General features: G+C 47.0%; 1 long non-coding RNA gene across 3 annotated transcripts; it reads right to left on the bottom strand.

Annotated features, from left to right (window-relative positions):
* Window positions 1-17,161: 17,161 nt before the first annotated feature.
* Window positions 17,162-45,571, bottom strand: LOC131485128 (uncharacterized). Of its 3 annotated transcripts, none has more exons than XR_009248652.1 (7): window positions 45,344-45,571; window positions 44,779-44,891; window positions 40,628-40,878; window positions 39,408-39,721; window positions 36,960-37,128; window positions 25,960-26,083; window positions 17,162-17,340 (listed from the first exon to the last, which is right to left on the bottom strand). It is a non-coding gene; the product is annotated as an uncharacterized LOC131485128 (long non-coding RNA). The 3 variants fall into 3 exon arrangements; XR_009248651.1 differs by lacking the exon at window positions 17,162-17,340 and adding an exon at window positions 20,010-20,118; XR_009248653.1 differs by lacking the exons at window positions 17,162-17,340; window positions 25,960-26,083 and adding an exon at window positions 26,887-27,032.
* Between the last annotated feature and the right edge of the window lie 26,192 nt (window positions 45,572-71,763).

The following is a 71,763-nucleotide window of genomic DNA, read 5'->3' as shown; positions in this document are numbered from 1 at the left end:
CCACTGCTCCGGCTGTGTCCCTGCTCAGCGTTCTCCAGGTCAAGCCATCAGCATCTCAGCCTGAGTCCCTTCTCACATGCCTGCTGTGTGGGGCTCACACTTACTTGTGCCCAGCCTGGCCTGGGGCTCTCCCTGTGCAAGCAGCTGGAAGCAGCCCTCCCTAGCAGCTTGACTTGTCTTCCTACTCTCTTTCAATTCCTCCACTTCCAAGGAAAGAGTATCACCCATACATGCAAAGGCTGGTTAGTTCTCAGCCTGGGGCTGGCACCGATATTGATACCACATCTAGAATTCAGTGACCGCGGTCTTCTGCCAACTCAGCAACAGGAGGATCAGGTGACAAAACCCTCGGGACTTCCAGACAGCACTGCCTGCCCCGATGTGGTCTTCTCTTTAGGCTTTCTCCACCTGGAAAGCAATGCCTAGCCACTCTTGCCAACCTGTCTGCTCACTTCGCCAGAGAAAATATTCTCTTGAGAGAGATTTGAGTGTGATTTTCTGCTCTAGAGGGACCTCCCCCATCAGGTCCAATTTTCTGTCCCTACCTCTGGTGCTCAAACTCCACCATTTCAGGGTCTTTTTGGTAAATAAAGCAGGGTCGTCTTTATGCTCCTGGTCTCTACAGAGGTAGTTGCAAGAATGTCAGAGAGGGTGGTGAACTATAATCTCCATTTATAAATAAAAACACTGCACTCGATATGCTGACACAGCTTCCACCCATGTCTGCTACCTTCCTCCTTCTAACCAGATTGCTCTCCCCAAGCCCTTCCAACGTAGACATTCCTGAGCCTCAGTATGAACGAGTTTATCCAGCCATTCCCTGTGAGGGAGACCCAGATTGCAGACGTGTTCTAGCTGCTGGGTTTCTGCACCTCAAGTTCTGGGCATGGGTATGAGGTTGGTCTCATGTGCCTCCAAGGACCCGCAAGTACATGTGCAAGAAGCAGACCCAGGTTTGCCCCGCCCACTGCTGTTCACTTCTCCCCGGCAGCCGTCAGACTTTGCTGTGTGGGGTCAGCACTGATTTAAGGAGCTGTGTGGGTCATAGCTCCTCTGTCCACCACCCAGTCCCAAGTGCTGCATTTGTCTGGAGATATCCCATGCCCCAGCTATCCCTTAGGCTTCCCTAGGCCTGGATAAGCTGCTGGTGTGCTTCCCACCCCCTTGCTGACTTACCCTGTGTGTGACCTAACTGAGACGCAACAGTTTCTTTACTGGGCATTTCATCTGTTTCCAATTGTTAGGCTGTTATAAATGCTGCTCCAAGGATCATCTTTGTGCCTTCTGTCTATCATTGAGATGGCCTCAGTGGGAGCCAGACAAAGACAGGAAGGATGCTCAGAATCCAATTGGATTTAAATATATGCAAGAGGTGTGGCCCAGGCAGATTGGAAGTACAAGAAAAGAATTCAGAATAGCATTAAGCAGTCAATAGAGGAGCTCTAACACAGTGAGGAAGACTGGGGGGTGGGGAGGGGTGGCGGTTTGCAAACTCAGACCAAATGTGATGAGCAGGAGAGGTGCAGTCCAGGGCACAGGCTGTGAGACCACTTGGTTTGGAGGGTGTGGACTGGGAATCACAAAGTTAAAGCAGAGCTACTACGTAATCAGATTCAAATTATCCATATTGTCAAGAGAAAAGTCTCCTTAGGTGTCTGTAGCTGCAGATCTCAAGTTCCACCCAAAACTGTGTTCTCTGAGTAACCTCAGCCCAGCAAGAGAATGGTAATGCTTCCATGTTTTTATGGCTTAAGTGTTTGTTCAGAGTGACTGATGGGGCCCTTGGGTGGCTCAGTCAGTTGAGCATCCAACTGCTTGATTTCGGCTCAGGTCATGATCCCAGGGTTGTGGGATCAAGCCCCACGTCAAGCTCTGCACTGATCATGATTGTGTAGTCTGTTTAAGATTCCCTCTCTCTTCCTCCGCCCCTCTCCACTGTTCACGTGAGCACTCTCTCTCTAAAAAAGAAAAAAAAAGAGCAACTGATAGATTCACCCTGCGCCTCCCACACAGTGGCTTAGCATAAGCAAGGACAGTATTAATGCTCTCCTCTACCAGGCAGAATGGCAGAATGTTTCAGGAGACAGGGGAAATAAAGCTTGTTTGTGGGCAGGGGCTTGCTTCTGGAAGAGCATGTGGAACCGGAGTACTGCTGTGAGCCGCCAGGGCCATCCAACCTCTTTGAAGCCCTTTCCCCAAGGTCCTTCTGGCCTCATCTGCCACCCAGTCCCAAAGCTCCACATCATGGGCTTTACCACAGCACCCACTTCTGGGTACCTCAATCTTTATCTGGTATCTGTGGCTGCATATCTCCAAACATAGTGGCTGAAAACAATGATACACTCCTTTTTTTTTTCCTCACGAGTCTTCAATTTGGGCAGGGGTTGGTGGGGACAGCTCACCTCTTTTCCACTCGGTGTCAGCTGGAGTAGCTGGAAGGCTTGGCCATTCATCCCAGCTGCAGCTAAGGCCAAGACCAGCAGACTCACCCATACCTTCCCCATGTGGCCTGGGCCTCCTCACAAATGGCGGCTGAGTTCCAAGGCTAACTGTCCAGAGGGAGAGAGAGACAGAGAGAGGCTGGTGGAAGCAGTATTGCCTTTCACAGCCTCATAAATCCTAGAGCTTCCTTTTTACCACATTCTGTGTTGTGGTCCAGCAAAGGGTGGGAGGTAGACCCCACCTGCTGATGGGGCAGCAACCAAGTTCTGGAAGAACATGTGCAACAGGAGATGTTGCCGTGGCCCTTCTGGGAACAATTATCTGCCTCGCTTCCACGCTGGTCTATCATTGGCTATGGGCTACCCCTGGGGGCATGAACTCCCAGGTGCTTGCAGCTGGGGAAAGGAGGGACCAAAGGACTATATTTCTAAGACAGTTTCTGGTGTGGGTGTTCAAAATAAAGGCACATGGAAGTTGGGCAAAAGGTGCATAGAAACACTCAAGGGCAGGCCTGGAGGCTCTGGGAGATGCACCAACAGGTCTGCTGGAGGATAATAAAAAAGAATACTGACTGATCAGAAGTCAAGGTGAATTATATCCCTGTCCCTTTACCTCATGTGATCACAGACATCTCGGTTTTTTAGCGAATATTAAGTGACAGAAAATGTGAGCCCAAGATCAGCCAGAGGCTCATTTGTAACCAAGAACTGACCTGACCTGGCATGTCCATCTCTCAAATCCTTATGATCTCTGACCACTGAAGAGATGGACCAGTGGCCCTCTCCTAAATCATGCTGTTACTCACCCATGACTTGTTTTGATCCAGCATAGACTGGACATCGACCAACTGGTTTTTGCACATGAACATATATGCATGCAAAATGAAGACGTCTTTATCTACTGAAGATGTGTTTAAATAAGGTTTTGATTTATAACTACCAACATGTATTTAAATATCTTTGTTGGGCCATGAAGACTGTAGTGTTTTGGATATGTGAACTAGTTTCTCTGAGAAAACAGTAAGAAAGATATATATACATATTTTTCTACTAAGTGAACATGTTCATGGAAGGAAGGCATGAAAGAGCCATAGAATGTACTCCTTGCCTGCTGACACCAGGAAGGCTGTTCAATATGTTTGTTAGGATGGTGTCATGGAATAGATTTTTCCACTAGAAGATAAGGTTTTACATACTACGTGTACAAGTTTTTCTCTTACTGCCCAAACTTCACAGGTGCTTAGACCCTCTCTCACCATCCCAGTGTGGCTCTCAGAACGCTCCAAATAAAGGATGAGAGTATTCCCTGAGGGGTCCTAGGGAAGCGGGGAGCTTGTGAGATGTTGTCCCCAGCTAGAGCAGCCACATCCTCTGCTCTGTAAAGCTCTGCTCTGCTCTGAAGGAGTCAGCCTGACTCCAGCTCTGATGTCACGGGAAGAAGAGTCTGCCAAGCTGCCTCAGTTTCCCCGATGTAACTATGACCAGCCTGGCCTGAAGAGATTGGAGGCCCATTAGAGGCAGGAACACATAGGGTCAGCTGTGCCACTTGTGCTTGATGGTGCAACAGGCAAGCCACGCCCCACAACCCCTTTCAGAAGGACTGTGGCAGGGCAGTGGTGCTCACAGAACCATACATAAACATTCAGTGGTGTCTCTGGAGACCATGAGCTTCTGCTGCTCTAATGTCTCATGCCTGGGACTGGAACCCCCATGGCTAGATTCTATTTCTCTAGTAAATCAAGACTCTTGCCTCTGGATCCATCTTGGAGGCTTCAGTGGAGAAAAGTCTTAATATGCAAAGTACCTTCTCTGGAGAAATCACTCACCCAATCCTAGGCCTCTGTCTCCTTGGAAAAGTAATGAACAATCCCAAACCATAAGGGAAACAATCCCGCAAGGGAAACAATCCCACAATGAACAACTATAAGGGAGAGCCATTGCAAAACCCCAATGCACGTGTCTGGGAAGCACTGAAGAAGGATGACCAGCAATGGGGAAATGCAGCAGACTCTTCTACTGGATTGTACAGTCGTATTCAGCCCAGACCTCCCTCTTTTCTCTCCATCTTGGTGGATGCCACAGGAGTGAGCAGGCGTGCTCTGGGCTTTGCTGCTAGGATGGTTCCCTTGGCAATGGGGAATGCACCAGATCTGGAGACAGAAGTCCTGGGAATAAGCCCCACCTCACCCCTTACTTACTAGCTGTGTAACTTGGGCAAATCCCTTCGCCTCTCTGAGCCTGCTTCCCCATCTAAGCCTGCCTTCCTTTTCTCACTGGATGGAGGTGAAATGCATGGGAAAGAGCTCAGTGAGTCCCAAACTCTCTGTCCAAACATAGATGGTCATAGCTGGCACTGACTCAGCATAAGGTTCCAGGTTCCCTGTCTGGGGCATTGCACAAAATCTCTGAAGGACATTCCAAAACAGAACTGAGTGATGCCTACTTCCATAGGACTGCTCTGGAGACAGACACTGTATGGCCTGGCTCCCTTGATGCATCTCTGAACCTGTCAGGCACGTAGCAGCTCAGGGCAGCGCTGTTGAGGGTGAACTGCATGTGCATAAGGTGAGAGGAATTAGTTCCTCCTGTTACTGGCCACTGACATGGAATGCAGAAAGCTTATAGGATGAATGAAGATCTCAGAGAAAAGCAAGAGTTGGGATGAAATGCCAGCATCTTACTGGATGATGAGGTGTGATCAGTGAGCTCAGATTTGTGGCTGGTTTGATCTGCGTACCCTCCCTCTTCAGCTGCCTCGGGCTCCCAGCTATCAGGATGAGCTCTCAGGAAAGGCCTGATGTCAGTCACTTCATCTTTGATGAAATGGAAGCCACTCGGTCCTTCCCCTTTGGGTTTCTACTCTCCCACTGCAGAATGGAAGGCATTGGCTCTGGAATTAAGAACTATCAGCCCTCGACTAGCAGGTCAATGATGATTCTTAGGAATAAGAGGTCTCTTTGGTTTCCCTGAAATTCCTTACTTTCCATCTTGGAGTCGGGCTGACCTTGGAGAACCCTGAGATCTGGGCCACAAAGTGTCTTGTGGATCTTGGGGATGATTTTCAACTTTCAGATGAAAGACACAGGTCTAAGGGGATTTCTGCTCTGATCCAGGTGGGGCACTCAGAGTTCATCTGATGGATGCGGACATCACCACTTGAAGCCCAGCTGGTGTGCATAGCTATATCTATAAAGGGCCACTTACTGAGGCACCTGGATGGCTCAGTCAAAGAAGTGTGCAACTCTTGATCTCAGGGTTGTGAGTTCGAGCTCCACGTTGGGTATAGACATTGCTTCAATAAATAAAACTTTAAAAAAAATAATAAAGTGGCACTTATTAGAATGGAGGCTCCAAGGGATGCCTGGGTGGCTCAGTCGGTTGAGCATCTAACTTCAGCTCAGGTCATGATCTCACAGCTTGTGAGTTCGAGCCCCACATTGGGCTCTATACTGACAGCTCAGAGCCTGGAGCCTGCTTTGGATTCTGTGTCTCCTTCTCTGCCCCTCCCCAGTCATGCTCTGTCTCTCTGTCTCTTCAAAAATAAGTAAACATAAAAAAAAAAAAAGAATGGAGGCTCCTCAAGGTCAAAGGCTGTTGGGGAAGGGTTACCAGGAATCCAGACATGAGAGCGTCATGTGCATGCAGGGTGCTTCCAGAAGCTGGGAAGGAAGCCTAGCCTCTCCTCCACACCAACTTAAAAAAAATTTTTTTTGTTGTAATCTGATCCTTGGGCTGCAGCTAAAATGTAAATTCCCCTGGAAGGATCACTATCCTTTAGTTACTGGTAATTTAGCCTCCCATGTGAATGAGTTCTAGACCTAGTCTCAGAAATCTGTATTGGAACAAATAATGTGGGCCCTGGGTGACAGTGAAAAACAGGAGTAACAGTCATGGAACCTGGGGTTCCAGGCAGTGATACACACTAAGGTAAGTTTTCTTGTCTTGGTCTCACAGTATCTATGTAGAGTGGGTTTCACCCCATTGTATAATGAGGACATTGAGGCCCAGTAAGTAATTTGTCTAAGGTCAGTCAGCCAGTGGTCAACACAGCTGGCATTGCAAGCCACATCAGCCTGGCCCCAAAGTTGTAAGGATCCCTCTGCCCCACACTCCTTCTTCAGGGCAGAGGAGAGGAGGCTGTGGATAGTGTCAGAGGGAAAGAGTGGGGACCCAGACAGCAGGTGAAACATCAAGCTGTGAGCATCTTAATACACAGCCCCGGGATTTCAAGGAGAGGCTGTTGCAAATCACCCTCCAGGCCAGTGTGTGCTCCACATAGTGGTTGGTGCTGTGAGTCTAAAAGAAAGAAAACCCAGAGCAGTGGTTCTCAATCTTCAGTGTGCATCAGGGGGCCTGTTGAAACACAGATTGCTGGGCCCCATCTGCAGAGTTTCTGACTTAGTAGGTCTGGGGCGAGATATGAAATTTATAATTAAAACAGTTTCCCAGGTGATGCTGATGCCGCCGGTTTGAGGACCACATTCTGCAAACCAGTGACCTAGTATATGTCTCAGGGAGTTTCTCTCTGGCTCAGGGCAGGATATACACCTGTAAACCAGCAGAGAGCTTTATTAGGGGGGCTGAGGAGAGGCTGCTGTGATAAAGAGACCCAACAATCAATCAAGAGCTTAGAGAACATACAAGTTTCTCCCCTAGTAGGGGCACCTGGGTGGCTCAGTTGGTTAAATGGCATCTGACTTTTGATTTTGGCTTAGGTCATGATCCTGGGGTCGTGGGACTGAGTCCCGTGTTGGGCTCTATGTTGTGCTTGGATGGGATTCTCTCCCCCTGCCCCTCCCCTGTTCTCTCTCTCTCTCTCTCTCTCTCTCTCTCTCTCTCAAATAAACAAATAAATAAAAGAAGTTTCTCCCTTAGGCACCCCCCCCTTCAGGACTGAGACACCATTTGCCCAAATGCCAGTAGGGGCATTGGTTGTTGAGGGCTCATAGCTAAGTCCCTCTCTGGGAATTGCCCTTGGCCAAAGGTATCCACCTGACCCAAGTTACACCCTTTGATGGGGGCAGCCTGCATTTAAGGAGAACTCCTTGATATGGACTACAGCAGTCCCATCCCCTTGTCTCAATGTAGGACAACGCTGAAGGGCCATCCTAGTTCCAGGGCTCCCCACTGGATCAGCTGCAGCCTCCTCTCATCTGATGTCACTGCAGTTCAGCTTCTGCCCTGAAACTTGCAGGTGCTGACCTTGAGAGTGTCCCCCAGTAGAACTCCAGGACAGAGTCTGCTCCACATAGGCCCACCTAAGCCACAGCCCAAGGTAAGCATCCTCAGGTGGCACGTAGCTTTGCTGCCCTGAGTCAGTGAGGGGCCAGGTTCTTCCTACATTGTTTCTTTACCATCCTTTTGGCTTTGCTCTTGGCTAAAGCCAGGTTGCAGGTCCCTCTGTGCTCCTGTTGGTGGAAACAGGAAAGAGATTGTAGAGGCAGCATGGTTGCCTTGGGACACCAGCCTGGAAGTGGCACCTCTCCACTAAGTGACTCCAACCTAGTCCCATGGCTACATACAACTGCAGGGATGCTGGGGAATAGTGTGTGGCTGGGCAGCTGCTCCAGGCTGGAACTCCTGCTTTGGAAGATGGAAGGGGATGGTGGTAGATGGACAAGGGCCCCCAGACAACCTCTGAATGTGAATCTGTATGGCCCCGATGCCACGAGCCACAAAAGCTCTGCAGCCAGAGTAGAAATGTGAGCCTGTTTATGGGGCACAGAGACCCCTGAAGCATTGCCATCCACACACGACAGCCCCAGAACTGTTGCTCACTATGGGCTCTGCATAAAAGGCTGTGCTGCAGATTTTGTCCAGTATCTGGAACGCTGAAACTCTAGTGTGTCCCTGCCAATCCACAAAAGCTTAGCCGGAAGTAAGCAAGATGAAGTGACCTGAAGAGATAACCCTCAGCAGGCTCAATAAAAAGAAAATAATTCCCAAGCCTCAATTTTTTATTTAGCTACAAATTACTTATAAAAACCTTCTATTTGGTCACGTCATACGGTGGCCTTTGCCTGTCCCCTCGCCACCCAGAAAGGGTGGGCTCGACGGTGCTCGCTCTGGTGGAGGAGCTGCTTGTTGCTCCTGGGTGGGGCGGACTGTCCTCCCTCATTCCAGGAAGTGTCACCAACAGGTCCCGGGGCACAGGGTCACATCATACTGACCCCACCATCCCCCCACATGGAGTTCACGGTCCATCTTGTCATGCCTTTGTTACAAATACCCTTCACTTCCTTGTCTCCCCCTTGAGCCCTAGTTACCCCCCTGCCCTGCCCCCACAGAGGTCCTTCATGCATCCTGCCTGTGCTGCCTCTTTAGGTTTATGACCCCAAATCTCAAATGTGTACTCAATACCCTCAGGCAATCCTTGTATCCCTTTCTATCCTAGGGAATCCCTTTCCTGCCTGCCCTCACAGTGTTCTGCCTTCTCCTGGGGATCACAGCCACATTCCCCCCCACCCCCACCCCCTTCCTAAATGCCACATCCTTCCTGGAGAGCACAACCCATCAGAGGGAACTCTTCACTGACCCATCACCAATGCCACCAGTGCCCACCTGCCCCTCACTCCTGTCCCCCCAGAGGAACCGTCCTGTTTTTGTCTGAGGCCAAACCCTCCTCTTGGTCTATAAATCCTATCCCCAAACGCTGGTGTTCAGATCCACAGATGTGCCTTCCCTCTGAACTGCAGGCTCACTCTCAGGCACCTCCACTTGGGTGTCTCGCGGGCGGACCAGGGGCCAAGGAGGGAGACACAAAGCCAATCAGGCCTGGGGCACTTTGGCAGGCCCAGTCGGTAGACCATGTGACTCTTGATCTCAGGGTTGTGAATTCAAGCCCCATGTTGGGTGTGGAGATTACTTTTTAAAAAATAAAATCTTAAAAAAAAAATAAAAATAAAAAAGCCAGGCAGGCCTGACCACTGGTGGGTCAGTTATGGGGGAAGGTGCCCAGAGAGAAAGAAAATTTACCTCCCAGGCTATTCGAGAAGACATCACTGAACTGGGAGATGACAGAGGAGAAGCTGTGGCAGGTCGTCTCTGCCACGAGGGAGCAGCCCATTTCCTCCCAGACCCCTCAGACGTCTATCACGATGGAACAGTTCGTGAGTGGGAGGGCTTGGCCAAGGCCAACAGGCCATGCCAGTGGCCTCCATCTGGCCTCAGAGGTGACTGTCCTCCTGGGGGCTGGGCGGTGGTGATTTCAAGGCTGGCCTCTTCTTGAGCAGGTGAGGGAATGGGGCCAGACTCAGATGCTCATCTGGCTCCACCTCAGGAGGTACCAGGGAGGATTTGCTGACAGCCTTTCTCCCAGTGCTGCTTCAGGGCAGGGAGACCCCTCCCTGCCTCCCTGCATGCTCAGGGGTCCCGGGGGCTCCAGGTTCCAAGCCTGCCAGCAGAGGCACCTCGTTAAGAAACTGCCTGGCACCAGGTATGGGGACAGGCTGTTCAGTCACCCTGGTCACTGACCCTGTCCTCTCTCTCACTCCCCCCTACGTTCCAACCAGCTTGATCCGTGGCCAGCATCTGGTAGCCAATTTATTCAGGCCCTCAGGTTTGTTTTGTTAAGGACTTTAAAATGGATTAAGAAATGTGCAAAGGGCTTGGTCATCACTTTTCCCTTTCGAGCGTACCTGGGCAATTGGATCAGGAAGTGCCTGCCTCTTCTCTGGCAGGTCAGCGGCAGTGGGACCTCTGTCTTCCCTGGCAGGGCCAGCAGTGGTGGCCGGAGGTCCCAGGATGAGGCAGCTAGCTGGGGCTCAATCCCCTTTGAGCAATCCCTCTGGCCACATATCCTGGACCTGAGCCAGGAGAATGAGGGGGTGGTGGGGAAAAGGGACTTCTTTCTGTTCTCTGATTCTTCACCCCCTGTTCTATAGGGACTGTAAATGCCCAGGAGGCAGGGCCAGGACTTCAGTGCCCCATCACATGGAGTGTCACTGCATGGCCCTATAAAGACTTGAGTCATGACGATGGGCCGAGAGGGAGGCCAACGTGCCTGTATACATCCATCTCTCTGGGTCTGTCTTCCACCCCCATCTCTGGTGCATCCTCAGACATGGCTCTCCTGGGAGTTCTTCCCCTGGAGAGGGTGTTTGATGTTGCTCTGGTCTGAGATCAGGCACTGAAGAGAGAATGCTCATCTCAAAATGGGTTTAGAAGCTATTATGGATCCCACCGTGTCCCCCAAAAATGAGATGTTGAAGTTTTAGCCCCCAGCACCTCAGAACATGATCTTATCTTACCTGGAAATGGGGTCATTGCAGAAGTAGTTAGCTCAGATGAGGTAATACTGGCATAGGCTGGGCCCCTTGTCCAGTACAACTAATGTCTTTGTAAGAAGAGGCAGAGTCACTCAGAAGACAGCATGTGACGATGCAAGCAGAGGTTGGATTGCATCTGCAAGTCAAGAAACCCCAAGGATCGGGGCACCTGGGTGGCTCAGTCGGTTGGGCATCCGACTTCAGCTCAGGTCATGATCTCACAGCTCGTGAGTTCGAGCCCCGCATCAGGCTCTGTGCCAACAACTCAGAGCCTGGAGCCTGTTTCAGATTCTGTGTCTCCCTCTCTCTCTGCCCCTCCCCTGCTCATGCTCTGTCTCTCTCTGTCTCAAAAATAAATAAAAACATCAAAAAAAAATTAAAAAAAAAAAAAAAGAAACCCCAAGGATCACTGGCAAATACCAGAAGCCGGAAGATACAAGGAAGGGTTCTACCCTGTAAGTTTCAGGAAGAGCATGCCTGTGTCAACACCCTGATTTCATTCAGACTTCTGGCTTCCAGAACCATGAGACAACACACTTTTCTTGTTTTCAGCCACTCACGCTGTGTACTTTGTTATGGCAGCCCCAGGAAACTAAGACAGAGGAGAAACACTTCACTCCGGAGTACTCATCTGAGTCACGTTAACATTGTCCACTCCCTACCATTCCCAAATCTTAGCTGGAGGTAATTGAGATAAAGTGACCAGAAGAGATATAACCCTCAGGAGGCTCAATAAAAAGAAAATAATTCCCAAGCTTCAATTTTTTTATTTTAGCTACAAATTACTTAAAGAAACCTTCCGTTTGGTCATGTCACACTGTGGCCTTTCACTGGTCCCCTTGCCACCCAGGGAGGGTGGGCTTGACGGTGCTGGCTCTGGTGGAGGAGAAGCTTTTTGCTCCTGGATGGGACAGACTGTCAACGGTGTCAGTATGGCCCCGAGACTCATCGGTTACCCTCCAGTTTGTCCCACTCACTGCTCCACTCCCAGAAGGCCGGAGGTGGGATCTGGTCATAATCAGGGCAAGGGGGCCTTGAGCGATGAGCCCCACTGGGATCTAGGGCAGAGATTATAATGGCCTGGGGTCACAGGTTGGTGGTCAGTAGACCTGGCTTTCGATATGTCTGCTGCAAATCCTCATTAGGGCCCACTCCTGGGAAATCTACAAAACATGTTTTCTCACTGAGTTAATGGGATTCAAATGATGTCTCAGCAAAATAAATTATTTCAGGTCACAAATCTTCAGAGTCAACTGAAGAATGCTCGACTCTCTGAATGTTAAATGTATGAATGCGGAGAGCATGGCAGTGATGGAGGTGTCCCATACTATGCCAGCGCACCTCTAGCCTGCCCTAAGTGCCCTGGCTGGTCCTGGATGTGCAGACCTTTGCTCTGGATCATGCCTGGGGGCTCTGCTGTACTCTCATGCTTTCCACCAACCTAGATAAAACTCAGCTCTCCTAACACCACACCTGAACAGTCTGAGAAACAAATTCAAGTCCTTGGTGATAACAATAAGCTTCATTTTGTTTACCTCTTAAATGCTGTTCCAGGCACCAGTCCAGTTTACCGTCGGAACAGCTCTTTGATGTGGCCTTTATCTCCTTGTTACAGATGAGGACATAGCTGCTTAGAGAGGTTGAGGACTTGACTCAAGGTCACACAGCTAGTGAGGGGCAGAGCCAGAACACAAGCAAACCCCAGGCTGTTGACTCCAAAACCCCAATTCTGTCGGCTCTATCCCGACGGGGGCCTCTCTCTGCCCTCCTCCCAGGACAGCTGCCTACTTTCTGACAAGAGCCTTTTAGAAAAACCACAACTCTTAAGAATTTTAGGTACCGTGACGTGCTATGGATGGAAAATGTTGGAACAGTAAGTCCTTCTGGGGCAGCCTTTATGCCTATGAATTCAGAAAAGTCTCGATGCTTAGTTCTGGATCTATTTTTAGCTCCTCTCAATCTTGCTGGCGGCCCAGGCATGGCCTGAAGTTCTGCTGGCCTCCTCGGGCAGAGCTGCCAAGCAGATTGAACCCTACCTATTGAAATGCTCACGGCGTTTGAGATGAGGTGCTTTTCCCAGTTAATTCTAACCTGTCACTATTCATTTTTTCCACTGAAGTCCAAATAGCAACGTGTCATCTCCCAAACAAAGGGCCTGCATTGACTTTCATTCCCCTCTTTGGGTTAGAGTCATTCAAGGTGCCAGAATCAGAGAGTTAAGGCTTGTGTTTGCATGTGAAGGGAAGGATCACGGGGTTACATAAATTATGGGGCACCTCGTCCATGGAAGGCAGCACAGCTATTAAAATTCCAGTGTGTTCATCAATATGGAAAGGCGTTTATAATATATTGTGGAGTAAAAGAACCATGTGTAGCATAACCCATTTTGCATTTTAAAATATATCTACATGTAAAAATTACCAGGAAGACATATTCTGAAATAATTGTAATTGTTATCACTGGGTGGTGAGATTCAGGGTGATTTCGTTTCTTTTATCCACTTATCCGAGGTTTTTTTTTTTTTCTTTCTAATATTTCCCTCAAATTAAATACATATTTGTTTAAATTCAAACACAATAAATTTACTGGTAAATGTGGAACTGTAACAGCAAACCATGGCCCTGATGTTCAGTGCATACTGGTTTCTCTCAAATCAGGTCACCATAAACTTACGTGTGAATGAATTTCTATTCAGGCCCACATTCTATTCTTTTTTTTTTTTTTTTTTTTTTTTGGAATACCTAGTGTTCTATTTTGAAAACTTAAGACCCAGAGAAAAGTTGCAGGAATGGTACAATCAACACCCAAAGACCTCTCACATAGGTGGAGGGACTGGTTGTGTTTTTGCCACATTTGCTTTATTTATCTCTGTATGTTTTTGTATGTATTTTTTTAATACTTTTTTTTTTTAACATTTATTTCTTTTTGAGAGAGAGAGAGAGACAGAATGCGAGTTGGGGCAGTTCAGAGAGAGAGGGAGACACAGAATCTGAAGCAGGCTCCAGGCTCTGAGCTGTCAGCACAGCTGACAGTAATGCGGGGCTCGAAATCATGAACTGTGAGATCATGACCTGAGCCAAAGTCTTACACTTAACCGACCAAGCCACCCAGGTGCCCCTGTTGTATGTATTTCTAACCCCCAGCATCTGACACTGTTTTCAGTAAGTGAATGAACGACTGTAATGGCAGGAAAGCCAGTATTTCAAGGGCAAGGAGCCTTGAGCAGGTGAAGGGACAGAAAGAGGTAGAGGCAATGGCTCTTGAAGTGACTGTCTCGTATGGTAAGGGGGAGAGATCCAGGATGACTCCCAGGGTCTGGCTTGGAACATGTGAGTGAGCACCAGTGCTGTTTTCCAAGATGGGGCACACGGGAGGAAGAGCCAGTGGCGAGGGGTGAGGAAAAGGGAGATGCTGACTTCAGTTTTGACATATTGCGGTCGAGTAGCCTCCAGGATGTCCAAACGTAGATGCCCAGCAGGCAACTGACTAGGGCTCCGGAGCTCAGGGCCAGGGACAGGTCTGGATGTGGACATTTTGGAAACCTAAGAGTGATGTAGATGGTTGACCACTGTGCTGGCTGGCCTGGGCAGCCTTGTTCGTGCCTATATTCTAGCATATTAACTAATAGTTTTTCCTTTTCCTTGCCCAATTTGGACAATAATTTATATGGCCACTCTAAAAAAGTGGAGGCCAGTTGCTTCCTGTTTTCACCGGATGCCACTCCTCAGCCTGGCTCTTGTGGGTGTTTTATATTGTGTGCAGTTAAACTAGAGGTCTGTGTCCTCTGTCCTTGGGTATCTCCTGTTTTGCTTTACCTGGTACCTTCCAGGTAGGTGGTGTCTAAGAAACATTTGCCTGTCCTGTGGTTGAGAGGTCCACAGGTCCCCATCCACTGAAGGGAGAGGGGGCAGGAGAGGTTCTGTGGGTTAACTTTCTGGAAGCTGGCAGAGTGAGATGCTCCCCTTAGACCAAGCCACTATTAGGTATGGGATTTAGGAAATGTCAGAGAGGTGAGGAAACTGAAACATTCTCTGTTCTCCTCGTGGGCCCACGTTGCTCCCTTCCCTCACCCACTGCTGGGGCAGTGACAGCTGGAGTGTTGGTAAGACCTGTCCCCAACATAGGTCCTCAGAGACCCCATGCCACCCAGCTCTGAATGAGTCTTTCTGGAGCCCATGCTGCTGATGAGAGCCACATCCTGGTCCTGGGCAGATCTTTGGACAAGTCCTGTCAACCTCCACTTTCTGCTGTTCCCCCCACGTGGGCTTTACTTCAACCAAACACCCTTTAAACACATCCTGAACACTTTTTTAAAAAAAGTTTGTTTATTTATTTATTTATTTATTTATTTTGAGAGAGAGAGAGAGAGAGAGAGAGAGATCATGAGCAGGCAGAGAGAGAGGAAGAGAGAGAATCCCAAGCAGGCTCCACACCATCAGTGCAGAGCCCGATACGGGGCATGAACTCACGAACTGTGAGATCATGACCTGAGCCAAAGTCTGACACTTAACTGACTGAGCCACCCAGGTGCCCCACACCCTAAACACGTTTGCCTCTGCGAACAGGAATGCCTTTTCCCCGTGCCCTCATGCCTCTCAGTCTCATGTCTAACTGTTGAAATCTGTTCTTTGGGGCTGACTCCAATGTGACCTGATGTCCCAGGAGACTGTCTTGGATCCCTCCCCACTGGACACAACACTCACTTCATCTGGAAAGTCCCAGTGGCACCCACTGTCTTCCTCAGAGTTTCATCTGGACTCTTGCCTCACTCTTCAGAACTCTGGGTGGAGATACTTTCTTTTGTATTTTTTAAGTTCTCCACAATGCCAAATGTGGGGATAATTTTCCCATGCTGTGTACAGAAAGTGTGGGTACAAGAATGCAAACTGCCAAGAATTTAGTCTCCAGGTTAGAGGGCCCCATCGAGGGTTATGAAGCAGGACATAGCAGAAGGAAGACAAAGTTTGGATTCATACATTCAACAAATATCTATTGACAAGTTGGATGTATTAGACATCGTGACACATAATGGATTTACAGAACCAGTCGCTGTCTTCAAGGACCTCAATATTTAGAGGTGAGAGGGAACAAGACATGCATGTAAGCAGAGTTACCAAACGATGCAGTAGGTACCATAATAATGGCAAGACGGTTATTACACTGTACAGCAAGAGTATACAGTGGTGTCAGGAAGGGCTTTACTAAGGAAGTAACATTTAAGCTGGGTCTTGAGGCATGCATAGAAGTTTTCTAGGCGTCCGAGAAAGGGAGCTGCTGGTAGAGGGAACAGTAAGAGCAAAGGAACTGAGCCCCAGAAATGATTGTGTAGGGGACTGGAAGAAATTCAGTGCAAGGAGGGAACATATAAGTGTGAGGGGGAGCCAGAAAAATGCCAGGGAGATCAAGCAGGGGAGAAGGAAGGGAATCTGATATTGGAGGCAAAGGGCAGTTTTTTTGTTTTTTTTTTTTTAATTTTTTTTTCAACGTTTTTTATTTATTTTTGGGACAGAGAGAGACAGAGCATGAACGGGGGAGGGGCAGAGAGAGAGGGAGACACAGAATCGGAAACAGGCTCCAGGCTCCGAGCCATCAGCCCAGAGCCTGACGCGGGGCTCGAACTCACAGACCGCGAGATCGTGACCTGGCTGAAGTCGGACGCTTAACTGACTGTGCCACCCAGGTGCCCCCAAAGGGCAGGTTTTTAAGGAGAGGGAAATTGTGGCAGCTGTAGCAGCAAGAAGAATGGAAAAGAGGCAGATGTGAACGTGCAGCTAGTCTCCATCCATGTATCCCTGGGGCTGCCCTGAACTGGTCACGGCTGCTTTGCTTTGGATTATAGGTCTCTGCAGGGAGCTGCCTGCCTCACCCCTGAGTTGCCAGCAGCAGCTACAGATCCCAGGCCTCCTTACCCACTCTCCTGGAGGAGCACTTCTGGGAACAGAGACCTCGCAGGGCTGATTTCTGGGCTGAAACCCCCTTTGCCACCAGCAGGAAGATGCCCGCGCCCTCAGGGGTGGGCAGATGGTGAGGCCTGCCTTCCAGCGGGGCAGCCGCACTGGGCTGGCAGTGCCCTTTTGAGCATGTAGGAGACAGCAGGGGCCCGCAGGCCAATATCCGCCCTCCCAGGTGTCCACACTTGGCAGCCCCACCTGTCTCCAGCCAACTGTGTACTTGCAGATGAAACTGGCAGAAGGAAGGAGCTGGGCTCCTAATTGGATTCTTGAATTTTTTTAAATCACAACTTGGATGTTTCCTGTTCTGTCCGGTCACACTGTCATTCCTTTTTTTTTTTTTTTTTTTTTTTTTTTTTTTACTACTTCTTAATGCTTCCTCCATGCCCTTGTCAGCCTGGGCTGCAGGGACTGCCCCCAGTCCCCAGCACTTACCTAGTCCTATTGGGTTGATGGGAGAGCAGGCAGGGTTTCAGTCTTGTCGTGAGCATTTACACAAATAGAAAATGTCAGCATTTAATCCGTAAAGGAGCCCAGGCTTGGAAGTTCCAAAAGCAAATGTTTGAAGGTGGAGGGTGCTTTCTCTGAGGACAAGTCCAGGAAGGAAAGCTGGTGTCCAGTCAACTCACGCGTGTAAGACCCTCTTGAAGACTTAGAAGACACCCTGCCCTCCTGGAGCTTCTAAAACAAAAAGACAAATTCACAGCCTATTACATCCCAAAGCCCACATCAATGTGCTGTCAGGCAGGCAGGGAGGGTTTGGTGGAGGAAGGGCTCACTGTGAATTGGGTTGGGAACCAGCCCTGGGGCGGTCGGGGTGGGGGGTGGGCCCAACTGAGACACTTCCTAGAGAGAGACATATGAGGAGTGACAAGTGCATGTCAGGCTATAGTAACTGTGCGACCAAAGGCTAAAAGAAGAGCCCGGGGACATGGGTGGCAGGCTGGAGGGTGGTGGACAGACTCAGGAAGCCTTGAATGCCTGTCCAGGGAGTTAGGCTCTTCTGTGTATAGGAGAGGTGAGAGGTGGCACAGGCCTGTAGGCGCATCCAATCCTGGCCCTGCCGCTAATCATCTTGAGCCCTGGGCAAAGTGTTCCTCCCTCTGGGCCAGGTGGCAGGGGTGGACAGGGATAGGAGCTGCTGATCAGGAGGACAGGGGTGCTCTTTAACAAATACACACGTCTAGTGCTAGACATACTGGTGAACATCTCTGGGGCATGGTCTGGACATGTCTTTGTTTTAAAAGATACTGCTGCTTCTTTTGTCTACACTGGATGAATTCATTTCCAAGATCCCGTTAGCTCTAAAATGAACATGTTTCTGAGGTTTGAGAGGATGGTAATGTAGCGAAGGAAAAACTTTTCCTCTACCCTCTTAGGTTCAGTGACTAGATATTGCGAATTAAACTGATGCACATGTGAGGCAGTGCTCAGTGATGAGTAACTCCAAAGGGTGGTTAGAATTTGGGCCTTATATACCGAACTTAATAGGAAAGATGATGGGTTTGTCTTTAGGAAAGACAAATGGGTTTTTAGAACAAATGGGAAATAAGAAAGTGTGATGATGTTTGTTTATGCAGATGTGAGTGATCTCTCTGTCTTAAGAGCCAGTAGAACTTCCCCTGGGAGGGAACTGATGGCATGTTTGCTCTTGATCTGTTTCCCGGGAGTAGACCAACACCAAAGAGGGAATTTATGCAGTCCTCATTTCTCAGAAGTTTCTGCTTTTAGTCAGATAAGAGAAGCTCTGAGAAGGCTTTTATCTGCATCTGTTGAATCTCAAAGATCTTTTGCTTAAAATAATCTTTTACCAACACTGAGGGTCTGAATAGAGCCCTACGGTGAAATGGCTAACATGAAGGAATTCTCGGCCAGCCTGGAGCTAACCTTCACAACCAGTGGAAACCAATGGCTGAAGATTCATTCTCACTGAGTAGACCACACGTCTGAATTGCTGGAGTTATATGGATAATTGCAGAACAAAGTTGATGCTGGGGGCTGGAGAGACATTTTGGGGGCTAAATGATCCAGATAATTGCAGTGGTGGTGATGCCCTCCCGGCATGCCCTGGGGTGGTGGGAGCACATTAGTCATGGGTTGGGGTGAGGAGAGGTGGTTGAAGAACAGGGAATAAATAAAAGGAATGAGCAGTCCTGTCTCAAGCAGGCCTGCGAGGGCGGGGGGGTGGCTGCCAGCATCCCAGGCAGGGAGACATGAGTCACACCCTGAGACGCTGACCTGCCAGAACCCAGCCTCTCTAGAAGGAGGGAGGAGGAGGCAGGCTCTGGAGATTCCAAATGTCAGGCTTTGCCTCTTGCTAGAGCCTTGAGCTTGAGATCTTTGTCATCCCTCATCATCAACCTTTGCAAAGCTATATGACTAACTGACCTCTGTTCGTAGGTCTTCTGCTGCTCTTTATCCTTAAACCATCAGAAGCTCTACACCTGACCTTAAGGACTACAGCCACCCAACCACCGACCACCGTCCTGGGCTGCAGTAACCAGAGTACCCTTACCTTTGGAGCTGCCCCATGGGACTGTCGTCTCTTCTAGACGGTGGGGCTGGTTTGTGACATTGGGAGGGAGGAATGACTTGTCACTGTGTTCTCAGCAGCCTGCTTCTCCCCAAGGCCTCCTCGTATGGGACCCCTGGCCCTTCTAGGAGGTCTTCTGCCCAGAGACAGGAGGACTTCTCTGATATTCTAAGGAGAATATCCAGACCACCCCCCCCCCACCCCCCGAAAGTGTGGGCAGTTCTCAGAGCGACTGAAAAGCTAGCTGTTGCTGAGTGGCATTGCCAGACACCATGTCCTGCCCCAGGGGCCAGGATCACTCCAGCTGAGAACAGCCACAGCCCTTTCTTACCTCTGGGACCCACTTGCAAGGGAGCCAGAGGCCGGAGTCACTATTGGGTCAGCTCCTACCCTTCTAGATCTTCCTGTTATTGAGTGCTAGACTTACTGGCCCCTTTTCTTCTCGGCTCTGTGTTCCGTGACCTCCTAGGTCACAACCTCACCCCACCCAGCCTGGCCCCCATCCCTCACCTAGGTCAGTGCCTACCCCCAGCTCTCTGCCCTGGCCTCAGGCAGATCTGGAGCTTGGGGCCCAGTGCTGCAGGCTTCTGCCTTTGCCGGGGTCAGCCTGGGTGGAAGCTGAAGATGAAAGTCTTTTGCCAACCCTGGCAGAGATGTGCCGAATCGTCTAAAGTAATTGAAGCCATTTTCTGCCTGTGTGAGGGATTTTTATTCCCAGAGATTCTGTCTGACCATTTGGGGCAGCCCTGTTTGGCTAGCTGAGGGTTCATATTTTTTCCCACAGCTGGATGTTTAGTGTCTATGCACTTGCCTTTTAAAAATGTCATCATCCAGAATAGCTCTGTTTCATTTTGTGTTCGATCTCCCTTTTTATCTTTAAGTGGGAAATGGGGAGACCAGCATGAGGAAGCAGTCATGAGGTTCATCTGTGTTCAAAGCAAGAAACGTGAGAATGCTTCTCCCCCCGTTTGCCCCTGCACGTGCTTTCCAGAACTAAAGAGCAGAGCTTGTATCCCAGCCTGGGATGGGCCCCTTGACCTTGAACCAGGCAAGGCTGACAGCCCTAGAACAGGGGCAGCTGCTGTGAAATAATTCAGAGACCTTATTGCAGAGCAGAGAAGAGCTGGAGGGAGACAGGATGCTTTGCCTCCACAGCCTCTGGCTTACAAAGCACCTAGAATTCCCTGGGACGGCAAAGAGGAGCCATTTCCCCCAGGCTCACCCCTTGGTGAGCTCCCTCCATGCCAGCACTGCGATGTGGCAGGCAATGTGAGATTCTCGCTGGGGTCAGCTATCTGAAGCAATGGTCACAGCTATGTGAGGTCACTAAAGCTACATTTAAATAAATTTAAATGAAGTAAAGTTTAAATATCAGTTCCTCAGCCGCACTAGCCTCATCTCGAGTTCTCCATGGCCACGTGCGGCTGGCAGCTGCCTTTAGGCCATTAGGCAGTGCAGATACAGAACATTTCAGTCATCACAGGAGGCTGTCTTAGAAAGGGCTGTGGGTTTTGGGAGAGGCTCGACAGAACTCATCGAATCAGCTTTATAATGAACTATCTATAAAATCGATGCTGCTACGTGTCCCTCTGACCTTGGGTAGACATTCATTCTACAGACTGTCCCAAGCTTCGTTCTGAACTCAGGGAACTGTGGCCTTGTGACGCGTCCCTTCCAGAAAGAACAGGTAGCATGCCTCTGGTAACCAGACCGACTAGGCAACTCTCGGATCAACTACCAGCCTGACATTTTACTGCCCAAATGAATACCTCTGTGTCCAGCGGTGACACTTCTTACTTGGCCATCCTTCTGCCCCATTGATACTGAATAACTGGTTCACACTGGATTCTCAGCCCCTCGGCATCACCCCTGCCTTCCCCCAAGCACCATCACCCCAAATAAAATAATCTGTTAATATCCTAGGTGCAGTCCACAAAGCTCCTGCATCAGAATTACTCGGTGGGGAGGGGCTTGTTTAAAATGCAAATTTCTCAGCCTCACTCCAAGCCAATGGAATCAGAATCTCTGGGGTGGGAGCCACTGCTAGTGAGGAAGCCACTCAGGAACCACCCGGAGAGTCCCTGGAAATGAGAAATCACTGCCTTTTGCATTCTAGGGTCTCTGATATATTGCAGACCAGACTGCTCCAGGGCTGAGAGCCAGATAGATGCCGGTGGCTGGTGAGGGCTGGGGTGTGTGAGACAGATGTGTCCCACCCCCAGTGTACACACACAAGTCAGTACACATGCACACTACTGGCCCCTAAGGTCTGCTGGGTAATAACAGAACCTCACCTAAGAAAAGCCTGCTCCAGTCCTGACCTTGGCAGTCAGGGATGAGCGCCTGGCATTCTCCCACTCCCCTGCTGCATGGACTCCCCAACCAAGGTCTCTAGGGCCTGCCTCAGAAAGACTGTCTTCCTTTTCTCTAAATCAGGGCTTCACCACCTTTATTAGCCCTTGCCTCACTTTGGTGAGCACAAAACTCTACCTCTGGGATTCTAGTGTGCCGTTGTCTCCCTCCGTGCCTCCCCTCCCAAATATTCTGGAGTTTGTGTTACAAAAATAAAGCTTCTTCCACATTTTCCAAATGTAAAATTACATGCACATAATACTTAACAGAGCATGAAGGTATAGTTCATTACTGGAAAGAAAGTCATACTCAAAGAGCAGAGTTTCTCCAGCTCACAGTGAATCAGAATCCCCTGCAGGGCTTGTTAAACAGATGGTTGGGCTCCACCCCCAGAGGCTGATTCAGGAGGTCCGGGGTGGGGCCTGAGAATTTGCATTTCTCACAAGTTTCCAGGTGGTGCTTTTGCAGCTGGGTGGGGGGATCACACTTGGAGAAACACAGATCTAGAATGATTATCCTCACATACTCCCTGCCTAGAGCCGGAGGAATGGCCAAGACTTTCTTTAAAACACCCAGCCAGGGATATCTCGTGGCTCAGTTGGAGGAGCATGTGACTCTTGATCTCAGAGTCATGAGTTTGAGCCCCACTTTGGGTATAGAGATTACTTAAATAAATACAACCTAAAAAAGTAATGAAATAAAATAAAAACACCCAAATAATCAATCACATGGGGCCCCTCCTCTCTCTAGTCTCCCTCCCTCTTCAGACTGGAGCATCTATAAGGCAAACCAACCCTATTTCTGTCTCTCTCTCTTTTTTTTAATGATTTTTTTTTTAAATTACATCCAAGTTAGTTAGCATATAGTGCAACAAGGATTTCAGGAGAGATTCCAGTGATTCATCCCCTATGTATAATACCCAGTGCTCATCCCAACAAGTGTCCTCCTTAATGCCCCTTACCCATTTAGCCCACCCCCCAAGGCCTCCCTACAGCAACCCTCTGTTCTCTATATTTAAGAGTCTCTTGCCCCCTCCCTGTTTTTATATTATTTTTGCTTCCCTTCCCTTATGTTCATCTGTTCTAAGTCCTCATATGAGGGAAGTGATATGATATTTGTCTTTCTCTGACTAATTTTGCTTAGCATAATAGCCTCCAGTTCCATCCACATAGTTGCAAATGGCAAGATTTCATTCTTTTTGATTGCTGAGTAATACTCCATTGTATGTATACACCACATCTTCTTTATCCATTCATCCATCGATGGACATTTGGGCTCTTTCCATACTTTCACTACTGTTGATAGTGCTGCTATAAACATTGGGATGCATGTGCCCTTTCGAAACACCATACCTGTATCCCTTGGATAAATACCTAGTAGTGCAATTGCTGGGTCATAGCGTATTTCTATTTTTAATTTTTTGAGGAACCTCCATAGTGTTTTCCACAGTGGCTGCACCAGTCTGCATTCCCACCAGCAGTGCAAAAGAGATCTTTTTCCGCATCCTTGCCAACATCTGTTGTTGCCTGAGTTGTTAATGTTAGTCGTTCTGACAGGTGTGAGGTGGTATCTCATTGTGGTTTTGATTTGTATTTTCCTGATGATGAGTGATGTTGAGCATGTTTTCATGTGTTGGTTGGCCATCTGGATGTCTTCTTTGGAGAAGTGTCTATTCATGTCTTTTGCCCATTTCTTCACTGGATTATTTGGTTTTTGGGTGTTGAGTTTGATAAGTTCTGTATCGATTTTGGATACTAACCCTTTGTCTAATATGTGATTTGCATATGTCTTCTCCCATTCCGTTGGTTACCTTTTAGTTTTGCTGATTGTTTGCTTCACTATGCAGAAGTTTTTATTTTGATGAGGTCCCAATAGTTCATTTTTGCTTTTGTTTCCCTTGCCTCCAGAGACGTGTTGAGTAAGAAGTTGCTATGGCCAAGGTCAAAGAGGTTTTTGCCTGTTTTCTCCTCTAGGATTTTGATGGCTTCCTGTCTTATGTTTAATTGTGAGTTTTGAGTTTATTTTTGTGTATGGTGTAAGAAAGTAGTCCAGGTTCATTTTTCTACATGTCACTCTCTAGTTTTCGCAGCACCATTTGCTGAAGAGACTGTCTTTATTCCATTGGATATTCTCTCCTGCATTGTCAAAGATTAGTTGGCCATATGTTTGTGGGTCCATTTCTGGGTTCTATTCTGTTCCGTTGATCCGAGTGTCTTATTTTGTGCCCCAGTGCTGTTCTCAATAACACCGATGGCCTCTCCAGGTGAACCTCCACATTGTTATTCTGACCAAGTCTGTCCCTGCAAAAGATGTCATCCACATTGGCTAGCCCAGAAGGGAGAAAGGAAAGGGAAGAAATGAAGAACACTTTCTTGCCAAAATAATACTGAACACAGGTTTCAAACTCCACATGTACGAAGTGTGTGTTGAGTGTGGTATGGTGCATGGTGTTGTGTGTGTGTGTGTGTGTGTGTGTGTGTGTGTACGTACCTGCACGGTTAGCCAGGGGGCGGGGTACATGTGCTCACATGTGTGTTTACTGCTCTTTAAGGATTTCTGGGCACAATGTATAGTGAACCAAAGCTGAAAAGTCATATGGTGAATCAGAATAGTACTGATGGAGAATGCAGGCCTCCTATCCCAACCAGGGCCTGGATGGAAACAGCCGCATAGCTCACGTATTTATTTGGGCCTTGGTGTCTCAGCAGTGAAGATATGGTGTATATGAACAAAAGATGGAGAACTTTTTCTGCTCTATATTTATAGGTTTCAACTTTTCCCGTGCAATCTATCTTGAGCTGTCCCCATGAAGCAGGCAAGCAGCCTCTGACACTCACATCTTGTTAGAAGTTCTACACTTTTTTTTTTTTTGCCCCGAGAAACAATCTAGTTCTCTGCCAGCAAGGCTGTCAGGCAGTAACGGAATGCCTGAGCTCATTCAGTTGTTTATGGGGCTTTCTCTGAGATCTTAAGCCCTTTTCCACAGATGGGAAAAGTGATGAAAAATCTTTCAGGAACAACCATGAGTGGCTCATCTGTCCTCAGCTGTCCTCATGTCACTGCTTGTTTCATATCTGTCATGCTGCTTAGCTAGTCTCACCTGGCTGGTCAGTCTCACCTGGACAGTTACACTCAGTTATAGGAACTTCGAGAAGAGAAAGGCCCATATGGCAAAGGACTCTAAATGATGCCTTAGGGGGAAAAGACACAGGAGGAGTGGAAGGTGTAATCCAGAGGAGTGTACTCAGGGAGGCACTGCCCTGTCTTCAAATATCCAAACAGCTATTACATGGAAACATCTTGAACTTGCTTCCTGTGCTCTCAAGGGAAGTTCTGACTGGTTAAGCCAGGTTATTTGCCAGGGTGTCCTTCTCTGCAGGCGTCTCATGTTAAGTGTCCCTGGAAGCCTTTTCTCTCTCACCTCCCTCTCTGGGCAAAATTACTGCTTCTCATGGTTTTAAATGTCATCTTTGAGCAGGTGACTCCCAAATGTTTATCTGTAGCCCAGATCAGTTTTCTAAAATGTAAACTTGTACGTTCAGTTGCCGGCTCACATCTCCACCTGATGTCTCTTTGACATCACCAACGTAATATGTGCAAAAGTGAGCTCTCGATCCTCCCCACACCAAATCTTGTCTTCCCACAGCTTTTCCCATCTCAGTAAATGGCACCAGCCTCCACCCAGTCATCAAGTCAGGAACCTGGGAATCATTTTTGGCACCTCTTTCTCATTCATGCCCCACATCCAACCCATTACCAAGCTCTGTTTATTCTCCTTCCAAAATATGCATTGAGCTCCTCTGCTTCCCTCACCTTGAAACCCACAACCCCCATTCAAGCCTCTGGTAGGCACTATTCCACACTTCTCCAGCTGGTCTTCCCTGCCTCTGACCCATCCCACATAGCAGCCCCAGAGACATTGGAAGGCCCATGTCTAATCAGGTCGCCCCCTGCTCAAACCCTTCAGTGGTGTCCATTTCAGTTAGAATATAGTCCAGGCTCCTTGTGGCACCTGCAGGGCCTCCCGCTCTCACCTCCACTGCTACCACTATCCTTATCACTGTGCATTTGTGCCACACTGGCCTCTGGCAGCTCTTTCCTTGTCCCTCTGCGTTGGCTTGCCTCCTCCAAAGGTCCCCTCTACCCCCTGACTTCCACTCAGTCTTTGATTTTCATCTATGTGCCCCTTTCCCAAAGAAGCCATCTATTTTGTTTATCTGCTCAGCATAACAAACTACCTACAAACCTAGATGCTGAAAACAACCACCATCTTCTTATTTCTCACAATTCTGTGAAGTACCAGGGGCTTAGCTAGGCCATGCCTCTGCTGGTCTTGCCTGGGGCTCTCTCAAGTGGCTGCAGTCAGACAGCTGCTGGGGCTGAAACATTCACAATGTCACCATGCCTATACTCACATGTCTGGCATCTTGGCAGGAATATCCCAGCTGGGACACCAGGAGGGCTGGGCCTCTCTGTGTCACCTTAGGGGCTTGCCCTCTCTGCATGGTCTTCCAGCAGGATGGCCCAATGGATTGGGACCTGGAATGATCCCATTAAAAGTCTTGTTAGAATAGCCATGGATATGAATATCTGTCAGCATGACTAAAAGGTTCCCAGGAGTGATGGTGCAGAATAGAGTAAATGAACCAGACTTTGGAGTCTGACGTTCAAATCCCACCTCTACCATATGTGATTCTTGCTTATTAATTAAGGCTGTTTTGGTTGCCAGCAGTAGAAAGGATTCGGGCTAGCTCAAGCACAAAAGGAAAATTTGCAGTAAGGATCACACGCAGGACTGACAGCAGCAGCAGTCAGGGCCCTTGCTCCCGAGTGCTGCCTGTAACCTGTCTCAGCCTCAGCAATCCCCCATCTTGGTGTTTCTCATCCTTTAGTTTCAAGTCTCACATCTGCATGTCCCTCCACATGCTGTTTGACCTGCTTGGTTCCAGCATCAGATTCCTGGTCAACCAAGGAAGGCCAGGGCACAGAGTTACGGCTGCTGGGCCCCCCTGAGAATGGAGGGCATGGCCAAAAAAGGAGATCAGTGTGAGACCCTTGTGGACCCCAAGCAGGGTTCAAGGACACTAGTTCAAGTTACTGGTAAGCCTTAGTTTCCCTCACATACAAAGTAAGATAATCTACTTCTCAAAGTTATTGTAAGGATTAATCAAAACAATGTCTGAAAGTGCCTTACACGTAGTGAATGCTAAATTCATGGTAAGCGGCATTAATGTTTTCAATATAGCAACATTACTGCTATCGGACAAATGAACAAAGAGTTAATAGCTTCAAAACATTATCACCGTCTTCAAGGTTCTGTGTTCATCCTGTACTTGCCTTGTCCCACGCTGGAATTAGCTGTTTCTCTAAGGAGCACTCATTCCTTGGAGGTAGTATGGGAAATGGTATCCAGAAGCCAGTTCCAGTCCCTAGATGTGCTCATTGCCAGTGGGATGTCACTGCTTCCAGAAGCCCTCAGGGGACAGAGCTAGAGAACATGCACATCTGTTTGTGTCCACGCTTATTTCTATCTCTCTGTATACAGGAAATCACGCGTTCACACCGATACTTCTAATCCCAATCACCACAGTGTTTATTCTAGTATTCTCTTTTTCCTTAATTGTTAACTTCCTAATTTTGATGGCTCTGTTGTGGTTATGAAGAAGAATGTTTTTGTGAAGGAGAATTATTTGAGAGAAATACTAAGGTATTTACCTAGCGGGAGTCATGAAGTCAGCAATTCACTCTCAGATAATTCAGGGGAAAAAGTGTTCCTTGAACCATACTTGCAATTTTACTTCAAGTGTGAGACTTTTCAAAATAAATGCCTTAAAAGCAAAATCAGTCATACACAAATAACCCTCTACATGCATCATTTCCTCCATGGCAGGCATTTTCCTAAAAGAAGAGATGCTGTGTCAGAAGCCCTAAGCATATGGTGGAGCCTGGGTGGTTCAGTTGGTTGAGCATCCGACTCTTAGTTTTGGCTCAGGTCATGATCTCACAGTTCGTGAGAATGAGCCCCGTGTCAGGCTCTGTGCTGACAGCGAGGAGCCTGCTTGGGATTCTCTGTCTCTCTCCCTCTCTCTCTGCCCCTCCCCAGCTCTCTCTTTCCCAAAAATAAATAAATATTTTTTTAAAAAAGCCCTGGGCATTCATAATTTTAATGAATGTTGCCCATATTGCTCTCCATAGCACTGTTACCAATTTATATATACTCCTGCTTAGAGACAGTGAGAGGCCTGTACCCTCCTTAATACAGTATCTGATCAAATTTTAATTTTTAAAAATAATTCAAGTGGTGAAAACTATTATGTAATTTTAATTTGCATTTCTCTTATTGTGAGTGAGTCTGAATGTCTTTCAGAAAGACTTAGAAGCCAGTTGCATTTTCCTTTCCTTGAATGGTCAGTGCACAATCTTTATCCATGTTTTTATTTTTATTTTTTCCCCCCATGTTTTTATTGCATATTGTTCCTTTATTATTGTTATCATTATTGATTTAGAGATGAGGGAAATTAAGCCAAAATGAATAGTAAATATTTTTCTTTTTTTTAAGTGTTTATATATTTTTGAGAGAGATAGAGAGAGTGTGAACAGGGGTAGGCAGACAGAGAGAGGGAGATACAGAATCCGAAGCAGGCTCCAGGCTCTAAGCTGTCAGCACAGAGCCCGACGCGGCGTTTAAGCCCACAAACCATAAGATCATGACCTGAACAGAAGTCAGATGCTTAACTGACTGAGCCACTCACACACCCCATAAATATTTTTCTTAATTTGTCATTTGTTTTTGGACTTTTTGGAGATAGTTTCTGTCACTCAGATAGTTTTTATTATTATGTAAGCACATTTATCACTCTTTTTTGCCTTATTTATTTATTTATTTTTTGTAAACTTTATTTTATTAAAATTTTTTTTTGTTTGAGAGACACACGTGCGCACACATGCACGAGTAGAGGAGGGGCAGGGGGTGGGGGCGAGAGAGAGAGACAGAGAGAGAATCCCAAGCCTGACGCAGGGCTTGATCCCGTGAAATCAATTCCTTTTTCCCCATTGTTTCAACATGCTGCCTTTACTGAACACTGAATTCTTCTATGTATTGGGGTCTATTTCAGGAATTTCTGTTCTTGTCCATGATCTGCCACAGGTACTCTCTAGAGACATGGCTGGAGAGTCCCATCTCCTCTGGTTCTCACCCGTGTCTCTGGCCACTCCTTCTCAGCCTCGGATGGCTGGATCCAGGCTCTCCTCCCCTCCCTCCTGTGTCTCAAGGCACCCACCACCTGCTCCATCCTGGTACCTTTCCCTTCTCTCTCTCTCTCTCTCTCTCTCTCTCTCTCTCTCTCAGGCGGGTCTCTCCAGCTTCACTGCAAAGGCCATATGTGCCTGGATGGTACATAGCACTTACTGCTCCGTCCCAGATCTCTCCCCCATCTCTAGACTCCTGTCCTCTGAGTCTCCACTTAGATACCTGCTTCCCCCACAAAGTTCCTCCAGAAATAGCAGCTCTGTTCATTCCATGGCTTAACTCAAAAATATTCAAGTCTTGACTCCTCTCTTCTCCACATTTACTCTATCAAGTCCTGTCAGCTCTGCCCTCAGATACACCCAGAATCCAAACAGCTCCCACCACCTTCATCCCTGCCCCCCTGACTCTTACTTAGACTATGGCAGTAGCTACCTAATTGGTCTTTCTATAGCGGCCCTGATTCCACTTCCCTTAGATTTAAAAATCTTAGTCGGTTCATGTCCTCCTCTGCTCAAAGCACTCCAGTGGCTCTCAAAGTCCCACAAAGGTCCCCAAAGCCTGCTTGAGCTGTGCCTCCCCTCAGACCTTTATCCCCTCCCATGTACCCACTTGATTGCTGCGCTCCAGTCACACTGGTCTCCCTTCTGTTCCCTGAATATGCCAAGAGGACTTCTGCCTCAGGGCCTTAGCACATGCTCTTTCCTTTACTTACAAGGCCCTTCCCCCAGTTTTACACATGGCTCTCTCCTTCACCTCCTTCAGGTCTCCACTCATAATGCCACCTTCTTGAAAGGTCTTCCCTGAAAATTATATATAAAATAGAAACCCTATCCTGCACCCTTACCTTCTATCCTTTTACCCTGTTCTTACCAACCCTGAAATGTTACAAACAGTATTTTTTAATAAACAGTATAAATGGTATTTATGTGTTTATTATATACCTATTCTTGCTAGCATGTAAGTCCCCATGAAGGCAGGGACTTGTTATTTTCCTTTACTGACATTCTTCTGCATCTAAAAGAGTGCCTGGAAAAACTCTGGAAAACAGTGTGGTGTTTCCTCAAAAAATTGAAAATAGAATTACTCTATGACCCAGCAATTGCACTACTAGGTATTTATCCAAAGGATACAGGAGTGCTGATTCAAAGGGGCACATGCACCCCAATGTTTATAGCAGCACTATCAACAATACCCAAAGTATGGAAAGAGCCCAAATGTCCATCAGCTGATGAACAGATAAAGAAGATGTGGTATATATATGCTACTTGGCAATGAAAAAGAATGAAATCTTGCCATTTGCAACACTGTGGATGGAACTGGAGAGTATTATGTGAAGTGAAATAAGTCAGAGAAAGATAGATATCCTATGATTTCACTCATATGTGGAATTTGTGAAACGTAACAGAAGACCATAGGGGAAGGGAAGGAAAAATAAGATACAAACAGAAAGGGAGGCAAACTATAAGAGACTCTTAAATACAGAGAACAAACAGAGGGTTGATGGGGGTGGGGGGTTGAGGGGTGGGAAAAATAGGTGATGGGCATTGAGGAGGGCATTTGTTGGGATCAGCACTGGGTGTTGTATGTAAGTGATAAATCACGGGAATCTACTCCTGAAGCCAAGACTACAACGTATGTCAGCTAACTTGACAATAAATTTTTAAAAATAAAATAAGATAAAAAAAAAAGAGTGCCTGGCATATACTAAATCCATCATAAATACTTGTTGACTGAATGAATGAATGAATGAATGAATGAGTGAGTGAATCTGTTATGCTCTAGTAGTGCAATGTTTTAATTATTGTTGCTTTATAATACCTATTTTTCATTTACAATTTCATTTACAATTACAATCAAGATGCCATTGATCGTAAGGTCCACTACGATTTCATGTACCAGCGAGAAAGAAGTGTAACCAATAACTACCAATTAAACCATAACAAAGTGCTTAAAATTAAAAATTTATGCTTACTGAGAGAGCACTTTTAGACTTATGTAGACATAGAAGTTCATCATATCTTACACTTGGACATACATAAGAAAGAAAAGGTAAGTAAAATAAATTGGCTAAGGTAGTTCTAAAATGTCTTCACATTCCTATTTTGATTCTGACCATTGATGTCCTTGTTTTCCAACAAGTACTGTCCTCTGTATCTTCACAAGTGTAAGTTTGATGATGTAGCATTTCTTAAAAGAATACCCCACTATTGATCCAGGATTTTCTTCCGAGTCGCTGACAATCTCAGCCAGTGTTGATGTGCATGGACAGGTGATGACAACTACCTCCTGACTGCCTTCCTTAGCGTCCTCACCTCCAACTAACTGAGAGTAAGGGCTTCAGCGTATGAATTTTAGGGGGACACAAACATTTAGTCTATACCACTAGGGAACAGAACCCTGGAGGGAAAACATCCTACTCTGTTGGGTCACTGTGGAAAGTAAGTATTCCCCAGACACCTACACCAGGTCTGAGCTCGACACCAGGGGATGATCAAGTTGAAGGATTTATCAGTGACTGAGGCCGGCAATATTTGTTGCTGGCAGGAGAAATCCACTGTCTAATTTTGAACCTCGGCATCCTAGAATTATGGGGCAAAGCCTGTTTTTGATTCGTTTTGAGCTTCTCTCTGCAGCAATTCTAGCCAATTAAGCCGACTCTGCAGGTTCCCGGGCAGTGAGGGCTTTGTGTATGGGCTATATTTAGCGCCCATGGCAGGTGGACATCTGCCACACTGCGCCCAGCACTACCTTGCTCACCTCTCCAGCAGCGTCAAGATGACACCTGAGGGCTTATGTGGCAACGTGGAGGCTCCCCACACCTTGCACTAACCCAGATGCCTCCCTCCTAGCCCCAGTGTCTTTGCCTCAGGTGGCACAGTGCCTTTTTATGGGCACTGTGCTCTGGGTCTGCTGGTTTTTTAAGGGCCTGTAGAAAAATACTTGAAACCTGAATTTAAAATGTATGGCTCCTGGGGCATCTGGGTGACTCGGCCAGTTGAGCATCAGAGTCTTGATTTCAGCTCAGGTCATGATCCCAATATCATAGGATTGAGCCCTGGAGCCCTGCAGCTCTGCATCAGGCTTGGTGCGGAGTATAGAGCCTGCTTGAGATTCTTTCTCTCTCTCCCCCTCCGCCCCTCTCCCCTGATCATGCTCTCTCTCTAAATTAATTAATTAATTAATTAAAAATAAAATGTATGGCTCCAAGAGACAGAAATTTCTAAATTGAAATTAGCAAATGTTAATTAAATGCCCAGAAAATGTCAGTGGGCACCTACAATTGATCTCCACTATTATATAAATGTCTAATAAATATGTGGTTATATTAGTATATATTTTATATCATATATTTAGTTTTTAAAAAGCTAAAATGTAAGGGTGCCTGGGTGGCTCAGTCGGTTAAGCATCTGACTCTTGATTTCAGCTCAGGTCACCACCTCATGGTTTGTGAGATTGAGCCCCGCATCAGGCTCTGTGCTGACAGCATGGAGTCTGCTTGGGATTCTCTGCCTCCCTCTCTCTCTCTTCCCCTCCTTGTTCTCTGTTTCTCTCTCTCAAATAAATAAACTTAAAAAAAATTTTTAAAGAGTTAAAATGTATAAAAGCCCTTTCAAATTTGCTAGAGCAAAGAGATATATTTAACATGGGGTATAGTTGCATTTTAATATTTGGTATGAAGTGAGATATGTCCCCTAATGTCAGCACACCCAGGGCCTGGTCCAGGCAGACGTGTTTTCTAATGGCCATGAGACCCTGACCTCTGGGCAAGGCCTGATTCCCACTCAACCAGCTGCCTAGTTTGTGAGGACGCTTAGCTTGGCCCAGGACGATCCAGGCACAACCCGGACCCTAATGCTCTACAGCAGTGCCTCTCACAATGTCCTCCAGGAGCCACTTACAACGTGTGGAACACTTGTTAGACCTGCAGTTTGGGCCCTTGAGACCTACTGGACCAGATTATCTGGGAGAGGGCTCCCAGAAGCTGTACTTGTAACAGGCTCCCAGGTATTTCGATACATAGTCAGGTATAAGAACCGGAGCTCTATAGACACTGGTTCTGTTTGGCAGAGAGCTGTGCAGAGTCAGTGAGAAGCAGGTCTCAGGATATGATGCAGGGCCTCTCAGGTGCTGTGGCAGAGGACTGGGGCCAGAGCCAGGACCCAGGCAAGAGGTCTAGGGCTGGAAGGGGCATCAAGTAGGACCAACAGACTGGGGTTTATGCCCTTTCTGGCTCCTGAATTCTCCCACCTGCACCAGGCCAGTATGTAGGGCTCAAGCCCTAACAGGAGCTCCTTGGGGCTGGATTCAATATCTAGGGCAAGATCAAAGGGACAGACATGGTGCAGGGGGGAAGGCGTGGAAAGGCTGATATGCACTCATGTATTCATTTATTCGGTGTACATTCATTTATCTAATATGATCGACCACCTATTCTGCACCAGATGCTGGGCCAGGCCCTGGCCATACCACCAAGGACAAAAATGAATATTATTCCCTGCCTGCGTTGGGTGGCACACAAATCTGGCACAGCCACTGGGCAGGTGCTAACAGGGCTGATTGGGCCTCATGAGAGCTGCTGGGAAGTGAATGTGGGATTATGGGTCAGAGGAAGGTATCCCATTTCACTTCGGGTAGGAAAGGGCCTGGCTTAGGTGGCCTCTGTGGAATGTCTGCTGAAGGATTCTGTACCTACAACTGATCAACCAGTAAGTCTTGATACCTGCCTCTTTCCCCCTGTTCTATCCACCTCCAATTCCTGTCTATTCTGCTTCCAAAATACCTCTTGCTACTGTGCAGTTGTCTTTATTTCCCCTGCTACTATCTCAACCCAAGCCACTGTCCTCTCCCACCAAGTATGATGGCAGGAGCCACTGACCACATCATAACAATGAGGACTGTACATCATTGTACAATGATATACAATGTATAATGTATACAATGTACTATGTATAATAATCATTACAATCATTATAAGAGGATAAGCATTATCCTCTTAGCTTCCTGACAGGGACATGGATCCCCTGCTTAAAGCCTCTCCAATGACTTTCCCATGCCAGTGTCCCCCTGCCTCACTCTGCTTCCTGCGGAAGTCTGTCAGCCCCAAGGACACTCACACACCTGGAATGTCTTTGCTGACCTCCTTTCCCATTGCCTGAGTGATTGCTACTTATCCTTTATCACTTCCACAGAGAAGCCTTTCTTTTTTATTTTTAATTATTTTTAATGTTTATTTATTTTTGAGAGAGAGAGAGAGAGAGGGAGAGAGAGACAGAAAGAGAGAGTAAGCAAGCAGGGGAGGGGCAGAGAGAGAAGGAGACATCGAATCCGAAGTAGGCTCTAGGCTCTGAGCTGTCAGTACAGAGCCTGATGCAGGACTTGAACTCACGAACTACCCGATCATGACCTGAGCTGAAGTGGGATGCTTAATGGACTGAGCCACCCAGGTACCCCCACAGAGAAGCCTTTCTTGACCACACCCCACCCCCAGTGTAAATGAAGTCCCTTGTCTCTTTTACCTTTATTTTGTGCTCATAGCATGTACATGGTAATTATATATTCTTGTGATTATTTAATCATTGGATCATAAGCTTTTCCAGGCAGAGACCTGATCTATTTTGTCTCTTTTGGTAGACACAGTGCCCAGCACGTTGATACTCAATAAATATTTGTTAAATGAATGAACAAGCAAGAACATGGTATGCTTGTTCTAAAGTGTCCATCCTGGGGCACCTGGGTGGCTCAGTCAGTTAAGCATCTGACTCTTGATTTTGGCTCAGGTCATGATCTTATGGTTCATGAGTTTGAGCCCTGCACTGGGCTCTGTGCTGACAGCACTGAGCCTGCTTGGGATTCTCTCTGCCCCTCCCCTGCTTGCTTGAACACTCTCTCTCTCTTTCTCCCTCTCTCAAAATAAATAAACTGAATTTTAAAAATGTCCATCTTTGTGGCAGGAGTCATGGGAAATGTAAGGAAGAGGAAAAAAAACCCATAGTCCCTGGATTTTAGTGGATTTAGGAAACTATCTCTTGATGAAGACATTTGTATAGTTATCTACTACTAAATAAAAATTACCCCCATATTTAGCAGCTTAAGACAAACATTTATAATCTCACACCATTTTAGCAGGTCAGTATTTGGAAAGACTTTAGCTGCAGGGTCTGCCTCTGGGTCTCTCTCAAGGCCAAGACTATAGTCATTTGAGGGCTTGACTGGGGCAGGAAGATTCATTTGCAAGATGGCTCTCTCACATGCCTGCCATTAGTACTGGTTGTTGTTTAGTAGCCCCAGTTCTTCACCACATGAACCTTTTCATAGGACTGCCTAAGTGTCCTTCTGACTCTGACATGGTGGCTAAATTCTTCCAGAGCAGGTGGTCCAAGAGACCACAAACCTGAAATCACAATGTCTTTTATGAGCCTTGGGATTCACACTATGTCATTTCTGCCACCTCCTATTGGTTATACAGGACAGCTCTACTTACTGAGGTTGACTGCACAGGGGCATGAATACCAAGAGATGAGGATCATTGTGGGCCTTCGTTAAGGCTGAATACCAAGTGCTGAAGTGTAATGCGTGAGCATGAATTCATAGAAGGGAACGATCTCTGGCTGATGAAAGTGGTTGATTCAGTCTGTAGCCTGAAGAATGACTAGCCACTGGGGAATTGTCCATGAATTAAGGGAAGGCAGGCTAGGTGGGAGCACAGCATAAGCAAAGGCACTGAGGCAGGAAATGGACATCATGAATTTATTAGTAAGAGAGGAGAGTGATCCGGATGGAGCAGAGAGTGCTTGTGGTTTGAGGTAGAGGTAGTAAGACAATGTAATTGGGTGATATCTAATTAAAGAGGACCTTAGAAGCCAGGCAGTGATGTTGTTTTGGTGGGTTGTCAATAAGGAACAAGGTGAGTGTTAAGGTGTCTGATTATGATGAAAGCACAACTTTAGGAAGCATAATTTAGGGGTAGCATGTAAAATGGCTTGGTCTGGGGAGAGTCTGAAGGTAGAGTCCTGAGCCTTGGCATGGTGAGAACCTAAAATAAGATCTTGGTAATAGGAGTGGAAAGGAGGCAGAGTTTTGAGTATTATTATAGAGGAAAGGAAGATATAGGATGAGGTAAAGAGATGGGTCTGCATCTCACTTTCTCCATGCACAGAATGAGGGTGTATGGGTTAGCATCTGTCCCACCTATCCCCCAGCACTGGGTTGAACATCATGGGATTTGATGGATAGGAAAGTACTCTGACAGGAGAGAAGGTGTAGACACTGAAGGGATTACTATTGTAGGAACAACTCACTTGGTGAGCAGTGTTTATTTTAGGACAGAGGGAGCTAAGGCTGAGAAGAGACTAGAGGATATTTGGGGACATATCTGCCCAGCTCCGCATCCCTCTACCCCATTTCATCCCTCATGGATCTAAAATCCAACACCTCAGGGCACCCAGGGTGGCTCAGTTGGTTGAGCATACAACTTCTGGTCAGGCCGTGATCTCATGGTTCATGAGTTCAAGCCCCATATCGGGCTCCCTGCTGTCAGCGAAGAGCCTGCTTCAGATCCTCTGTCCCCCACTCTCTCTGCCCCTCCCCTGCTCGTGCTCTCACTCTCTCTCAAAAATAAACACTAAAACAAACAAACAACACTAAAAAAATAAAATAAAACCCAACACTTCTCTCTTCCCCTCTCTTTGTCCATGCCCCGCAGTTACCCAGCTGCAATCTGGGCTCTTGACTCCATGCGTCCTGGGGAGCCTGAGATCGCCCCCTCCTGGTCTGTTCACTACAGGCACACAGCAATCAGGAGACTGTGCTGGGGGAGCACTTGCCCTGGCCACCAGTGGCCACTACTGCTGTGGTCTGAGTGGCCTGAGAGACTGGGTTTTGCAGACCCCGAAGTTATACCCCAGAGGTACAGAGAAGGAGAGGCTGACTCAGCCAGCACACATAGACCTGCAGGGTCTTAACCTCTCCTGGTCCTCGTAGCTCCTTGCCCCAAATTCATTGGCAAAGAAAGCAGAGCTGTTTTGTCTCATTATGTCAATATCAATGAGATTCTGTATTCGAGTTCTTCTTCCCATTTCCAAGGACTTTGACAAGCCTCACCACCAGCAAGGGGCATCTAATGAACAACAGCACTCTTGTGTACTAAGTCCCAGCTTCCCAACTTACCACCTGGTTACTTCCCTTCTGTAGGCCTTGGTCTCCCCATCTACGAAATGGGATAGCAGTAGAACCCCTTGTCAAGTGCTGGTGATGACTGAGTGAGGCTCAGGGAGGTGCCTGGCAGGTCACTGTGATAGGGCCAGGGCCGTGCTCCCACTCTCAAAGTGCCTGCAGGCTGGTTGGAAAGACATGTGAAAAGAAAAAAGTATGCTTTTTTGGGCTGCCTGGGCTTTTGTTAATAAATTTCCAGCGGACGTTTCCGCCACTTGCCTTTTTTTAGAGACACGAAGAGAAGAGAATTGAAAACATTTCCTATGTTGAAATGAAAGGCACTATTTAATCTTGTCACCATCTGCCTTCGCTCCAGGCTGGGAGCCCACAGGCCCAGCTCCCCGTTTCCTAGCGACAGGACAGGCACACCTTCCCCATTAGAGAAAAACACCCACTGCGGGGGATGCTCCTGCCCCAGGGAACTGTGAACTAGTCGTCCCAGAGCAGAAGGGGACCCAGCCTCCCTGGATGTTTGTCTTCAAACAGGCCACGCTGTTCCTCCTTCCCAGCGTCACACTGCAGTGGGGCCAGCACTTAATTTGCAAAGTCCTTGAGGTGACCCTCAGTGCCCCAAGCCCCCTCCTCTTCCCCAACAGAGCTCAAAGGCTGTCTCAGTTTCCTAGGGCCGCCATAACAAAATCCCACAAACTGGCTTACAACAACAGAATTCTATATTTTCGTAATTCTGGGAGACTGTGCGACTGTCAGAAGGAAAATTAAGGTGTCGGTAGGGTTGATGCCTTCCAGCGGCTCTGAGAGAGATCCAGTCCATGCTTGCCTCTAGGTTCCAGTGGCTCCGGCAATCCCTGGCAACCCTTGGTTTGTAGATGTCTTACTCTCTACCTGCGTCCTCAGGTGGCTTTCTCCATCTCTCTACCTCTTCTCTTACAAGGAAGGGCACCTGTCATTGGATTTAGGGCCCACCCTAATCCAGGATGATCTCCTTGTGAGATCCTGACCTTAATTATCCCTTTAGAGACCTCTTTTCAAAATCACATTCTGAGGTTCCTGGTGGACAAATCTTTGGCTGGGGGTGGGGGGGGGCATTATTCAACCCACTGTAGACGCTATCATGTCACTCGGGCTCCTCCTGTCTGAGTGAAAAGGCTTGGCAAACTGCTGTTAGGGACAGCATTCAGAATGCTCCAAATGCTCCTTGATCAACAGCCAAGAGGTGGATATGTTGGAAGTGGAGTTTGGGATGGCACAACACCTTAACCAGAGAGGATGTAGCCCTCATGGTGGGACACTGGGCACGGTGATCCTGCAGGTAGACCTTCTGACAAGATGCCTCCCTGGTGATCCTGTTCCTGAGGGGCAGCGGCCATGCCCATGTGGTTGTGCAAAAGGAGAGTCACACCTGCCCTGTCATCCCAGCAGGAGGGACTCCTGTACCACCTCCTTCATCCTGAAGGCTGTTGGGGTCCTTTGTCCTCCTGGGGCCAGGGCGGAGATGGGTGGAGTGCCCCACAGGTGGCTCTGGCCCACCCTGGAAGGGGGCTCTGGGAATGACCCACCTTCTCTCTCTCCCTCTCACAAACAAGACCACCACTTCTGGATGTGGGAGGGTCTCCAGTTCTCTCAGTCTCCCCCTCACTGATGGCTGAAACCCAACCATCTGAAATCCATTTCTTTCAGTTCTTATTTTTATTTTTGAAAACATCATATGCAACAACAAAACTATCACATGAATTTATTCCTTTTTGAATAGGTGATACATTGTCATAGTTTCAGATTCAAAAGGAACAAAAGGAAGTTCTGTGAAAATTCTCCCTCCCACTCCTGTCTCCCAACCACCCTGTCCACCTCTCTAGAAGCCACTGGTGTTTCAGTCTGAAGTATTCTCAGGAGATACATATATAGTCATAGATCTGCTCTTTCTCTTTTCTGCACAAATGGTAGCTACTATACCTAGTTTTGTAACTTGCTGTTTTCACCTCATGATATATTTTGGGGATCTTTCCATATCTGTCATAGAGAGCCTGCTCATATATTTTTTTAAGCGGAGGAAGTATCCACAGTGTGGAAGCGCCATGCCCTGTTGATGGACACATGGGTTGTTGACTAGGTTCCCTGATACCATAAACAAGTCCACAATGAATAACCTTGGGTGGGCATCGGGTCACATGTGAGTAGGAATAATCCTAATATTGCTAGAAGTAGCGAGGCTGGGCTCCCCTTCCTCCTGCCATGAACCCTCTGGAGGGCACTCAGGCTCTGGACCGAATGGCGCAGTCTCCAAAGACCTGGCTGGTTTATTGTAAAATGGTGAGAGGTATGCAGGTGGAAATGTGAACCCACCTTGATGGGGGTATTTATGGATGCAGCACATTAACTCGAGTGCGATTCAAGACCATATAATTTTTATGTTGCCATTAAACCTGGCTCGAGCTGAAGCCTCACCTCCGTGCGCAGTCTGTGTGCAGGTCCTTCAGGGTGGGTTGGGGCTGGGGGGCTGCAGCCAAGCTCCAGCTCTGCTCTGTGTGGCCTTGGCAAGCCACTCCCCTTCACTGGGACATTGGGTACTAGAGCCCTTGTCGTTCCCTCTTTCCCAGATTTGCAGAAGACAGGAAAACGTGTTCCGGAGCTCCGTGCAAGCCAGGCCCCAACAGCACTCGCATCCTATTTATTAGTAATTACAGTAGCCATGAAACAGAGTGGACTCCATTTCACCTTCTGGCTGGTGTATTTATTTCCAATTTTATGTCCTTGGCTCTCTGAAAGAGAAATAAGGTTGAGGAACCTATTTCATTCTGTCTTACCTGGTCTGCCAGGGCAGTGCAGACTGCGGGCAGATCTGTGGGGTCTGGCTCAGCAGACTGTAAGGGGCAGGGGAGGTTGCTGTGGGAGCCCTCCCAGAGCCAGGCTAGGGGTGGCGGTGGGGGGGTCTGTGAGGGTTTTATGCCTGGAGGCCTTGAATGCAGACAACTAACAAACATTTTCCTGGGGCTTTCTCAGTTAATATGTGATTCAGTCAGATCCTTAGTAAGAGCAGATTTAAACAGAAAAAGAAATGAGTGAAACATTTTTTGGGGTGGGAGGGCTCACAGAACTGTCTTAAATTTGAAGCAGGAAGCTCAGAAATCAGGTGGGAGCTAGTAGAAGACAAAGTAGCCAGGAGCTCAAATCCATCCCCGGGGAATGAGGAGGTGAGGACCCCACGGCTCCAGACACTAGATGCCACCACAGGCAGCATGGCCACTGCCCAGGCTGAACACAGGACACCAGAGGCTGAGGTGACCTGTTGCTACAAACTGTCACCCCCTTGTCTACCGCAGGCACTGTGGTGGGCCCAATAGGGTGGCCTCTGTGTCTGCTCTTAGAAGTCACTTACCTGAGAATAAATGTCCCTTCCTGCCCCAATGCCTAATGTGAGAAACCTGGGTCACTGTCCACACCCTGACCACAAAGGAGGTGGAAGAAAATTGGTGCCTTTTCAGTTTCTAGAATGGGAAGCCAGCCTGCTCCCATAAAGAGTTATGGAGGGGGACCCACAATCTCAAGGAGGGGGGTCAGATGTAGGGCAGCAGGAAGGCAACTATCATGGCTGCACACAACAGTCTTGGAATTGGGGTTACTATAAGCATATCCCACTTGTTGAGGGGTTAGGGTGGGGTCTTTACCCGAATCAGGGCTCCTGGGATCTTTATATCGAGCTCTTTGCAGAGCTCTCTGACAATGTAGGTTACTGCTTGGGATCAGCACAGCATTAGGGGATTATTGGCAGATGCCCATCTTCTCCATCCTTCCCAGTGATGCTGATGGTAGGCCTGGAGCACATCCCCACTCCATCTGAAACCCACACCCCTTAAGCTGCCATAATAGCTTCTTTTAACCATGCGAATAATGCTGTTTGTCCTTTGGAAGATATTTGCTGGGAAGCAAAGAAAAATAGAATGTTAGAGACAGGGAGATGTAGCCTGGGGATGACTGCTGAGAGAGGGGTGTGGTCACTGGGCAGCTGAGCTCTGGAGTGGGGAGTCCGCTGTGTGGGGACAGTGGGGGCACTGCACGCCTGTGCTCCACTGCGCAATGAAGAGTCTTTGCAGCAGAGCACAGAGGCTCCCGGCTGTGGTTGCACATTGTAGGCCTCAGTAAGAGGTGGTGGCAGGGGTCACTGTCCAGCCCATGTGTCTTACAGACAAGGAAACCGAGGCACAGAGAGAGGGGCAGTGAGTTGCCCAGAGTGACTTCGTAGGTCAGGGGCAGAGTGGAGAGTAGGTCTTGCGTGGTCCTGCATCCCTGCCACCCCAGCAGGATGCTGGCACAGGTGGTGGGATGGAGGGTACTTGGAACCAAGGGGACCTGGTTGAAATGCAGACTTTGATTCAGCAGGCAGGGACTGGCTGAGAGTCTGCTTTTCTAACCAGCACCTGGGGGCTGCGCTTGAAGGAGCCAGGCTTCAGAGCAGTGGTTTGCGCAGAGGGAGTGCATTCGAATCACTTGGGGAGCTTTCATAAAATACTGATGCTTGGTACCAGAGACTCATTGAACTGGAGGTGGTCAGTGAGCCCCACATACAGGTGGGCTGAGGAAAGCCACAGCAGAGACTGCAAGCGAGGAGTTTCCAGAGCACCAACAAACCTCCTCTCTTCCAGCTTCTCCTCAAACCCCTCAGGCCACAGCTAAGTTTAAACAAGCAAACACCTCCGGGAAATGTGCAGTGTTGCTGAAGTGTGGCTCCTTACAGCAGGACCTCCCCAGAGGCGTTGGGTGCCAGGGGCATCAGGAAGAAAAAGCCACAAAGGAGGGAAGATGTGTAGAGGGGAGGCCAGAGCCAGGAGGCACAATTTTGTGGCTGGCCCAGGGACCCCCAGTTTCGGCTGCTAGAGAAGACCTGACCTTAGCAAAAGGGACAAACAGGTCTGATACCTGAGGGCTGGGGGAGGGGTACAGTGAAGGAGACCCCGCAAGTGGGGCCACTGGCAGGCTGAGTAGTCGGCCTCAGGCAGCTTGAGTTCCACCATTCATTCCCTCGGGCCTCTGTGGCCACTGCAGTAGTCATGACACCCCCTCCCACAAAGGGGTCTGGTTTCCCTTTAAGGCTCTGGCCTTGAAACTCCCACCCCAGCACACCTGAGGCAGGCTGTAATTTTCAGGATGGATATCACTCAATTCCAGGCAGAACCAAGGAAGTAACCAAAGCAAAAGGCAAGGCGTGGCTTTGTGACTAGGCCCTGGATTGGCTCCCCTGGGAGCACCAGCTCACCTAGGGCTCCCGGCAGGGCTCTGATAGCCGGAGGAGGAGTACTAGGTGCCCTCTTAGAGAATGCTGAGACCCTGGAGCAGGTGAATGGTCTGCAAATTCCTGTTAGCTTTATTTAATCCAGTATGTCCAAGCATTTAATCATGGAACTCTTTTATTACAGAACGACCATTAATGCTCTACAAGCCTCACAATGGGGTTGAGACCCTCTTTCTTGGAGGCTCCGGGAGAGGACTGATGCCCAAGTGCCTCAGAGCTAGAGGTTCAGGGCCAGCTGGAGGCCGAGGTGTGACTTCACACCTCTAGCATGCCTGCAGTCTAGAGAGCCCTCTTGAGCCTTCCTCCCTGAGAGCCTTCAGAGGGAGCCGAGCCCAAACAATACCTTGGTCTTGGACTTCAGGCTTTCAGTGAGACAATATATTTATGTTTTAAGCCTCCAAGTTTGTGGTAATTTGTTGCAGCAGCCAGAAGAAATTAATCCGATCAGTTATGTGTTCACCTTGGAGAGGTTTCCTGGCCCACTGCCAATCTGGGTTCCTGCCTCATGGACAGCAGCCCACCTCAACTTGTGATGTGTTCTTGCCCTCAGCGGCCTGAATCATGAAGCTCTCGGGGGCCCCCTTGGGTTAGGAGGCCCAGCCTCCCCTTTTCCCAGCAGAATCTCCTCACTCAGTCCCCTCCTCAGTGGGGGTTGAGTAGCTGGGGACAAGTTCCAGGCCAGGAAACTTTCCTTCTTGGCACCTGGGTGCCTTAAGCCCATTGCTGGGGGCAACGTGCGTGAAGACCATTGCTGGCCGGGAGCACAGATCCCGAGAAAAAGTGCCCTTTGTAACTGTGGGGGCATTGCAGTGGCTCCTACTGATGGCATTTGAAGTGGGGTGTGAGCAAATGGCTAAGAAAGAATTCTTGAGGGGCGCCTGGGTGGCTCAGCCAGTTGAGTGTCCGACTTCCGCTCAGGTCATGGTCCCGCGGTCCGTGAGTTCGAGCCCCGCATCAGGATCTGTGCTGACAGCTCAGAGCCTGGAGCCTGCTTTGGATTTTGTGTCTCCTTCTCTCTCTGCCCCTCCCCCACTTGTGCTCTGTCTCCCTCTGTCTCTCAAAAATAAAAAAAAAACTTTAAAAAGAATTCTCAAGACGTCTTTGGAACAAAAAGGTGGTTTTATTAAAGCTTGGGGACAGGACCCGTGGGCTGAAAGAGCTGCACTGGGGTTGTGAGGAGTGACTCATTATATACTTTTAAGTTTGTGGAGGGAGGAGGGATAGAGATAAAGTTGGTTTCCTAGAGATTTCTGGATGCTAAAAGCAGGGACCCTGAAGATTTAGCTGCTGTCAAGATATGGTTCCTTTTAGTTTTAAGGAAGTGTGAACATTAAGGCATGAAGGCAGCCATAAATGTCTTGGGGAATGTTGCATGCTGTGGGTCTCTGACATCTATCAATGGGCTGCTGGCTGGAAGGGAATTTAAACTACGTTTTCCTTGCCTTTGTTTCCCTCATCACTACCAGCTGTGGGAAAGTCAAAGACGCAGCAAACCTAGTGTGGAAGTGGGTCTCCACAGGCCATGAGGCCTGGAGTTCTATCCACCTGCTGCTGGAGTCCCATAGACTGGGGTGCCCCAGGGTTCAGCCCCCAGGTCCCCAGAGGGGCTAGGGAAGCCGGGCCTGGCTGGGTCTCAGCCAAAGTCATCTGAAGGGGAGCCATGTCCCTCCCCTAAAACTGGGAGGGGGGAGAAGAGGGAGGAAGGGAGGGCAGGGAGGAGGCTCAGGAGGAATCACAACCCCCAGGAGGTGGGACACTTGCTCTCATGGGCTGTGTGACTACTAACACATTGTTGAACTCTTCTGTGTCGCAGTTTCCCCATAAAATAAGAGCTTTGCTTTTCGATCATCCCTAACTTTTCTTTTGTCACCAAGTCTGTAAGAGCAAATGGGGTACCAGGCTTTGGGGGTGGGGATGGGATTCAAAGGTAAATGAAACACCGAAACTGTCCTGGCAGTGTGTGCAGTCTAATGGGGAAAGCTAGACCCTTGACAGTGACAGAAATCCCTACTGGAAGACTGTGAGAACGGGACCCTCTCCCAGTATGGGCTGCATATCAGGAAGGGCAGCCTGAGCCTCAGATGAATTACCAGGGACCCTGGAGGAGGACCTAAGGGGTCCCAGTGGGCGTCCCCACATGGAGCCAGGGCAGCATACCCCACAGGAGGAGTGTGAAGGATGGCAGGAAGGTAGACCTCTTGGAAGAAGGGTGGGAAATGGACAGGAACCTAAAAGAAGACAGACTTAGGTTCATATTCAGCCTAGGTTTCTGGGCTTTTGTGGTATAAATTGTTGTAGAGTGAAAGGGAAATTGATATTTAAGGGTGGCTGGTGGCTGAATTGGTTTATATAGTAAAGGGCAGGAAGTGAGCAGGGGGAGCCCTGCAATTTGGGTTTTGAGAAGGTATAAAGGAGGTGAGCAACTTTGGGGTAACCAAGCCATGGTAGAATTACCCATCAATTTGTTTTTTGTGCTATGGTTATAAGCTGCCTTTGGTGTCTTATCAGATGACCATAGTAAAAACTTACATTGTTTTTCAGTTACGTTTCGATGCCAGACTGATGATTCTTTGGATGCTGAGACTGACTTCCAGGTGAGTGAAATCAACTGCTCCTAGGGGTTACAGGTGGGTGCAGCCTGCCTAAGAGGGAGACACAGAGAAAGACCCAATGTACCTTGCAGCCCAAACCAAAGTCAAACACAGACCTTTTCCCTTTTCCCCTGCCAATTTCCCAGCTCTTTGTCTCATGGATGATTAGTTAAGATCCAAACTGTTTGTCACCTTGGTGGGCTGCCTGTGGCTCGGTCAGTTAAGCGTCCAACTTCAGCTCTGGTCATGATCTCCTGGTGGGTGGGTTTGAGCCCCGCGTTGGGCTCTGTGCTGACAGCTCAGAGCCTGAAGCCTGCTTTGGATTCTGTGTCTCCCTCTCTCTCTGTTCTTTCCCCACTTACGCTCCCCCTCTATCTTTCTCAGAAATAAATAAATTAAACATTAAAAAAAAAACCTGTTTGTCCCCCTGAAACTAGCTACACACAGCACACAGATAAAATTACCTGTTCAGCGGAAACTTCTCCTGATTGCAGTCACCTTACCTGCACCTTGCGTGGTCTTCCCTGTAAAAGTCCAACTCAAACTCCTGAGGCAATCTAATCTTGTCGGGTGTCTGCTTTTATTGCAGTAGGCTGAATAAAATGAATGTCCTTACTTGTCCGGTTTTTGTCTTTGATAGCCGGGCTTATGCTTTTTCCAACTTCATATCATTTTATCTTCAGGACATTCCTAGGAGATAGATGAGGAAGATATTCTTTGTTCCTCTTTTATACTTGGGGCAGGGGGTGGAGGTGAGACTCTGCAGTGTTAAACGTAACTTTTGTGAGGTCACAGAGGTATAAGTAGACCTGAGGCTAGAGCCTGGGTTTCCTGGTTCCTGGCACTTTTTAAGGCTGGCCTGTCTTGAGCTCTGAAACCAGATGCAGCCCAGGTCAGACCAGTTCAGACTGGCAGCCTCTGCTCTTGCCTTCAGGGTCCTCTCCCTATCTGGCATCAGCCTGGACCAGACAGTGTGAGGATCCTAAATCCTAGAGCTTCTGAAGGGGCTCCCAAGAGATGATGTGTTCTGGGCTCTATTTTTCAGAAGCGGCAACAGACTTATGAAGTTTATTAATTTGCCCAAGATCACACAGCAAAATAGGTCATCCATAGAGCAGAACTGAGCGGTGGGAGTAGGGAAGATACATCAGGAAGAGAGGTGACCCCTGACCTTGCACGTTACCATCTGGCCCCTGGATTAGCAGATAGGATATGATCTCCTTTGGGCCATGCCCAACCCATTTCTCCTGATGGGTTCTCAGGGTTTGAAGAGATGCTCAAATAAGTCGCCTGGCATCTCACAGCCTCACAACTGCAAAGTGGGGTCCACACATACACACTGACCCCAAAATTAGTTGTCAGGATGTTTGAGGGCAAGAAATTGGTTTGAGGTTGTTTCTAGGAAGGGGTAGGCTGATTAATGGCCCCCAAAGATGTCCTAATTCCTGGAATCTGTGAATGTATTACTTTATATGGGAAAAGGGAGGGAACTGTCTTTGTTCAGAAAACATTTGGCTGTGAGCAGCTAGGCCCTGGTCAGGACCTGAAGGGGCACAACTGAAGGAAGTGAGGGCAGAATAACTTTTACAAGACAGTCCATTTGCTCAACAAAAGGAAGGAAGGAGACCCAAGGACATAGCAGGAGCCAAGCTGGCAGGTACACAATCGGGACTTTGAAACACAGGCCGCCTAAATTCTAAGTTTTTGTTTGTATAAATTTCCTCCACCTCTTTCAGTATTTCAGTGACCTTTGCTAAGACTGAAATGGCCGTTTCACTTTCATTTTTGCCTTCATTTGGTTGAAAATAAGCCAAGGAGAGGAGTTGAGTTCTGTGGTTGACACAGGGTAGGGCCGGCACCTATGGGATGGAGAGATGGCCTATAGACTGAACTGCTATTCAGGGGAGCTCAGAGCACTTTGCCCATAACGTCACTTAATCCTGCCACAGGAACATCAGAGCTGGGCAGTCATGGAAGAAGTAAAAACAGATTTTATTTGGGACTACTGCAATAGGGGAGAAGAGATTTGGATACAGACCTATGCTCAATTCAGAATATGGCCTGGGCAAGTGGGAATTTGTAGCTGGTGAGCAGGACGGAGGTGGTGGATGAGAAGAAACATTGGGGGTAACGGGGGTGTTGGCTAAACTGACCTCCCAGGAGACAAGGATGGGAGAGGAAAAGGAATTTGATCAGATGCTGAGGGTGAGGAGATACTGAGGTGAGGGGTTCTGGTTAAACTGAATTAGCAGGGATCTTGCTAAAAATGGATTTTATAAGGAAGTACACAGGTGGGCCAATGAGAAGATTCAGGATTCAGGGCCCTGCTGAAGTTTGGTCAAGCAAAGAATTTTCATCAGTCCTAACAATAATCCAGTGAGGTATATGCCGTTATCTGCATTTTACAGATGAGGAAACTGAGGCACAGAGCTGTTACTTCCCTTGTCCAAGATCACACAGCTGGTGAATTAGCACTTCATCCTGGGCCATCTGAATCCAGAGCCCCTCTTCTTAACCACTGGGCCATACTGCCTCCTAATCCCCCTACTGCAGTGAGATTGTAAACTCTGCCCCTCCCCACAAGAATATAAAGAAATGCTAGGCAGGGGCAGCTGTGGAGTGGGGGTTCAAAGCCATCACAAGAAGGAGCTTCAGGGGACAGGGTGGCCCCTGTTCACACTTAGTCTGTTCCTTGTCCTGTGCCCTCTCCCCAACCAGGCTGGGGTTCCTAGAGTGTGGAGGGGCACAGTGTGGCTTTGCTAGGTCACACTACATCCAACATTTGTAGAGGGCTCTATACTTTCTCTGTGTACTGTCCTGTATACAATCTAATTTCATCGACACGGTTGTCCCAGGAGGTAGAACAGAAATCATTGCCTCCATTTATGAATGAGGAAATCGAGCCTTACGGAAGCCATGTGGCTTGCACGTGTCACATAGCTGGTAAGTAACAGAATGCTAAACTGGAACATGCAATTTTTTTTCTTTCCACCCCAAAGTGTCCCCTCTTCAGGTTAACTGCTTTAAAAAGCACCCCCCCCCCACCCCCTCAAAAAAGAGCCCACTCTCTCATTTTTTTTCCATTTTGAAAGCACAGGCCCCATTTGCAGATGGTCTTGAGCTGGAAATAGCACGGTATGGAGATGATTTCCTCAGGATTCAGCATTAACCACTCATCTTGGGCTTGTCCTTCCGGGAAAGGACTCTGGTCAGGATAATTGTTGCGCATTCATCCCCAAGGCTACTTTTATATAAACGCAGAGCCGAAGGCTGAACTCTCATTGTTCCCACTGTTCTGATGAACAGCCAGCACCCTTTGCAAAGTAAGAAAAAAAACAGCCTTCCATCAGTTTCTGCTCCAACTCAGAGACGCCATTCCAGTCAAAAGCCACTTCAGCTAAGGGAGAAGTGGGCACAACAGAGCAGCGATCTCCCTGGTCCTCCTAACTGGCTTTTCCTTTTCAATTTCTCTTTTACTTAAGAACCTCTTCCTGCGAAATGACTGATTGATGTCACTGTCCTGTATCCAGGGACTTTCTCAGCAAATGCATCCAAGGTGTGAAATGAAGGCCAGCTGTCCGTCTGTCATAAGGTACAGCATTCCCTCCCACAAAACCTGAATTGAGCACGTACTGACCACCCACAGCATGCCAGGGCCCCTGCCCTAAAGGAGCTCACGTGTAAGTGTGGGAGGAAGAAAGGATGCGTGGGAATAATGCAGGGAAAACCAGCACCTGAGGCTTGGAAGAGGCAGGAGGGCTTCCAGAAACTGGAGTGTAGGGGGTGCATCAGGGAGGAGATGAGCCATCCATTGAGCCCTGGAGGCCTCCTCAATTCATTCAGTGAGACTTCCCCAGTGTGCCTGGGGACATAGCAGTGAAGGCAACAGATAAAAATTCCTGCCACCCTGGTGGGGAGAGAGACAATAAATAAGCCACAGAGAATTAAAAAGCAAGGAGTGCCCACTAGGGAAATTAGGCAGAGTTTGGGGTGATATAAGGAAGGGATTGAGATTTTAAGCTGGATGACTGGGCTTCAGTCAAGGTCAGTCAAAGGGAGTAAACCCTAAGGATATCTGGAGGAGGCCTTCTGGGAAAGGGGAATAGAGATGGAAAGATCTGAACCAGGAGTATGCATGGAGTTTCTGAGAAACACAGTTGGAGGGTAGACTCTTTCTTGGCCAGGGGTTGTGATGGGGGGAGTGTCCTTTTTAAAATCAGTTACTCTAGGCAGCAGTACAGGTAAGCATCTGTGGACCTCTACTCAGTTCCCTGGCAGTTACCTTCGCTGCTGGAAGAACGATGTGGTGAGGAGGTTGGGAAGTGACAGGTTGCAGAGGGGAGGGGAAGGGGCAAATGACATAGGAGTCTGAGCAGCCATTTTCTCTTCAAGTGACGCCAGTGAAAGGTTAGGGGCAGAGGAGCCATGCGCTCAGATGTTGGTTCTAACGGATCACTCTGTATTAAGAATAGTCTGTAGAGGGGCACCTGTACGGCTCAGTCAGTTAAGTGTCTGATTTCGGCTCAGGTCATGATCTTACGGTCTGTGAGTTCGAGTCCGACATTGAGCTCTGTGCTGACAGCTCAGAGCCTGGAGCCTGCTTCGGATTCTGTGTCTCCCTCTCTCTTTGCCCCTTCCCCACTCACACTCTGTCTCTCTGTCTCTCTCTCTCTCTCAAAATGAATACATTTAAAAAAAAATAGTCTATAGGCCCCAAGGGTGGAAGCAGGGAGACAGGTTGCTACAACAGAGTTGATAAGTGTGTGCTTAACTTCAGAGAAACTACCAAACCAGTTTCCAAAGCTGCTGTACATTGTGTATTCCCACCAGCAATGAATGAGAGGGTGCTTGTTGCACATTCTTATCAATGCTTGGTTTTATCAGTCTTTTTAATTTAGCCATTCAAGTGGGTGTATAGTAGTATCTCATTGTGATTTTAATTTTTACTTCCTGGATGACTAATGATGTTGGGCATCTTTTCATGTGTTTGTGGTAGAAAGTTGGCAGTAGTTTGGAGCAGGGTAGTGGCAGTAGAGATGATGGGAGGGTCTCATTCTGGATATAAGGGATCTGGAAAGAGCAGTAGGGTGATGCACTCGAGATGGGGGAGCCAATGGGCTCTAGAGCTGACATCCTTCCTGAGTCTTGTGGGAGAAGGAACCACCTCCAGACAAACTGGGTGTCTGCCTGAATTGTTGTTCCCAATATCCACTTTCCCTTTTTCTCAGGTGGCAGAGCCCTGATTTTGGCTGACCACAGGGTTAGTCAGAGTGGAGACCACACTTAGCCACGTGACCAAGTTCTGGCCAATGGGATGTGGACAGAAGAGTTAGGGCAGCTCCTAGCTTTAAAGGACAGCCACACGTACTCTTCACCCCTTCTTCCTGTCCTGCCTGGAACTTAAAAATGTAGTCCACACCTGAGATGGTAGATGGCAGAGCCAGAAGAACCCTGAGCCCCTGGCTCCTGGAGTGTTCAGTCAGGCCTGGACTGCCACCTCCAGGCTTCTTGAATGGGAGGGAAATACATTTCTGGTTGGTTCCCTGCTGCTGCTGCTGCTGCTGCTGCTGCTGCTGCTGCTCTCAGCCTAATCTGAACTGATAGGACATGCCAACAAGTGTCTGCTCTCAAGAGCATCTTAGAAGGGGTCCATAAACTTGGCCTCCAGGTGGGTAGGATTTAGAGAATTAGAAGCCAAGCTGGTGAGCATTCTAGCCTGAGGCAGGACAAGAAGTAGGCTGGCTAGGAAGTAAGGGGACAAGGAGCTGGCCAGAGCTGTAGAAGGCTTTGATCACCACTGAGACGGTGACTGGTGCCTCTAAGCCAAGAGATCGGCACCATGTTGAATGGCCCCTGGTACCTCTGTGTAACTTACATGTATCAGGTGGCACCTTAAACCTCCTTTCCTTATTCATAGGGGAATAAGCCTGGCTTCACCTTTGGAGCCCCTTTGTACCCCTAGACCTTATTAAATACCACTCCCGATAGCCACATGGACAGACAGGCAGGCAGGGGTCATTCCATAAAGTGGTCAAAGCAGAAGTCCTAACCTGCCACTCCTGGTTCTCTAAATGTGTTCTTGTCATTCCTAAAGTCCAACTCCCAGACCAGATGCACTGAGCTGGCCATCTCCTCCCTTAGCATCTGCTCTGGCTTGGCCAGCTGGGCTCTCACTTGTTGAACAACCCCATTCTCCCTCTGAGCCTTCTCCCAGACTCTTCCTTTTTGCTCTGTGCCAGAGGAGCCAGGAGCCAAGCACAAGACCATCCAGCGCTGAGCCAAGCTAGATATGTGGTAGAACTGTCTGAGGGGCCCTCGTGCCTTCTTCTCCTTGCTGCTTCCCAGAAATCTCCCTGATGTCAGTTATCTGAGATGCAGGACCCTAAGCTACTAGAACACCCAGCCTCAGAGTCCAGAGAACATCTTAGCGTGCCTGAGGCCAACTGCTAACGATTCTCTGCACCTGGAAGTGTGAAACAGAAGTGTTGTTATTTTCATGTGAACTTCACTATGTCAGCCATGCATGGAAGCTTTGTAGGGGTATCAGTGGGAAAAGAAAAAGCTTTTACTTGAGGTCATTGAATGTGCCTTGGACACTGGCCGAGGGCACCTGGGTACTGCTTCTGTTCACTGGGGAGGTGTGGAAGGCAGACTGGGAGGAAGTCAGGAAGTTGAAAATGGGAAGTGCCGCCGTCTACCCAGGATCTGCGGGTTCCTGTGATGAGTGTTATTCCCAGCCTTTCTTCCACTGAGGATGCCTCCAGAAGGCAAACTGGACGTTTTTTCTATGAATTGATATGCTTCCAAGTTTGATTACCCAGGAGTCATTGTAGATACCAGTCCATGCTCCTGATGAGTAGGAGATGAGCAAGATTGTCACACAGATGATGTCATTCCAGCTGAAAAGGAAGGAACTGGGGCTTTACTTAGCAGTAGAGCCTCATCTTGCGGAAATTTTAAGCTTTCACTTGGGCTTTCTGAAATATTGTAAATAGCCCAGGAATGCATGCCCCCTCCACCCAACTCTTTCCTGGGCTCTACCTGAGAACCCATGCCTTGCCTCTAAGGAAAGCATTTCAGACTGCAGGCCTTTGAGCAGGTGTTTTGGGCCCTCACTTGGGGTGTCCTCAGATCCTCCAACCATCTGTGGTGCCTCAGGTGAGTCCTGACCTGGGACCTTGCAATCCTAGAAATTCCTGCAAGTTCTTCATATTCCCAGACGTACTGACAGTAGGAAAAGTGGGTGTGCATGTGACTGGAGGCTCTGATAGGAGCTCAGGTTTCTTGAGGAAGCTAATTTTATGACAAATTAAATCCAAAAAGATGTGGAACATCTTAGCTCTGTTTTACAATTCTCCTTACATCTTCAGGTTACCCAAAAGGGTTTTTATAGAAAGAGGAACAAAGGAGGCTCTGAATTTTCTCCTTCAAGTGAGTGGGAGTAAGGATGCTTGGGTTTCAAGTCCCCACCCCTCCCTTACTTGCTGTGTGACCTTGGGCACATTACTCAACCTCTCAGAGCCTCAATTCCTTACCTGAGAAACAGTGTTATGAAAATCAAACAAAAATCACATAGAGCATTTAAGGTCTCTGACATATAGTAAGTACTCAAACAATGGTGGCTGATGCTGTGTGTTTATTACATATAATATTCTCCGCCTTTATTTTAGACACCCCCCCCCGCCCCCGCCAACCATCACTTCCTAAGAGATTGACTTATGGCTGGCTCTGGAGCCTGGCCAGGAGCTCCCTCAACATGGAGACACTGCCTTCCCCCTGGACCCCGGGGCTCCTGTAGGGTTGAGGGGAGGTAGTCTCCTCCCTCTGTGCCAGCTCATCCCTATTCCTCTGCTCCAGGCCCAGCACCAGACTCAGCTTGATGATGAAAATGTCCAGGATATGCCAGTGTAGGGGAAGAAAAATAATTTTCCCTCTGCCCTTCTGAGTTCTTGCCTAAGACCCCTGTAATAATGGATTATAAGAGAAAAACAAACAAATTATTAATATGTATACCTCATGTGTACATGGGAGATACCCAGGAAAAAATGGGTAACTCAAAATGGTGGCCTTAGAATTCAGGATTAAATGCCATCCAAATTGGGAACGGGAGAGAGGGAAACAGGCTCCACAAGGGAGAGTGATTTTTAGGGAAGATGAATGCTCCACACACACACCACAAGTTACTGGGGGGTATGATAGTCTGTGACAGAGGTTGTCTGGGTGTGGTACAGAGGTTGTCTGGGTGTGGTGCAGAGTTTTAGTCTCTTCTCCTGTGAGGAGACAATCTGTCCCCAGTTGGTGAAACCCAGAGGAGATCTATGACAAGTGAGTTCCTTCTAGAGGATCTGTCGTTAAGCAGGTAAGGGCAGTTCAGAGAAAGCCTCTCCTGGTCTTTGCTGGTTTTCAAGTGCCTACAACTCAAAATCATCAATATACCAAAGTGGCATATTTTAGGGCCGCAAATTCTGTTACCCTTCACCACAGTGGCATGAGGATTATTTTGAGCCGAAGACATTTGAGAATTAACAGCTGCAGGAAGGAGCTTTTTTTGAACTTCCTTTAGCTTCCTAAAAGCAGTCTCCCAAAAGATTTCAACTGTCATAAATCCCCTCTCCAGGAGCTTCATCGCAGAGAAGATTGACTTTTATCACTAAAGACAAGAAGCCAGCACAAGTCAGCACTGGGAGAAGAAATAATCTAAACAGACATTATCCTAAAACTATCAATTCTCCCATTCATTCTCCTAAGGGCCCATTTATTCTTCCTAAAAGTCACTTGTTCCCCAGCAATGTCCCCCCTGCCCCTCCCCATACCTTTATAAAGTGGTATATAAGCCTCAGATTCTAACCAGTTTCATGAGTCACATTTTTCTGTGAACTCCCTAATATAGGTAAATGAATAAAAAGCTTCCTTTTCTCTTGCTAATCTGTCTTTTGTCAGTTTAATTTACAAGTCCTCAATTACTGAACATAAGAGGGTAGAGGAAAAGTTTTTCCTCCCTAACTATGAGTCTGACTGGCCAATATCTTACCTAACAGCATTGAGGTTTTCCTCCAGGAAGCTTTAAGAGTGGCAAATTGAAGAAGGCCTACAATTCCAACAGAGCCCACAGAAAGGGTGATGGGTGGCAAGACCTTTGTGAGGGCATCCCATCCCCTTTGGTGCTTCATTTCCCAGGCTCAGAAATTCATTGCTTTTGTACCCAGAGGTGATCGGTTTCTACAAAACATCTCACAGGAGCCAAGCCCACAAAGACTGATGGATAGGTCCAGCACAAGGAAAGCTAGGAGGTTACCAGAGGTTACTTAGTGAGCACTGGACTCTGATTAGGTGGACAGTGGCCCATGATAATAATGGCTGGAATCAGCAGATAGCCCATTATAAATAAATCTACTATGTCACAAGGCCATTCTGGGACAACAGTCACCCGGAGGTGTGTCTGTTACAACCATGAATTTCTGGGCACCACTCCAGACCTAAGAATTCACCATCTCTGGCACCGGACTCAGGTAGCTGCAGGTTTAACTAAGTCTCCAGGTGATTCTTCTGAGGCTCAAAGTCTGCAGGCCTCAGCTCCAGGGATACACCTGCAGAAAACTGATTGCTTTGGTGGTTCCCTCATCACACTTAGCCCTTCTGATCTGTGGATTCCTTCTTTAGGCCTGTTGATTCTTTCAATTAGGGTATTTTGGGAACCAGGGAGCTATTTTATCTCCATAAAACTTTGTATATCTCTACTCTGATATAGTAAATAATTTATTTTATATTTTAGCCTCAGAGGTCAATTTGATTTAGCTCTTTCTGGTGAGGACATTAAAATTACTTCTTTCTTTTAGCTAGAAAGCCACCTATTGCTCAGTGCTCTGTTGTCAGTGTGGTAGTGGGAGGCCCTCCGGTCACCCCCTGCAGACCTTCATTACTCCCTGTTCTGGGCCAACGGTATAAGCCAATGCATTTTATTTTGCCAGTCAAGCGTTCACTCCACCCCTATGCTTAGAAGCTCTCACTTGGCTGCTGGTGGGTAGGAGTGAGCATATTTGCATGGGAAGTCTGGGTAGGGTGGCTGTACTTCTGGGTCTGTGCCCACTGTGCTGATGGTATACGAACAGCGCCCTCCTTCCACTCATGGCCAGTTTGGACAACAGATTATAAGCAGACCATTGCAGAAGCATTTCGAGAAGCAAAGGATAAAGATTCTGACCCTTTTCCTTTTGATGATCAGTTTTCTTCAAATAGCTCTGTGGCCTGGGATACACTGACTGAGACGAGATGACACAGGGGACCCCAGAAGGGAATGAGGAGGCTGGACCAGGGACCCAGGCCCAACACCAGTATGCAAGAAAATACCATATGGCATTAAGTATGAGTGAAGAAAGCGAGTCAGAGTAAAGAAAAGGGGAGGAGCAGGTATTTCAAATGCAGTGGTCAGAGAAGGCCTTCCAATAAAGTGACTTTGAGCAGAGACCTGAGGGAAGACAAAGAGCAAGGCTTGGGATCCCAGGGGAAGAGAATTGCGGGTAGAAGGAACGGCAAATAGAGAGGTCCAGAGGCAGGACCAGCTTATTTAGTCACATGAACCTGGAGGTTGGGGAGGACGAGAGAGGGAGGAAGCAGCCTGAGAAGGCAGGAAGGTTCCTCCTTAAACACTTTTGTTTAAATAAAAAAATGTACACTTATTTAATGGAAATAAATTTATTTAATGTATTTATTTGATGTAAGTTTTATGTGACAGGAGAGCCTTCCTCAGGAAACAAAGTGTTTTAACCTCAGTGTTTCTGAGCTAGGCTTGATCAAGAGTGGAAAGTCATGGAAAGACAGGACAGGACAAAGGGGGGAATTTGAGCTTAGGTTAAGAACTGGGAGAAACTTAACAAGGCCTGTTTGTTAGGAGTCTTCTGGGTGTCCCTCTGTCTTAGACGTGAGGGTGCTCCTTTCCTCCAGGAATGAGGAGGGCATCTCTCACATGAGGGTCTTATGAGCTGCTTCGGGGAAGAAGGGTGGAGGAAGGTTGGAATGATTTCCTGCACCTGCCATTTTCTCAGATCCCATCAGCTGAAAATATTCAATATGCCAAGTTGCCTTATTTTGGGGTAGCACGTTCTGAACCCTGTCAGTATCTTGTGGTGACCCCTACAGGTCCTACTTGTAGAAGTGCTACTCCTACAACCACTGTGATCTGTCCAAAGTGTGACTCCTTGCATGAGAGGTGACAAGCCTCAAGGTTCTCAGAGATCACCTAGGCCTTGTTTTCTCCATCTGTGAGAAGGGGATGACGACACCTTCCTCACAGGAGGTAGTGTGGTGGCATTCTCGGCTGGAGCCCAAGTTCCCGCAGGGGGACGTGGCGCAACGGGACAAGCAGGATGTCTTCTCCTGATGGGAAAGTCCCAGACAAACCAGGATGAGTTGGTCATGCTCAAGAGAGGGGTCATTAGCTAAATTTCTTCTGAGGATGGACAAAAGGAAGGAACTCTGGCTAGCTAAAAGGGGGGAGCAAAAGAAGCATGCTGGGATAGCTCACTGAATCCAAGGAAGAGCAAGGCAGGTGAGCCTCAGGTGGAACAGACCCAGTGTAGCGATGGAGAGCTCAGCTAAAACCGTTTGTCAGCCTGTCTCTGGTCATTAGTGTGAGCCATCACAGACAACAGGTAGCCAGCAGGGAGTGACAACCACAACTGGTGCCCCCCAAATGACCTTCCTATAGTAAGAGCAACAGGACTACTGATTTATTTCACCCACCATGTCTCAGGTAAAATGTCCCTCGTGGCCCACCTAACCAGAAACATACCAGGAAGGGAACCCCAAAAACAGGCCAGCCTGGCTACAGTGACACTTTCCAGCCACCACATACCCTGGTTCTCCCTTCACAGGTGGCTTCATCATGTGAGGGCTCTCCCTGTTTGTACCCCCCACTTTATACCTCCACAAACCTGGCTGAAAAATGACAAATATCAAACAAAAAGGGCCAAGGACAGGCAAACCCCCTAAGATACTTAACTCCAGGCCCATAAGATCCATCAATTTTCGGGTATAATCAGCTATGTATTTATGAATTGTCCGAATGTGTTGTAATCCCAAACGTTCCCTTGACATCTTGATATCCAAGATATTTGTTTTATATATATATATATATATATATATATATATATATATATATATAGTGTATATATACAAAGCATATATATATATATATAGTGTATATATACAAAGCATATATATATATATGTCTTGATGAAAAATATATGTGTTATCTTTTCAACATTCTCTTTACTTAGTACTCTAGTAAGGTAATAAGAGTAGAAATTTAAAAGGAAGTAAGAACAGTGCAGTGAGCATCCATATGTCCTGAGGGGAACTTGTCTCATTCAGATTCCCAGCACCTACTACGCTGCTTGGCCAGAGTAAACTATACACACACATACGTATATGCACATGCTTTCATACACACTTATGTGTATATAAAGTGTAAGTCAAGCTTTCTTTTTTCCCCACTTTATTGAAACGTAATTGATGTATAACATCGTATAAGCTTAACATAATGATTTGATACACTAACATATTGGAAAATGATGAACACAGCAGGGTTAGTTAACACTTTCCCATAAATACATTTTGAAAGAATGAATTGCATTTATATTTGTAGAGTTTCCTTCCTTATAAGAATCATGTGTTCCATTTTATGGCAGTGCTAAGGACATAAGGTTCATTTTTTTTTTCAACGTTTTTTATTTTATTTTTGGGACAGAGAGAGACAGAGCATGAACTGGGGAGGGGCAGAGAGAGAGGGAGACACAGAATCGGAAACAGGCTCCAGGCTCCGAGCCATCAGCCCAGAGCCTGACGCGGGGCTCGAACTCACGGACCGCGAGATCGTGACCTGGCTGAAGTCGGACGCTTAACCGACTGCGCCACCCAGGCGCCCCAAGGTTCATTTTTAAGAAAAACCTATTTTCAAGTGGGAAAAGTGGAATTGATTAAAATAAATGTACTTAATAGTTACATGGAAGGTAGAACGCAGGTGTAAAAACCATGAAGTACGAGAGTGAGGTTCGGGAACCGTGGGGTGGATGTAAGTGGGGACTGTGTTGCAAGGGCGTCAGGGGTGGGGGCATTGGGAATGTCTACTTCCAGGAAAGGCTTCCCAGCCCTTCTATCCTGACACCACCCATACGCACAGGAGATCATGGGTTAACGGCATTGGCCAGGTCCGCTGGCAGCCTGTGTCCTGTGTTCGGGCAGCTCTGAGAGCTGTGGCCAAGGCAGGCAGCCGCTCGCGGAGAGCCGGCCAGGCACAGGCTTTAACATATTGCTACCAATAGTCCCTTCACAACAATCCAGGTTTTTCTCACATGCATCTCAAAACTCATTCCCTTGTTCCAAAGCTGCTTCCACATTTTTAGATATTTGTTACAGCAGCACCCCACTCTGTTGTACCAAAATCTGTCTGAGTCAGCTAGGGCTGCCATTATAAAATACCATGGACCTGGTGGCTTCAAGAACAGGAATTTGTTTTCTCCCAGTTCTGGGGGCCGGAAGTCCTAGACCAAGGGGTTAGCCAGTTCCATTCCTGTGAGAGCTCTCTTCCTGGCTTCAGACAGCTACCTACTTGCTGTGTCCTCACACAGCTTTTCCTCAGTGTGTGGGCAAGAAGTGATCTCTCTTCCTCTTCTAAGACCACCAGCTCTATCAGATCAGAGCCCCAAACTTACTTAATCTTAATCATCTCTGAAAGGCCCTGTCTCCAAATACAGTCACATTGGGGGTTAGGGCTTCAGCATATGAGTTTGGGGGAGGACACAATTCCGTGCATAGCATAGGGAATCCAGAAAAAAAAAGTGCAGGGACCATTGGTGGTGATTTGGTGCCAGAAACCCAGGAAAGCCCCTTCTTGGCTCCCCTTCCTCTCTGCTCATTCATTAGTTTAGTATCTATGGAATATATTGCTGGCACTTTCCTGGTTTGCATTGCTCCTCTTGGCTCAGGAAACTAGAATATCACACACACACACACACACACACACACACACACACACAGGGGGACCTGGAAGGAGTAACTTGAGAACTGAGGTGATCTCACTGTAAATGCCGAATTATAAAATGCCTACCAGAGGCCAGGCCCCCATTCACTACCCCTGGTCCTTTAAAGCCTGTTCTCCTGAGCAGTGTTCCCCTCCCATGTCTGTCATTCACTAGATCTTTACATCAGCTGGGTATTGGGGGATCCAAATATACTAGAGGACGCAGCCTTAGGAGTGCATAGGCACACCATTTGCCACCAGCAGGGCTACCTGAGTGAAGCAGGAGAGGAGCTGGTGCTGAGGTAACAGGGTTCTTATTTCCTGGACAAAGAATTAGGTCACAGAGTACAGGCACTAGAAGGGGACTTCCAGTTTAATAGTGTTAACATCGAGACTTGGGAGACAAGTTTTTAATTCAAAATGGTTTGGCAGAGAGGAAAAATTTTCCTCTACCCTTCAAGAATTTTCTAGCAGGTCTAAGAATTAAATTGACATGAGTCAGATTAACAGGAAAAAAAACAGTCTAATTACCTGGGCACGGAGGCCCAATAATAAAATTGAGACCTATAGAAATGAGCAAGGCAGACAGCTTTTACACATTTTAGGCAAAGAAACATGTCTGTGAGGAACTGACAGGACAAAGAAAACTTATGTTCAGGAGCTTCAATTAGTAAGGAATTTCAAACAGAATTTGTGCTGGGATAATAAATTAGTAAAAGGTAACTGGGTTTGTTTGCATGGCCTTCTTGGCTCTGAATTCTTCCTGTCTCATGGTAAGGACGTCTCTCCACTCCTGGTACAGGGAGGGTATCTTTCACATGGGAGAATTCGTTTCTGCTTTCTGGAGACCAGGTGGGATGGGGGCCAGAGCATTCTTCTCACTCTGGCTGTTTCTTAAGTAACTTTAATTTAAAATAACCAATATGCCTAAGTGGTACGTTTTGGGGCAGTCTGTCCTTGGCCTCCACAGGGTCAAGGACTTCAGTTTAAGAAGTAAAACTATAGGGGTACCTGGGTGGCTCAGTTAGTTGAGCATCCGACTCTTGATTTCAGCTCAGGTCATGATCCCAGGGTCATGGGATCAAGCCCTGCATCAGGCTCTGTGCTGAGTGTGGCGCCTGCTTGTCATTCTCTCTTTCTCTCCCTCTACCCTTCTTCCATACTTGTACTCTTTCTCTTAAAAAAAAAAAAGTAAAATTATATAACTTGAATCTAGGGCCAGGCAGTATTCTTAGACTTGACACTCAAAGCATGTTTCATAGAAGAAAAAATTGATACATTAGACCTCATCAAAATGAAAAAGGTTTTCTCGGTGAAAGACCTTGTTAGGATGAAAAGACAAATTTCGAAGAGAAAATACGTGCAAATCATGTGTCCAACAAAGGAGTAGTATCTAGAATATGTAAAAACTCAGTTTAAAAAAAATACACAATACAATTAAGAAATGAGCAAAAGGCACAAAGGGACATTTCACCAAGGGAGTGGAAATACACACATGAAAAGAAGTTCACTATTGTTAGTCAGTAGGGATGTGCAACTTAAAGCCACAGGCTCACCTATCAGACTAGCCAATATAAAAAAATAGCAAATACTGGAGAAAATGAAGGGAAAACAGATCACTGATATGTTGCTCGTGGGAGTGTAAAATGGTATCATCACTCTGGAAGAACAGTTTGGCAGTTTCTTATAAAATTAAATATGCAATAACCGTACAATCCAACATTTGCACTCTTGGGCATTTATCTCAAACGAATGGAAACTTATGTTCACAAAAAACTCTGTACTATTTTTATAGCAGCTTTATTTGCAGTAGCCAAAAACCGTAAAGAATTTAGTTGACCTTTAAGATGTGAATGTTAAATAAACTGGTGTATCCACATCATGGAATAATACTCTGTGAGAAAAAGGAACAAACTATGGATACACACAGCACCTTAAATGAATTATGGGGATTATGCGGCTGACAGAGCAGAGTCTGGTTGGAATTCTCTCTCTCCCTCTCTCTCTGCCCTTCCTCTGCTTGCACACACTCTCTCTCTCAAAATAAATAAATAAACTTAAAAAAATAATCAGCCTAAAATATTCCACATGCCAAAGAGACACATTCAGGGGTGGGAAATTTCACTCCCCTATAAGATCAAAGAGAGGTGATTGTATTTGAGCCTCCACTCATAGAACAGATCATATCAGTTTCAAGAGTCTGAAATTGTACATCCAAGGACAATCTCTATTCACCATAGCCCTGAGTTCAGCATCTCTTGAAAACTGCCCTTGATTTTATGCAGTCTCAAAGCAGAAGGCTCTCTTCACTCCATGACCATCTTTGGAGTGTTGCCTCTGTCTGTCATTTACTCTCTCTCCATCCTGTTCAGAATATTCCAGGTGCAGTCTCTTCTTCAGGAGCAGCCAGGGCTGCAAATAGGCATGGAATGGTTCTGGACCAGAATCTGCCATGCTTGCTGCCTCAAACATTTGTTATCTTAGGTCTGTGTATTTGGAATGGTTAGGGAAGCTTTTATAGACACTGATAGCTTCGCTCTAGACAGGCAAGGTGTATTAGACATATTTGGTCTCATGTGATGGATACCCACTCTGAATGGTGAGTGTGTGAGGCTATCAATCTCACAGGCATCCTGGGACTAGAAAACATCCAGTGGGAAGGCCCCGCTGTGGCCTGGACTGGGGAGGTTAGGAACAAGGCTTTCCCTGCCACCTCCTAGGGAGCCTTTTGCCTGCTCTTCCCTCTTTGCTTCTACATAGTCTTTCTGCTCCTCAATGAACTCACCTAGTATGTGACTTTGACTTACCATTGACTGTGAGTGGGAGCAACACCAAGGAACAGGCACAAGCTGGGTGATCACCTGGAAACCTTCCTTCTGTGGTGGGAAGCTCGTGTCCATAGGCTGGTTCTCTTTCTAGGACAAATCTGGATCACAGGCAGTCCTGTGCGAGCTCCAGGCTGGCAATCTCCTGTGTGTAGTTTCAAGGCACTGGGCACCTCACAAAGTTTTTCTGCCTCCCTGCTCCAGAAATTCTATAAAAGAAATTAGAGTTTCTTGGGGCCCCTGGGTGACTGAGTTGGTTAAGCGTCTGACTTTTGGTTTCAGCTCAGGTCATGATCTCTTGGTTTCTGGGATTTAAGCCCCACATTGGACTCTGTGCTGACTCTGTGTAGCCTGCTTATGATTCTCTCTTTCCCTCTCTCTGCCCTTCCCTAGCTCATGCTCTCTCTGTCTCTCTCAAAATAAATAAACTTTAAAAATTTATTTAAAAAAATAATAAATTAGAGGTTCTTTTGTGTGAAGCCCTCTCCAGACAAGGCCTTGGTGCTGGGAAGGAGCAGAGATGGACAGACTCTGGCACAGGCCACTAGAAAGCTAGCCCCTGAAAAATGCAATAAAAGGTAGTTTGTGATAAGCCACAGAAGAACTATGTATGTTGAAGAGAGGAGAGAGGACAAGTGTTTCAACTGATGAGCACTATTCTGAATGGCAAGCAGTGTGAGAGTTGCCCTGCCCAGGGAGGTAAGGCTAAGTCAAGTTCTTGGAAGAAGTCGAGCTGGAGCCCACAGGTCAGTGATGAGGCAGACTTAGATCTGCCTATGGAGAAGGGGAACACTGATGAGGAAATTACCCCAAAGGTATTTAACATCCAGCTTCAAAACTTTGAGTCTTCTTTGGGAAAGCAAGCTCGTGCAGCCACTCTGGAAAACACTATGGAGGTGTCTCAAAAAACTAAAAATAGAAATACCCTATGACCCAGCAATTGCACTACTAGGCATTTATCCAAGGGATACAGGTGTGCTGTTTCGAAGGGACACATGCACCCCAATGTTTATAGCAGCACAATCAACAATAGCCAAAGTATGGAAAGAGCCCAAATGTCCATCGATGGATGAATGGATAAAGAAGATGTGGTATATACATACAGTGAAGTATTACTTGGCAATCAAAAAGATTGAAATCTTGCCATTTGCACTACATGGATGGAACCGGAGGCTATTATGCTAAACAAAATTAGTCAGAAAAAAACAAAAATCATATGACTTCACTCATATGAGGACTTAAGATACAAAACAGAGGAACATAAGGGAAGGGAAACAAAAATAATATAAAAACAGGGAGGGGGACAAAACAGAAGAGACTCATAAATATGGAGAACAAACTGAGGGTTGCTGGAGGGGTTGTGGGTGGGGGGATGCGCTAAATGGGTAAGGGGCACTAAGGAATCTACTCCTGAAATCCTTGTTGCACTATATGCTAACTAACTTGGATGTAAACTTAAAAAAATAAATAAACATGATTAAAATTAAAAATAAATAAATAAATAAACATTAAGAAATTACTGAAGATAGATATATATATATATATATTTTTTTTTTTTTTTTTGTCTAGTAAGTCTTTGAAATTTGATGTGTATTTTACATGTGAAGCCTATCTCAACTTGGACTAGCCACATTTCAAGTGCTCAGTAGGGACATGTGGGGACCAGCTACCATACTGGGCAGCAGAGGAATAGTAAGAGTCCACCATCATGTTACCCAGCAATACCAGTACCTCTGCCCTGATATAGTGTCCGAAATTGCACTATGGGCTACTCTTATGGCTGGAAGCATCATCTTCAGAAGGCCACACGTACCTGCAGATGTGCCATCTAGGAGGGTTAAAACATTGATCCAGCAGACTATGCCGTTAGCACACCACCCAATCAGAGCCATAATGACTTGGAGGCAGAGAAATGTCTCTTAGGACTTTTTCTGCCCTACCCTCAGTTATCTAGGAAAGACTAGGTCCTTAAATGAAATGCTTTCCTTTTCAATTTTCTAAGCCCAATTGGCTGCTTTGAAAGCTCCATACTTCTGGTTCAGTAAACTTGTCTCCTGCCCTCTTAAGGATCTCAATTGAGCAGTCTTGGACTGTTGGTCTGGGCCTCTGCAGAATTATAGTGTCCCAAACCTCACCTTCCTTTCTGGACCCTCTCCCTGCTTGTTCCCCAAACCTTATCCCATCGCCAGCTTCAGGGGTCCTATTCCTGTAGGGTTTTGCCATTAAATCCCTTAAATGGGTGTCCAAGCCAGTTTGAGCAGCCTGAGAACAAACTTAAGCTGGAAATCACAATTCAAGATGAAGATTAGAAAGGTGCTTCTTGAAAAGGCTCAGCTGCTCAAAGCAGCCTCATTTTCTTATTCATTTCTCTCTATCCCAAAATGTAGGTTATCAGAGTTATAAGAACTTACATTGTTTCCAAGGGATATAGTAAAGCTATTTTTGTATTGAATGAGTGGAAAATGCCTCTGTAAACATTTAATTTTTTTAAGTTTATTTATTCATTTATTTAGAGAGAGAGTAAGTGCATGCAGGGAGAGACAGAGAGAGAGAGAGAGAGAGAGAGAGAGAGAGAGAGGAAGAGAGAGAGAATTCCAAGCAGGCTCTGTGCTGTCATTGAAGAGCCTGACCCAGGGCTTGATCTCAGGAACCGTGAGATCATGATCTGAGCCGAAACCAAGAGTAGGATGCTTAACTTACTGAGCCACCCAGGAGACCCACCATTTTAATTTTTCTTAAATTGGCACTTGTGTAAAAAAAAACCCAAAACAACAACCACAAAGCACAGATTTCCCACAGCCAGCAGTTCCAAAGTTTTGGAGTAGATCAGTAAAATTTTAATATAAAAAATAACAAAAAAGAAACAAACAAATCCTTTCGATGACCAAAGACATGTTCAGAAAAATATCCCAAAACTTGGAACTAAGGAAAAGGGATTATTACTATCTTTCCATTTAGAACCATGCTGGCTGAATGTATGGATGTTAACCAGTTTTGTATCTAAATTAGCAAACTTTTGCAAACATTATTTCTCTTAGCCACTCTAAAGACTTCACTCTTTCCAATTCCCCCTCTTTTTTTTAATTTTAGAGAGAGAGAGCGAGCATGCATGAGCAGGGGAGAGGGGCCAAAGGGGAGAGAAAGAGAATCTCAATCATGGGGCTATATCCCATAATCCTGGATCATGACCTGAGCCAAAATCAACAGGCAGACCCTTAACCAACTGAGCCTGGTTGGCTCAGTCAGTTAAGCATCTGACTTCAGCTTGCGTCATGATCTCACGGTTTGTGAGTTTGAGCCCTGCATCAGGCTCTGCCCTGGCAGTGCGGAGCCTGCTTGAGATTCTCTCTTTATCTCTCCCTCTCTCTCTGTGCCCCTCCCCTGCTTGTGTGCATATTCTCTCTCTCTCTCAAAATCAAAAATAAACTTAAAAAAAACTTCCTCATATCTTTTTACTTTTTAAAATGTGTGTACTACAAAATTTTTAATCATACACAGCTTGTAGTGTATTCTATGGGACAGTGTGACCTATTATATCATGTACCTTCCCACACAGTTGCTGAGAAGTGACAGCTCCCTGGGCTACCATCCCTCCCTGCGTTCTGGAAAGAGTTTGCTTCTGAATGGCAGGTCCTCTCTTCTGGTCCTCATTCATGGGATGGAACCTCTTGTCCACATATAGTCGTTACTCCATTTGTGCCCCCAGAAATCAACAATACAGGGCCACAGTATAGGACTGAGGAATCAGGAGACCTGCAAGTTTGTCCCAATATTGCTACTGAAAGATAATAGAATATGCCACCCCCAAATATGCCACTTTGACCCAAGGATTATTTTGAGCTGAAGGAAATTGAGAAGAAGCAGATACAAGAAAAACTCTCAGTCCTCCTGCTTTTTGCCTAAAAGTAGGACATAAATTTGTAAAGGTGTCCCCCTCCCCTCTCTTCCAGGAAGAACAGATGTTTATCACCAAGATAACTCTAGACCCTTATCAGTTTAGAGATGGCACCAGAGGAACTGACATGATAAATTTTACTAACTAGCCCTTATGTCCCATTAGTTCCCCCCATATATTTACCTTCCCCAAATTTGTCACCCCTAGAAGCTCAAAGTCCTTTGTCTTGCCATGTCACTACAAATTTATTGTTCTTTTGTTAAGATGTTGTAGAAGTCCAAGTTCTAACCACCGCCTTTGAGTTAGTTACTCATCACCCCAGGGTAGACTAAAAATTCTTAGGGTGTCCAGCTCCACTTCCTGGTTCACTTTCCCAGCTTCCTCCCTTCCTTCTTCCTGGTTCGATGAAGGTGTTATGCATGTTTGCAGCCTCTATTTGGCCCTAGCTTTTGTTCTATGTCTGAAGCCCATCCCTACCCCTTCAAACCATCAGCTATGATTCACCTGTGGGTTTCTGAATACTGGGAGTTCCCACAAGTGAGCCAGAAAGTGGGTTCTTTTATTTTTTTTAATATCAACAATTTATTTATTTAAGAGCATGTGCATGCAAACAGGGGGAGGGGCAGAGAGAGAAGGAGAGAGACAGTCTTAAGCAGGTTCCACACTCAGCATGGAGCCTTACGTGGGGCTTGATCTCATGACCATGAGGTCATGACCTGAGCCAAAATCAAGAGTCTGATGATTAATTGACTGAGTCACCTAGGCTCCCCAGGAAATGAGTTCTAAGTGACTGGGAATAATAGTCCTATGCTCTGGGATTAGGGATGGGAAGTATCCACTCTCTTCTGGTGGTTTTATCCATTATTGCTTCCTCTGGATCTGGAAGTTGTTCCAGCAAGCCCTGGCTGCTCTGCAGGAAATGTTACAAATAATTATTATTTCTTCAGGAATTACTTTTTAAAAATATATGTGCCTTTTTAAAAGATTGGTTATAGGGGCACCTGGGTGGCTCAGTCAGTTGAGCATCCTGACTCTTGATTTCAGATCAGATCATGATCCCAGGGTCGTGGAATTGAGCCCTGTGTTGGGCTATGCACTGAGCTTGGAGCCTGCTTGGGATTCTCTCTCTCTCTCTCTCTCTCTCTCTCTCTCTCTCTCCCTCTCCCTCTCCCTCTCCCTCTCCCTCTCCCCTCCACTCACACTCTCTCTCTCAAAAAAATTTTTTTTTAATAAAATAAAAAGATTGTTATTGTGCAAATGTTTCTGACTGCCTTATGTAGCCAGTTTTCTCCCCTGGCAGGACCCATGTATAATTTTAGGTAAAAGTAGAAAGGAAATTATGATTCCATAATCATAAGACTAGTTTTAGTAATACACCTACTTCAGAGAATCTCAGCCTCCCTAAAGCATGCCCTGTGTGGAAAGAGCAAAGACACTAGATTCTGGCAGGATTTGGGCACCACACTCACTGATTGTGCAGGTGACTATCTCATGACTGAGACATGTTCCCCACTTGGAAAAGTAGATCTTCTGATGTGAAAAGTGTGAAGACAGATGGGACACGATAGCATAATCATTCTCACATTATTAGTCCATGATCATTTCATTTTCGCTGGCAACCCATCTTCCTTCTGTGTTTCCCCTCACTCAAAAGCCTATTGTGGCCGTGGCCAAGGCCTCACTATGTCCAGAAATCACAACACCATCAACACTCATAGAAACTGGTGTTTTTCTCCATTTGGGTGGTTTCCCTTGACCAGCCAAGGGAAGGACCCAACAACCATTCTCAATGCCCATAGGTTGACCTTGAGTATTCTTGTTATTTTATCATTGTTACCTTTTCCCCAGAGGAAAGGAAAAGGGCCTGCTAGGTACTGAATTGTGTCCTCTTTCCAAATAAAGCCTTTACAAAGTAATTAAGGTTCAATGAGGTCATAAGGATGGACCCTAATCCAATAGAGCTGGTGTTCTTGTAAGATGAGGAAGAAATACCAGAGTACTCTGTCTCCCCCATGTGAGGACACAGCAAGGTGGCTGCCTTCTGCAAGCTAGAAAGAGAGCTCTCACAGGAACTAAATCAGCCAGTACGTTGACCTTGGACTTCCCAGCCCCCAGAACTGTGAAAAAATTAATTTATATTAAGTCATTAGATTATGAGGGCCTGAGTAGACTAATACAGGGCCATTCATTCATTCTTCATTTGTTGAGCATCTTTTATGAGACAGTATGAGGTCTAGCCTTGCTGTTGACAGATTTGAGTTTAGTCTTATGGGGAGGGGAAATCTTTTTCTCTATCCTCCTAGGTTCCATGGCTGGAGCCCTAGAAATCAAACTGACAAAAATTAACCAGAAAAAAAACCAGAGTTTATTAATTCATGTAGAATGTTCCAACGGTTGGAACTTGGGGCTTATTTAGCATGTTAATTATAAATTTGTAGAGAAGTGACATAGGAAAAAAAAGAAGGGGATTAGCTTTTAGGGGTGACAAACTGTAGGAAGGTAAATATATGGGAGGAAGCCCAAAGAAGATCAGAGTTATTAAGAGTTATTTTAGTAAAATTTGTTATGTAGATTCCTTTTTTTTTTAAGTTTACTTATTTATTTTTGAAAGAGAGAGAGCACAAGCAGGGAAGGGACAGAGAGAGAGAGGGAGACACAGAATCTGAAGCAGGCTCCAGGCTCTGAGCTGTCAGCACAGAGCCCAATGCGGGGCTCAAACTCACGAACCGTGAGATCATGACCTGGGCCAAAGTTGGACACTCAACCAAGTGAGCCACCCAGGGACCCCTGTAGATTGCTCTTGATGCCTTGGGCTGATAAGATTCTAGAGTTGTCCCTGGTGATTAAGAGTCTAGGAGTTGTCTTCCTCTTCCTTGTATAGAAGAGGGAGACACTTTTACAAATGGAAATTAATATCCTGCTTTCAGCCAGAGAGGGGGAGGGCAGACAGCTTTTTTGTTTTTTCTGCATCTGTTGTTTCTTAATTGCCTTCAGCTCAAAATAATCCTTATGCCAAAGTGGCATATTTGGGGGTGGCATATTTTGATTTCCTTCACTCCTGACTCTACCAGCTGTGACCTTCACCAATTTACCTGACTTCCCTAAGCCCTCGAGAGGCTTATAAAATGGGTTCAGTAAGAGTATTTTCTTCTTCATAGCATTGTGATGAGGATTAAATGAAATATTGCATATACACTCTTAAAATAGAGCCTACCAGAGTTTGTTATTTCCAGTGGGGAGGGGGGGAGGGAAGAGATGGTGCAGAAGTTAAGGACTTAGACTTTGAAGCTATATAGCCTGGGCTTGAATCTCAGCTCTGTCACTGTGTGACCTTAGGCATATAACCTAACCTGTCTAGGCCTCAGTTTTTTTCATCTGTAAAATATGCAATATAATTCATAGGGTGTTGAGTTATAAAATAAATGAATATATGTAAAGTGCTTCCAGCAGGACCTGGCATACTGGAAGTTTTATGTAAGTTTTAGCTGTTTCCATCATCCTGGGCTCAGGGAAGGGAGAGTAAACCAGCAGCAACAGCGTGACAGACCCTTTCTGCCTGAGGTCAGTGGAGTCGACAAGGCCCATTGCTGTGAGTTTGGATCCCTGAGTGAGTGTTCACACCTGCTATCCAGGTGTGACCTTGAGCAGTTCCTTCATCTCCATGGGTCTCATTCCCTCTTCTGTAAAAGGTGGCTGGATGACAGGACCTCAGAGGTGGGCGCTTGTATTCATGATGGGGATAGAAGCAGAGGCAGGGACTAAAATGACAAAGCAGAAATCCAAGATGACCTTTTGGAGTGCCATAAAGGTGGACCAGTGAGTAGGAATACTGCTGGCCTGGTGACGGCAGCCACCCACTCAAACTGCTGGGGAAGGTTGGGTGCTCGGGTGAGGGACATAATTTCTGCATTGGATTGGAAGGGATGAGAGGCCCATCCTCACCACCACCTTCACACCCCAGATCCTTGCCAGCATGTAGCAGTGTGGCATAGACAACTCCTCTTCCTTGCCTTAACAATCTAGTTTACTGCAGAAGTGTTAAATATTCATGCAGAGAAAGGCCTGGGAAGCTTCAGTAAATGCTTCCCAGGGGTTTATCTGTGCCAGGGGCTTGAATTCAGGGGAAAATGAACTGCCGCCTCCTCCTGGGAGGTGATGCTGGGAGGAGCAGGACCAACTGTTAAGAGGACAGGGTGATACCTGAGTGTCCACCGAGCACTGGTTCCCTAAGGGAGGGACTAGGGAACAGATGACTGTAGGGACAGGGAGGAGCCAGGGCCCCCGGATGAGGGGTTTTCTGAGACCACATTTCCATGGTGACCTAGAGGATCCAGGGAAATCAGCGGTAGGAGGCTGCTTCTGAGGGTGTAAACCTGCCAACTGAACCAGATGAGGATTAAGTAATATATCAAATTTGGGGAGACTCCTCTTTGCTGGTGGCACCCCCCGGGGAAGGGTCTTGGGCCAGACCTTTGCAGGAACAATCCTATGGAATAGAATTCAGTTCAATTGCTTTTACAACATGCCAAGGGCAGAGCCAGTTGCTGGATATACAACCAAAAATGAAATGCAGCCCCTGTCCTCCCCAGTTAGGTTGAAAACACAGTCCTGGACACTTAAAATATAACTTAGCCCCGTGGTGAAAGACAACACACCACACCAAACTACATGTCCAGCAAGAGGGGACTGAAGTAATAACCCTTGGTGCATCTACATGGGGGAACACTAAGCAGCTGTTGAAAAGAATGAGGCCTTCCTTACTGATCTGCAAAGATGTACGAGACACATGAAGTGTAAAAAGCACTGGATGCAACAGTCTGGAGAGCAAGGTCCCATTACATGAAAACCAAAAAGACACCTATGTGACATGTGCATATGTGTGCACATACTTGCCTGTGCATATATTTCTTGGAAAAATAATGCAAGAAAATTAAAATGGCTCTCTCCCGGGTGGCACTGGACCAGTGAGGGATGAGAACTATAAACTTCCTACTTATACCCTTTTTCATTTCTTGAATGTTTCAATCGTAAACATATTTGGGCTGCTGTAATAGAATTCCATAAACTGGGTAGCTTATACACAATAGAAATTTATTTCTCACTGTTCTAGAGGTTGGGAAGTCCAAGGTCAAGACAGATTTGGTGTGAGTCTGCTTCCTTGTTTATAGATGACTGTCCTCTTGCTGTGACCTCACATGGCAAAAGGGACAAGAGAGCTCTCTGGGGTCTCTTTTGTAAGGCATGAATTCCATTCATGTGGCCTCCACCCTTTGGCTTAACCATCTCTCAAAGGCTTCACCACTTAATACCATCACCTTGGGGGTTAGGATTTCAACATATGAATTTGTGGGGGAGGGGACACAAATATTCAATCTATGTCACATATATTGATTTTAAAATAGTTTAAAAGATTAAAACAACATAAATACAACCACAAATAGATACACAAAGCACATTTTGTGGGTATAGAAGGAGGAGGTCTGGGAAGTCGGAGGCCATAGAAGGATGTACCTATGAAATTCAAGGGGTTGGGTAAGTAAGAGCTTAAGTCGAGAAAATTTTGTCTTTTATTTTTCTCTATGACATCGAAGAAGTTGTGCAGGCAGTGACATTTGGAGAAGTCAGGAAGGGGGATGGAACAGGTAACTAACTTCATCAGGTGAAAGGTTGTTGAAGGCCCCAAAGACATAACTGCCCCAGAGTTGTAGATATTTGTAGGAGCATCAGGGTGCTGGTTACAGTCAGGACAAGGAAGGCTAGGGCTTTCTCTTTTAATCCTTACAACAACCCTTAGAGATAGGTAGTATCACCTTTGTTTATAGATGAGGAAACTGAGGCACAGATAAGTGACTTGCTGGTAGGTAAAAAAAATTGGAACCCAGCTCAAATCTGACTGACTACAAAGCCTATGCTTTTGCCAGAAAACTCTGAGGAGGTGCACTGCAACCTCTCCTCTACCCAAAGAGATACACAAATCCTCAGTAAACAGTGACCCAGCCTCTACTTCACCACCAGCACCAAATCTTCAGGCAAAAGTTCTGATGCACAGAAAATTCTTCCTAATATCTATGCTGATACTTACGCTGCTTTCCTTCCCTTTCATTGACCTTAGTTCTATCCTCTGCAGCAGCCGCCCTCCAATATGAAAAGATAGCCATTGCAACCCACCTGCATCTTCTTTAGAAC

This window comes from Neofelis nebulosa, chromosome 9, assembly GCF_028018385.1.
Source record: "Neofelis nebulosa isolate mNeoNeb1 chromosome 9, mNeoNeb1.pri, whole genome shotgun sequence".
In the NCBI taxonomy this organism is placed as follows: domain Eukaryota; kingdom Metazoa; phylum Chordata; class Mammalia; order Carnivora; family Felidae; genus Neofelis; species Neofelis nebulosa.
Note: the sequence above shows the minus strand (reverse complement) of the source record. Positions and strands in the feature narration are given on the sequence as shown.